Raw genomic sequence first — 72089 nt, 5'->3', positions numbered from 1 at the left:
TGCGGTTAATACAGAAAATCAAAGAAATAACAACCTTTTACCACTTCAACAAATAATAATACTGAAATAACAGAATAATAGGCCAACACAAATAAAAGCGAAAAGCTCCATTGCTTGCTTGAGTAACATGCTGGCAGTACCAACCATGAGATTTGGAAAACGGACTGCTTACTCATCCATCATCAGCAATTTATTTTCAAGGCTAAGCAGCAGTCTAGGAGGTAACCGCTTCAGGTCTTCCAAACCCATTATAATTTTTTGAATGAAATTAAATGTGTAGGACAATTGCTTTGGATAATCGAGATGAAGTGCATAAATTAAGCCAAATAGCAAAATTAACGTCTCTGTCAACTCTGCTATATCACACACAACAATATCTCCGTCAAGAACTATAGAATGGATAGCAGGACCAAACTTCACAAGCAGAGTATTTGCATTTTTGCATTTTTCAAGTGCAAATTTAAGACTCTTAAGACCTTTTCAAGACATCTAAATGGAAAAAATAAGACTATACCACGCCAAAAAAGATAAACATGACAACACTGTTTTATGCAATGTTTTTTTACTAACTTTAACACCCATCCCATTTTGGATGTCTACAGAAGTTACCAAATATAGATTTTTGGGGAAAGAAAATTAATTGTGTGTGAATCACCTTCACAGCTATAAATGGCCAATTGTAGGGTCTGGACTCGTTGCTTTTGAAGCTGGCTGTACATATCTGGTTGTGCTACTGGCTGAGGCTGACTGTTCCTCACCTGTGTCTGTAGTAGCCTAGGCCAGTGGTTTTCAAAGTGGGGGCCGCGAGGGGATGCCAGGGGGGCCTCAGCAAGTTGGAAGGAAAAATAAAAGCAACAAATAAATACAATTGAAAAATGTAAAATATACCTATTACTATGAGGGTTGTTATACAATGCCATTATAATAATTTGTCGCATATCTGAACATTATATTTTCCATGATAATGACTGGGAATAATAGTAGAATGATAGATCTCATATAGCAGAAAGTCCCAAATGCAATTTTTACACACTGTATGCTCCATCGCAAAGTGCTTGCGGCTAAAATAATTATTATGACCGCCGCGCAGCGAAGCGGCGGTCATATAGGTTTAGTCAGATTTTTTTTTTTTTTTTTTTTTTTTTTTTTTTCTTTTTCGCATGTCCAAATTTCCGTCAATGAGTCCCGGGACACTGAAAGACCGGGGTAGACGAAACTTGGTGGGCATGTAACCCCATATGGATAGCATGGAACCATCGTTTTTCGTTTTGATCTGTAGCCCCCCCGCTGGACTGCACCCCCCGAAAGGAGGGTAGGGCAGACACAGTTTTCTGTGAATATCTCGAGAACCGTAAGGTTTAGGAGGACCATTTTTTTTTTGTATGTTGATCTCAAGGGGCCATGTCAACCCATTCCATAACCACTCATTTCATGTATAGCGCCACCTAGTTAAACACAAAAAAGTAAAAATGAGGTGTTGTAATCGCAGGTATCTGTGACCTAACATAGTCAAAACTGCACGAAATTGGAAGTGTATGATCATTATGACACCCTCTGAATGCACGCCAAGTTTCGTGGAATTCCGTTCATGGGGGGCCACACAATAAATTCATTTATGTTACTATACACCAACTGGCCTGTAGGTGGCCGGAGACAGTTTTCTGTGAATATCTCGAGAACCGTAGGGCCTAGGAGGTCCACCTTTTTTTTGTATGTTGATCTCAAGGGGCCATGTCAACCCATCCCATTACCACTTATTTCATGTATAGCGCCACCTAGTTAAAAATTAAAAAGCAAAAATGTAGGTGTTTTCATCACAATATCTCTGGCTGACATGGTCAAAACTGCACGAAATTGAAAGTGTAGGATCATTATGACACCCCTCCGAATGCATGCCAAGTTTTGTGTACTTTCGTTCATGGGGGGCCTTACCATAAAATAATTTATGTGTACATTTAGTGACGTACACCAACAAGGATTCCCGGGACACTGAAAGACCGGGGTACACAAAACTTGGTGGGCATGTACCCCCACATGGATAGCATGGAACCGTCATTTTTCGTTTTGATCTGTAGCCCCCCCGCTGGACTGGACCCCCCGAAAGGAGGGTAGGCCAGACACAGTTCTCTGTGAATATCTTGAGAACTGTAGGGCCTAGGATGACCATTTTTTTTCCGTATATTTGCCTCCAGGGGTCATGTTAACCCATTTCATGTGCACACATGTGCACAAACAGATACACACGCACACACACACATTCACAGTAATCATACGTATGACATATACTCACACAGTAGACATATGTACGCTTCCATGCACAGGCACATACGCAGGCACACACACAAGCACGCACACACACACACACACACACTCACACACACACACACCCACACACATAACATAAACATAACACAAACAATCAAGAATTTCTCAGAATTATGAACAGGCAAGATGGAGGTGGGGTTGTATAAAATGAATTTTACATGTGAAATCTATGAACTAATCATGTTTTGGGACTTGTTGTGTAGCAGATACCAGTGAGAATTGAGTGTGGATAATGCAATTTAGTGAGACAGTTAGAATCATATAGGCCTTTCTTTTTGTGGAAAAAATGTGCTGGACTGGGCGGCGGTCATATTTTGTACCGCTCTGCGGTACATCTAGTTAGGATTAGCTTAATGTATTTTTACATTTGCTGTAGTATTGTCGATGGGTTTAATAACACATCACGGGGGTCCTTGGCCAGAACCTAGTGGTATTTGGGGGGCCTTGTCGTGGAAAAGTTTGGGAACCCCTGGCCTAGGCTACTTGCCAAAGATCTAAACCAACCAAAGTTTGACTGAAACATTTTAAATCCATTGACTTGTTTTAAAAAAATGTATGGGAAAAGTGAAATCCCCTATTAATTAAGAGACAGGTCCTCCTCGCATATTATTTTTATTAGAATATTATTTCTGCTGAAAAAACTGCTATGCGGTTTGCAAAGTACTGGGAAAGGCTGACAAGCAAGCCTATTCACTTCCCTGTTGGGTAGGCTAGGCCAGCAACACACGCTGGAGAGATGTAAACAGATGAACTTTACGTGTATTTCCTCCTGATTGTGAAAACGTTCTTTTTCTGTCAGTCCGTGGTTCCTTCATAAATTGCGCAGCAGATTATCAGACAAGTGAAAGAAGCACCGGGCATAATTTAACCAGCAGTCTCCACTTCCATGGTTTATGAAACGCTATGCTGCTAAGGGATTGACATCATTTTCATTAAAGCAGTTATTTTAGAGTGCATTACGCCGGCCGGCAAGCTTGGGCTTGAGGATGCTTTGGTGTTGAAGATGCTTTGGTGTTGAAGATGTTGACTGGAAGTTGTTTCGTGGGGAAAAAAACAATTGGCTAATTGGTTGATATGGGTGTGTGTGATTGTGACGATAATAAGCAGAGAATGACATTGACCATTTTCTCTATCTCCTGTTGCTATGTCACTTTTCAAGTCCAGAGGGGTATTTCACAAAACCTAGATAAGGGATTAAGCTGGGATTTTTAGGTTTTCCTGGATGAATTTAGCCTTGACTTGGTTTCACAAAAGAGATGGCACATAAGTTACCATGGGGATTTATTCTCTGCACCTAGCCAGTGGGGTGTACTACGAATCTTGATTAGTGGGTTAGCGAGGTATGTTGCGCTCAAAGCCAGGCTATGCTGTGACACGAAAGTGGATCTGTTTTAGTGTCGCTATATCACCATGGTATCTTATGCTGTCAACCAAACCTGGTCGGGAGGAGGTTATGTGCTAAGTTATAGCTCAAATCGTGTAATCTACCACACACTGACCAATCAATTGTCTTAAAAACGAAGTTCTCTCACGTGTAGGATTCTGTCATATATCTTACAGGTGGAGCTCCGCCTCTACTAACATTTTGGATCTCGAATGTGCTTTAATAGTGCTGTGCGTGCAAATATCCCACTATGGACGTGCATACCATACAACAACTGATGACAATTGATTTATTTGATGTTATAGGTTAGACACAAAAAAATACCGCAGTGTAGATTAAGCTATCGCTCATGAATGCGAAAGTAATTGTTTTTAAATAGAGGCGGTCTTGTGCGTCTCCACGTTTCACGATTGGCCAACGTTATCCCAACACCGAGAACGCGCACAGATCTGAGCTGAAAGCCTAGTTTGACAAATAAATCACATAACTGCAATCGTACTATCACTTAACGTATACCCCTGAGTCAAGGCTTTGTCAAGCCTCGATATGTCTACATAGCCTAGATATGTCTAACGTGCTTCGTAGTATACCCCACTGGTCCCGACCAGGCTAACAGCCAAGCTAAGTTAATTCTAATGGTAATTATGTTGTCTTATTGGTTCAGCTAGCTGTCATTCACATCAGACCTCCGTGCTAATTTTTAAGGAGCTTTATTCCATTTATAAACTATTTGCTAAATGTATTTGCTCGCAAAACAAAACAGATTGTCTGCCTACTAACATATGGTTATTATTTTAATTGTGATAGCCTTATAATTATTAACATAGGCCTAGGTACTCATTGTTGTAGAAGATCGGCCTACTGCGGATCTACTGAGATGTTAGGCCCCGGAATGACCTGGTTGACGCGTGGAGTTTTGTTACCGTTTAAGAAGAGCCCAAGCGTTGTCCTTGCTTGAAAGAGTATCCATTTATTCCACAACGTACTGTAGGCTAAAAACAGCATGGCAAACGCACCTTCATGGTAGAACGGTCAAAAACCTTTTGCCCTTCCGGGGTTAACACCTAACCACAACAGTAGGCTTCCTACCTATATACCTGATGCACCCCCACAGATACACGGCGACCCCCTGTGCAATAAAGGGACATGACACCTCAACCATAGTAACATATTTGGCTGCTACATACCGGCCCCTATTTGTTAATGGCAGACAGACATAACAATTCAAATAAAATACAACAAAGCACCAAAATGTTGCAATAAACCCAATAATGATCCAAGTTTCATAAAGTCAAGTTAAACCTCATGCACCAAACACAGCTTTGTTACAGGCCTTTCAATTATACTGGACTTGGTCTGTAACCTCACAGAACATACATGACCTTGTTTGTCTGGAAAGACCTCAAGAACCTTGCCCAGGGGCCAAGAACCCTGTGGGGCTGACGAATCCATGATTACAACAATATCTCCTGTGCTCAAACTTTTTTTCTTCTGATTCCACTTTTGTCGCTCTTGGAGTAAGGGCAAATATTCTCGTACCCATCTTTTCCAGAAAAGGTCCGAGACATACTGAACTTGTCTCCATCGTCTTTTCACATACTGATCATGAGGCCCGAACACTCCAGGTGGCAAAGCCGGTTTACCCTTCAGAAGCAGAAGATGATTAGGAGTGAGTGGCTCCAAATCATTTGGATTATCTGAGAGCTGGGTGATTGGACGATCATTCAAAATGGCTTCCACTTCGCAGAGCACTGTATGCAATCCATCATCATCCAACATCTGCTGGCGTAGCACAGAGCTGAGAACTCTTCTCACCAGGCGGATCATTCGCTCCCACACACCTCCATGGTGTGAACCTGCTGGTGGATTAAAGTTCCAGCGAATTCCAACCTGAGAAAGGGTTCCTTGAATTTGGACATGGTTCAAAGCAGCAACCGCCTCCCTCAGTTCTCTTTCTGCTCCAATGAAGTTGGTGCCGTTATCAGACCTTAGCTGTGACACCTGCCCTCTTCTGCTGATAAAACGTCGCAAAGCATTGATGCAAGCGTCTGTTTCCAATGACCCTGCTACCTCCAAATGGAAAGCCCTGCTTGCCATACAGCTAAATATAGCTCCATATCGCTTGCAGGTCGATCTTCCCTTCTTGACTTCGATCGGGCCAAAGTAATCCACTCCCGTGTTGGTGAATGGTGGTAAATCAGGGAGGACTCTGACCTTTGGAAGATCTGCCATTTTTTGTTCTATTGCTCTACCATTATAGCGCTTACAAAAGCTGCATTCAGAGATTACCTTACATACAGCAGAATTGGCATTAGTAATCCAGAACCTCTTCCTCACTGCAGACAATGTGTGAGCGCGTCCACTATGGCCCAGATTCTGGTGCACATGCTTGAGAATGAGCGTAGAGACGTGCTGATCCTTTGAGAGGATGAGTGGATGTTTGGCCTCTTCAGGCATTGCCCCTTTACTCAATCTACCTCCAACTCTCAAGAGTCCATCATCCAGAATTGGATCCAACCTGTATATGGAACTCTGACGCCTTATGGTCGCCTGAGATGATAGAGCAGCAATCTCTTGACTGAATCGTTGCCTCTGGCAATAGCGAATGATGACCACTTCTGCTCCCAACCGCTCGTCCAGTGTTAAGATGCCATGCCGGGATGTTGTCTTGCCTTGCCTGTTTGTTTTCAGATTGCCAGCCACGGAAGTCTCCAGGCGCTTTCTCCAGCGACTCTGTTCCAGCAACGTAGACTTTATTCTGAGGAGCCAGGCAACTGCGGTCTTAAGCCGCCTCCAGTCAGAAAAATAGACCATGAGGTGATCGATAGGATTAAACACATCACACACATTAATAGCATTTACAATCCCCTCCCTTTAAACCTCTACGTCATTGGAGTCCACGGAAATGTCCAATACATCTTTAGGCCAGTACTCCTCATTCCTCCAGAGAAATGCAGGCCCTTCAAGCCACCTGTCATTCTTCAGTAAGTCTACCACCTTAAGTCCCCTCGATGCATCATCTGCTGGATTGTCTTGGGTACGGACATGTCGCCACTGTGATGGCTCAGATGCATCTCTGATAGCTGAGATTCTATTTGCCACAGATGTATGAAAACGCCTATCCTCATTGTTAATATACTTCAACACTGAAGTGCTATCAGTCCAGAAGACAGAGTGACTCAGTTTAAGCTTCAGCTCCGCTCTTAACGTCGAATCTACTCTGACAGCAAGTACAGCTGCTGTCAACTCCAGCCGGGGAATAGTCACGGCCTTCAGTGGAGTCACTCAAGGTGCCCAGGAGAAAGGAAACCTGAATGTCGCCTGACTGATTTAACATGCGAATATATGTTGCAGTTCCGTAACCACCTGCGCTTGCATCTGCAAAATGATGTAATTGGGCATACACGATCATTCCGAAATTCCCCGGCTCACATTAAATGTTGCCAGCAAATCCAGATCCTTCAACCATCCTTTCCACTGATGCAAGATGTCAGGTGGCAAATCATCATCCCATCCACATCTCCTCCTACAGAGTTCTTGCTGCAACATTTTTGCAAGTAAAGTAACTGGTGCCAGGAAGCCTATAGGATCATACACTGAGCTGGTGATTGACAGCATACCACGTCTAGTGAGAGGCTGCCCTTTCATCTCCCATCTTAAATTTGAAGGTGTCGGTCTCCACACACCACTGTAGGCCTAAAGCTCTTTCCACTGGAAGCTTGTCTCGATCAAGGTCCAACTCCTTTAGGTCTTGAGCCCTTTGATCCTCAGCGATGGCTTGTAAAACAACACGACTGTTGCTAATCCACTTTTCCAAGAGGAAACCCCCCTTTGAGCATAAAGCAGTGAGGTCTTTAATTGTCTGGATAGCTTCCTGTGCCATGGCAGAGCTCTTCAAACAATCATCCACGTAGAAATTTTGTTTAATAGATCGGAGTACTTCCACTGAACACTTGGACTGATTATCATCGGCAGTTTTTCTCAGTGCAAAGGCAGCGCAACTGGGAGAGGAGACTGCGCCGAACAGATGTACAGTCATCCTATATTCCACTAGGTCTTTAGTGATATCTCCATTTGGCCACCAGAGAAATCGAAGAAAATCTCGGTCTTCCTCAGCGACCTTTACCTGGTGGAACATGGCTTGAATGTCACCCATGAATGCCACAGTTTCTTCCCTAAAGCGGATAAGGACTCCAAGCAATGAGCTAGTGAGGTTGGGACCCTGTAGCAGTTTGTTGTTTAGACATGCTCCTTGGAAGGTGGCCCCACAGTCAAACACCACCCGAAGTGAGCCCTTTCTTGGATGGTGAACCCCATGATGGGGAATGTACCACACCTTCCCACTTTCCCCAGGTAGCTGTTGCTGCGGTACTCGTTCTGCATAGGTCTTACTGATGAGCTTGTTCATGTACCCTGCATACTCCTGATGCAAGTCATTGTTGTTCAGAAACCTTCGTTTTAAACCCTGTATCCTTTGCTTGGCCACTGCAGAGTTGTTTGGCAGAAAGACTTCTTTCCTTTTGAAAGGGAGTTTCAGACAATATCTCCCGTTCTGAAGAATAGCTGAATGCTCCACTATTTCCAGAAATTTGTGGTCTTCTCTTGACATTTCCTTCTCCTCGCTGGTTTTTTCACTAAAATCATGATTATACTGAGCAGTCAGCATGTTTTCCAGCTTACACAGAGAGACCCTGTTCACTGTAGCAGAAGGGAGCTGCCTCTCTGAGGTCCCATCATTTTCAGTCAGCGGCCCGTTAATGACCCATCCCAGCTTTGTCCTAATGGCATATGGACCTTGCCCATGGCTGTTGATAACCTCCCAAGGTTCCAATATCTCCGGTGCATTGGTTCCAATTAACAGCTCCACATTTGCATTTATACTTGGGATGTGCACCTTTGACAGGTATGGCCATTTAATTAGATCTGCAGATGTTACCATGTCATTAATAGTGATAGGCATTTCTTTCTGTGTTAAAACCTCTGGAAGGATGTAAAATTCATTACTGTCCAGATCAGATATTTCTAGACCAGTCAAGGAGTGAGCTGGAACAATCTTTTCTTGCCCCATAGTCCTCAACAAGAAGTTGGTTCTCCTGCCTGTAATATTCAGCTTTTGCATTAGATGTTCTGAACAAAATGTAGCTGAGCTACCAGCATCTAGGAAGGCATATGTTTTTATAATGCGGTTCCCCTTTGTGGATTTCACCTTAACGGGTAAAATGGACAGAGCACATCGATCTTCTCCGGCCCCTGTACGGCCACAAGTTTTGAATAGTCGACTGACTATTAGAAGATTCCTCTACTTGCTCTGGAGTTGCAGCCTGACCTTTAATATGAAGCACAGTAGGGTGGGTTCGACCACAAACTTTACATGTCAAGCGCTGCTCACAATCTCGGCTTATATGACCAGAACATAAACATGCAAAGCAAATTCCCTTTTCCCTCAAATAGCTAATCTTTTCTTTGTGCTTCTTTCTCTGGAACTGCTTGCATTCCTCCAAGGTGTGACTTCGAGTACGACAGCAAAGGCACTCTGCTTTCTCAGAGGTCTCTGAGTCTGAAATTGGTTCAGACACTCCTTCAGTCAAATCCATTGATGTTACTGTAGTGGCGACAACATTTCCCTTTATTCTATCCCTGGGCTGGGATTTAAAACTAGAGAGACCCTTTACCCCTGTGGCACCAGATGATGGATCCTGTATGTCACCAAACAGAGGATCGGAGAGAATTTTGACATGGCGTTCAATGAACGTGATCAAATCATTGAAATGAGCTCGTGACTAATTGTTTCCATGATGTCATGTGCTTTAGTCCTCCACTGCTCCCTCATCTTGAAGGGTAACTTTGAAATGATGGTTCTCATGTTCACTGGCATGTCTAATTCCTGTACATATGGAAGCTCCTCCATTACATTACAGCAACCACGCAAAAATAAAGAGTATGCTTGGAGTGATTTGACATCCTCAGATTTTATGGTTTCCCATGCCAGAGCCCTTTCCATATAAGCAGTCGCGATTTTATAAGGATTTCCAAAGTGTTCCTGTAGAAGATCCTTTGCCACTGTATAGCAACGACCTGGTGCCATGTGCTGGCAACTACGCACCAATTCTTGTGGCCGTCCTCTTGTAAACTGCTCCAAATAGTATAAGCAGTCTGCCTTTCCTGCCTTGTCCTCTACTCCTTGCTCAAAGGCCTTAATGAATGCTCTGTACTGGAGTGGATCCCCTTCAAAGGTTGGAATTTCTCGAGGTGGCAGTGACGATGATTGCTGCTGTCGCACCAGCGCAGCGGTTATATCATTTTGTCTGTGCATGATGGTGAGAAGATCTCCAGATGGATCTTGACCAACTTGATGGTATAATAATTGCCTTTGCCCATCCTCCAATGGAGCCAATATTGACTGGTGATGAAAATGCTGTGATGTTCTCATCATATTGGTTTCTTGCTGTAGTTCTTTGCGGTTGTACCACAGCCTTGACGCGGCTTCACACCACCGCTCGGTTTCCTTTCTCCGCACCTCTAGTGGTAATGGGTCAATAGATGGTAGCAATCCCTTTGACAATTCAATATTTTGCGTTGGTTTCCGGGATCCAGGTTTGTATTCCTTTGCTGTATGGTTCAATATATTGGCAGATGGTTGTTTCCGTTTTTCCTTTTCCAAGTAAGAGTTCATGCCATCGGAGGGTGTTTGAAAGGAGCCTTTCAGGTCTGAGGCTTGTAATACAGCCAGCTTAGCAGCAGATGCAGCCAATTCAATTTCTAAGTCCAGCTTCTCCCTTCTCCTAAGCTGTTGTTCCTGTTCCTCCAGAGCATGTCTCTCCTTTAACCCTTAGAACCCGATTGACGCAAAGTGCGTCAAAAAACACACCTTTTCTTCTCTGTTACATTGCTCCGGAACGGTTCATCGCAGCGAGATGAAACCTTTATTGCACGACAGAGCAGAAGTGGGGCTTTCCAACGAGACTACACACTTGTCTGTACGATCAAGTATGAAAATTAAAAAAAATCATGAAATTAAATCAAATTGCATCATATTTACAGTCTATACTTCTCTGCATTCACCTGCACACACATTACTCTAGTTTGAATTACTCGCGAACCCGTGATCGCATCGATATGGCAAGCAGACGAAGTGACAGCAAAATAATAACTTCATATAGCTGGACTTACCCCACGTTTTTGTCTGTTCTTGTGGCAAAGCATGTTTATAATCCAATGCTATCATGTGTTTCTCTATGGCAAAGCATGTTCATATTCCGGTTTTGAGATCCTAGTAAATTCCTGCATGGCATCCAATTCAAGGCTCACATTGCATCCCAATTTGTTCAACAAATAAACACCTTTTTTGCCTTTACTTTGTTCATGGCAATGCAGTAAAGAGTTGAGAATTATTATGACTGCATACACACAGGCACGCAGGCTAACACGCAACCTCGGGTCAAGTCAGGTCAGATCAGTTCGTGTCACAGATATGGAGCGCAGAAATGTCATTTTTCATCACTAAATAAAAAATGCCATTTATTTCCGTAAATCACACAGCAAATATTTCTGTAAATTGCTCAGCCCCAGAGTATCCCTCCAACATGGCAATTATATTGCCCGATTCAGGACAGTCTGCCCTACACACACATGAAATGCATGTAGAGCTGTGAGCTTGCTGTGGTGAGATACATGTCGAAATATAAGAATTTTTATAATACACTTTTTATATTTTAAAAATAAAAATAAAATCAATGCTAGTATTAATACATGAAATGATGGCAGATCTGAATAGCCTAAACTCTCCTGAAAAAAACAATATATAATATATGTGTGTGGCACTTACAATGACCAGAATAAATCCTTATGAATAAAGGTAGTGAAAATGCCCTAAAAACAGCTTAGGGTTCTAAGGGTTAAAGCTCCCGCACGCGCTATTAGTGCAGCTCTTTCTGCCTCAGCCTTTACCCTTGCTGAAGATGTGGTACTTACTCTGCTCATACCACTCCTTTGACTTGAGCATTTACTACCAATGCCAACATTGGAAATACTATCATTTGGATTGACATCATCCTCATCACTTTGATGTAAAATTATTGAAGTATTATTTTGAAAAGTTCTTCTCACAGCAGTAGGCCTAGTGCTTTGAAGAACACCAGGCCTGCTGGAGACATTATCAGTTGGATCAACATCATCCTTATTGCTTTGATGTGTAATGACTGAAACATTATTTTGCACAGTTGCCTTTGTAACAGTATCACATTGATTTACATTAGGTCTAGCAACATTCTGAGTTGGATGAACATCCCCACCATCCCCATCATAACAAGAAACCCACAACTTTGCATCAGCAATACACTCATCATTAAACATCATTTTTGCTTTAAACCATGTTACATGTTTGTCCATTTCATCAACTGGCAACAGTTCCAACAGAGATTCATGTATACATTGTATTTCCTTACACAACTCAATCAGTTCGTTAAGAGCTTTCTCCACCTATGTTTTATAATTTTTTACCATTAAACCTTGCATTGATTTTCTTATGAGGCTTGCTTTATTTAACTTGGCTTTTCTATCAGTTTGCAACTCATCCAATTTCACAGCAAGAGCCTTTGCATTGAGCTTAATTTCACGTTTTGGAGTCTGTGTTTCAACATCGTCAGTCACGTCAGGTTTACTAGCAATTTGTACATTATTCTCCGCAACTTTAGTTACGTCAGTTTCTGTGTCGCGCGTATCCATGATAATCAGTCAAACGGCGATAGTCCACCGCAACAATTCCCGAACGCAACGATCGGTCTAAATGCCCGGCTACCAAAGCATTGGATTTACCCTTTATGTGTGCACACAAAGTTAATGGCCATTAAACAGTGTAGCGCTACGTTACCTCTGCTCGTTGGACGCCGTGTAGTCTAGATGCATAGAACACTTCCTCAGGTGTAGGCCTATTACCGTGGATCCAGTTTAATTAGGTTTTATTATCCAAGCGATTCCCGGCAGCACTCGTAATTCCAAACGTGCAGACAGTCCAAAGACCCGTAATTCCAAACATGCAAAGATAATCCAAAAACGAAGTTTCCAGACGCAGTCCCAAATGATGGCAGGTTTTTGACTAATGTTGTAGAAGATCGGCCTACTGCGGATCTACTGAGATGTTAGGCCCCGGAATGACCTGGTTGACGCGTGGAGTTTTGTTACCGTTTAAGAAGAGCCCAAGCGTTGTCCTTGCTTGAAAGAGTATCCATTTATTCCACAACGTACTGTAGGCTAAAAACAGCATGGCAAACACACCTTCATGGTAAAACGGTCAAAAACCTTTTGCCCTTCCGGGGTTAACGCCTAACCACAACAGTAGGCTTCCTACCTATATGTAGCGCCCCTACAGGGCAAGCTGACTACGCCACCCCTTGAGAGGTATAGTTTATCTGAGCAAGGGGAACTCTAATAATGTTGTCGTCACAGTTGGTGAAAGTATAAAAATATAATCTTTATTTTAGAAATAGGCTCACAAGGCAGTTGGTTAGTCACCAGATAAACAAAAAAGAAATGAAAGAAGAGAGAACCACATGGACAAGGGTAGGGACTGGGGAACCTCAGCATGGGCCAATAGGAAGACTAAGATTAGGCCAGGTCTTTCTAACCCACGTGGTCTGGCGCACACTGAACAACACACGTTTAGGTGCTGGGAAAATACACTCAGGTGATACGTGGAAAGGGAATTAAGAGTTCATCCTAGACACACACACACAAATGTGACAGCAATTAAGAGTTCATCCTACACACACTGCCGTTGCTATTGGGCTACTGGAGTGGGAACACTAGAGACCGACTACCCCAAAGCTAAGTCGCTAATGGGCCTGCTAAACACTGAGGCTTTTAACTAGGATGAGTGAGGGGAGACACTGGACAAAGAGAGAGAAAAAAACACAAATAATAATAATAATAAAAAAAAGAACAAAATAAATCCACTCTAGCTTACGGCTCACCCTTTTTACACAAACACTACGGCCGGTAGGCCAGAGGAAGATAGACAACCCAAACAAACAAATAAACTATGGACGGCACCAAACATATAAGTAAAAAGAGAACAGCAACTAGCAACGTTGTATAGTTGCAGGGATCTTTGACACTGGAAGCATAAAAACAAACACGGTAAGAATGGTTGCACTGTCGAGCAAAAGTAGCAATTACAGACAGCCAACATGAAAAAGGCAATAGAGCATCAACAATTGAATACATGGTAAAATATTAGCCAGTCAGCATTGCAGTGTTCTACATTATTAGAACCAACATGAATGGCCGCTATGGCCTGACAATATGCAAAGCAATGTACAGATCAGGTTTAGTACATACCTGTCCAAGGAGGCTATGGCTTCTGGAGAACCAGTCACCCACCGCTACAGTAACCGTGCTGCCGGACACTGGTGAAATAGTACATAAAATGCTACATTGAGTCCAGTATCATACTACAGACAGAAGAAGGCAAACACACAGCTCAGTTCTATAACATACCTTCTAGCTGACGTTACTAAAAACACGGCCGCATTCGCACACATGCACACACAAGCCTGCCACGGTCTTGCCCGCGTCTGCTCTCCTATACAACAGTTAAACAAATGCCCACTTAGCAAACTAGTTATCGTGACAACAGAACGTGAAAGAAACTCCGACATACCTGTGGACTCGCGGTGCGGTAACACCAACCCGGAACCAGCTGTGTTTACTACGAGCTACCGGCTTAAGGACCCTAGGTGCCTATAAATAAGCCTGTCGGTAATGCGGCAGGTAGCTTAATCAATCACCCCATTCCCACTTAATGACGTAGAGCATATGTTGAGAGAGAGAGAAAGAGAGAGAGAGAGAATCATGAGACTAGCTGTGCAGAACGGGAGAGATAGGGAAAACAGCAAACTATTACTGGCCCAGGCTACAATTCACCCCCTCCAAATGAATCGGCGCCCCGGCGATGGTGGCTGGGAGCTGGCCGCCTTGCCCTCACATCTCTGCCAGAGTCGCTTCGTCATTCCGTATGGACAGTGACCTCGGGAGTCGGTGTGGGTTGGCATGCTGCCCTGCTGTCACTCGGTCCGAGCGGCGTGGGGGTGGAGGCATTTCCTCTGGGGGGTCTTCTTCCTGGGAAAGGGACCTGGGTGACATGTGGGCCTCCTGATAGTCGTCAGGAAAAGCCATGGCTACAGTTTCATCCTCCTGCATTTCAGCGGATGCCGAGGGGGCGGACTCAGCTCTGCTCATGGCAGAAGCGACGGACTCGGGTCTGCCAGTGGAGGGGGTGGGGAACTCTGGTCTGCTCGTGGAGGGAGTGGCTGTCTCTATTGTAGTGCTTCAGGGACTGCCCTTAGTTCAGCCCGGTGTACCTGCCGTGACGGTCCATCCCCGTCAATAGGGGCCACGGTGTACACTGCCCCAGTTCCCGAAGGCCTCTGTTGGACTTGGAAGACAGCCGGGTTCCAATGGTCCTGGATCTTATTCCTACCTGGTGGGTGGTTCCGCAGGTATACCAGCTGCCCTTCATCGAGTCCCGAATCATTCACCCCATCATTGTGGCCTTGGTTCCGACGCTGTGCCAGCTTCCCCGCCCTCTGCCGGACATGTTCCTGGGTTATCCGTAGGCTCTGCTGATGTTCATGAACCCAGTCGTCCAGCGTACTCTCTCCCTGCATTGGTTCCCCGGTCCCCAAAAGGAAGTCTACAGGTAGTCTGGGATGGTGTCCGAACATGAGGTAGTAGGGGGTATGCCCTGTTGTCTGATGAGGTGTTGAATTGTAGGCAAAGGTCAACTGGGTGAGGTGGTGAGGCCAGCGGCGTTTTTCAGCTGGGGGCAAGGTGCGCAACAGGTCGTGCAGGGTGCGATTAAACCTTTCGCATTGCCCATTTCCTTGGGGGTGGTAAGGGGTGGTCCTGGTCTTCTGGATTCCATACAACTGGCACAACTGTTGGATCAACAGACTCTCAAAGTTCCTCCCTTGGTCCGAATGTAAACGTCCTGGAGGGCCGAAACGGTGGAACCACTGCTGGACCAACAGTTGGGCCACCGTAGAAGCCCTCTGGTCCTTGGTTGGGATTGCTTGGGAATACTTAGTGAATACATCAGTCAAAACGAGGACATTTTCCCTGCCATCACTCGCTGGCTCTAATGTGGTGAAGTCCATGGCCAGGATTTCATTCGGCTGGGTAGCCTGGAGTGTTCCCCAGTAGGTGCGAACCTTTGGCTGGACGGCCTTTCCCAGCACGCACCTCTGACACTGTTGCCACCAGCTTTCAACATCCTGTGCCATATTTGGCCAGAAACAGCGGGCCCTCAGTAGTTGGAGGGTTCTTTCGGTACCCTGGTGTCCCTGCTGGTCATGGACACTTCGAAGTACATCCTCCTTTAGGCACTGAGGAGTCAGCAACTGGTGTATTTCTGGGCCTCCCCCCTGACCGTGGATGAGGCGGTAGAGTACCCCTTCCTCCTCGACCAGGCGGTCCCATTGGCGCAGTAGGATCTTGCTGGAAGCGGACAAGGCCGCTCGCTCCTCCCTCCTTGGCCTGCTCCCTTGTCGACGGTACCTGTACACTGGCCCAATCACAGGATCTGCCTCTTGTAGCAGCCGCAGGTCTTGGGGCGTGTGGCCTGGCAGTGCCACCACTTCTTGGCACTGGCACCTTGTGTTAGCTCGCTGGACGATGCCTGACAATGCTCCCAGCAATGGGACTTCTGTGCCAATGGCAAAGCGCTCCAAGTATTGCCGGGACAAGGCGTCGGCATTCTGGTTGTTTCTTCCTGGCCTGTACTTGATCGTAAAGTTAAACGATGCCAACTCAGAGGCCCTCCGCTGTTCGGTAGCTCCTAACTTAGCAGTCTGGAGATGACTTAAAGGGTTGTTATCAGTCAAGATGGTAAAATGGTTGCCAAGTAAGTACTCTCTGAATTTTTCTGTAACAGCCCACTTCAACGCGAGGAGCTCCAACTTCATCGAGCTGTAGTTTTCCATCTTCCTCTCGGTTGGCTTCAACCCCCTGCTGGCGAATGCGATCGGGCGCAACTTTCCATCACATTCTTGGGAGAGGACAGCCCCGAGGCCGCCATGGCTGGCATCAATCTCAAGGGTAAAGGGCTTCTGGAAATCTGCATAGGCTAAGACAGGGGCGGTGGTCAGCTTCTTCTTTAACGACTGAAACGCACTTTCACACGCCTCGTCCCATGATGTGGCCAGTGGGACGGGAGGGGTCTTGCCTTTACGTCTTGGCCCGCTCAACTTCCCCACTAGATGGTGTAAAGGGGCGGCGAGCTTAGAGAAACCCTCCACGAACCGGCGGTAATAGCTGGCAAACCCGAGGAACGACCGTAGTTCAGCTAGGTGCCCTGGACGTCTCCACTCCTTCACCACTTCAATCTTGGCAGGGTCCGTGGCCACCCCCTCCGCCGACACTACATGCCCCAAGTAGCTCACCTGGGGTTGGAAAAAATGGCACTTGGACAGCTTGACTTTCAGGCCCTGCTGTTGTAGCCTCGCAAAAACTTCTCCCAAACGCTCAAGATGCTGCTGTACAGTAGATGAAAAGATGATGACATCGTCTAGGTAAAGGAGGACAGTCTGGTAGCGCCGATCGCCAAACATCCTTTCCATGAAGCGTTGGAAGGTGCCTGGGGCATTGCAGAGTCCAAATGGCATTCTATTAAATTCAAACAGCCCAAATGGAGTACAAAAGGCAGTTTTCGCCCTGTCCTTCTCAGCAACGGGAACCTGATTGTAACCACTTGCGAGGTCAATGGTGGAGAACCACTTTGCTCCTGAGAGAGCATCCAGGGACTCGTCTATCCTCGGGAGAGGGTAGGCATCACGGCGGGTTTTGGAATTCAACTGCCTATAGTCGACACATAGGCGCAAACTCCCATCTTTCTTGGTTACCAAGACAATGGGGGACGAATAAGGGCTGCTGCTTTCTCGTATGATTTTACTATCAAGAAGCTGCTGGATATGCGCCCTTACAGTCTCGTACTGAGAGGGTGGTAGACGGCGGTAAGGCTGTCGGACAGGGGCGTCATCAATCAGGGGAATCTCGTGAACCATCAAGGAAGTACAGCCCAAATCCCCATCCCCTTTGGAGAAGATGTCCTTGTACTGTGCAAAGAGGGCTTTAGCCTGGGAAACTTGGGCTGGATCCAGCCCCTCCAGGTCAGAGAGGACCTGGTCAGAGGTTTCAGCGCATGGGGCTACATTCTGGGCAGAGACATACACACAGCACTCCTCCCATGAGGGCTCAAACTTAATACCTTCAGCACCCACCGAAGAGGCCATCACGGTCTGTACAGTGCCAATGGCCTGTCGTGGGGGTAGCCACACCTCAGTGCTCCCGACATTGACAACTGGGGCATATAAAAGGCCATTTTTGGCCGAGACAAGAGTGGGGGACATCAGAAGGCCTTCGGGCAACTGCCCATCTTCAAAATCCAACGGCTCAAGCAGAAAATAAGTGAAATCTACCTGGGGACATGTAACAGGCACCATGGTGAGAGCGCCAGCTCCAATGCGAATGGGTAACTTCCCCTGGGTCTTAACTTTAAAGGGCTGGGAGGCATTGAAGATGGCCTTGATCTTCTCGAAATGTCTCAGGGCACGCAAGGTTGCAGGGGCCGCCGACTTAACTGGAAGGGAGTGAAAGAGCTGTGGGCCGTGCTGCTCAAAAAGGACCTGGTAGCAATCGCCAAGCACATTCATCCCTAGTATACCTGGGGTGGCCGCCTTACGGTTCTGAAAAGTTGTGTCTGTAGGGTCCCTGACAATCAAAACCCCCCTCCCTGGGGTACACTGTCCCAATACCATCACATCCAACTCAATGTAGCCTGTGTAAGGTATGTCTAAACCGTTTGCTGCTTTAAGGCCCAGCCATTTGCAATCCTTCCGTTGCAAATGAGACATTTTTTTACTGAAAAAGCTCTCGGTTACAGTTGTAACCATAGATCCCGTGTCAATTAAACATGGCACCAATACCCCCCCCATAACTACATCTAGAACTGGGCAATTCCCCACTAATTGGTCAAGAGAAGTAGAGCAAACAGAGCCAGGTACCTCCCCTCCCAGTGTGTGGCTCTGTACACTGGGGGTTGCTAGTTTCCCGCCTGGCTACTGGAATTACTGGCATGGGGCACTGATGGACTGGTGGAATTATCAGGTGGCCTACGAGGGGCCCATCTAGTACTATTAGAAGGGGGAGCAGACGAACAATACCGGGCAATATGTCCAGGCTGGTCACACCGGATGCAGATAGGCTGCCCATCTGGAGTACGCTTATACCGCCCTCCCCCAGAGGCCTGGGAGGCATAAGACCTGTTGGTGGGTTAGCTTAGATGTTTGACTAATGTGTCTAGTTGGGCTTGCTGTCTTAAGACAAGATCCTTGAGCTCAGCCATCTCAGATGACTTTGCAAAATTATTCTGGGGAGCTTCAGCAAAAGTAGACTCACACTGACTTGTATAAGCAGTTTCGTTGCCCCGCCCCGAAGGACGAAGACCCCGCTCCCGACCCGTCTGACCCTCCTCCACCCACCTAGTTGCCTCCTGACGTACATCCAGCAATGTTAACCTCCCATTAGCCCGCACTGCCCGCTTGAGTTCCCTTCTTAACATGTGATCACGCACATTCTCGCAAAACTGGTCTCTAAGCACTATGTCCGGATTAGTGATGGCCTCGCTGTTGGACTGTTTGACCTTCTCCATAAGGTCCAGCAGTGCATGCGAGTACTTAAATAAAGATTCGTTGTCTCTCTGTTTTCGGTCAAAAAAACGTTGTTGCCAGTATACATATGACTTACTGCACCCATATACCTCTTTTAGAATTGTAATAATTTCAACAGGATTTTCACGGATAGCTATGGGACGATACTTGATTTCGTTTCTGGCTTCACCTTCGAGATGGTCATATAAAAACATGGCTTTTTCAACAACAGACATGTACCTTGACCTTATACAGCTTTCGGCCTCCTCGACCCACTCTTCCACAGATAACGACCCTGCTACCGCAAAACCAGAAAACTTAGGGCATCGTCTTTCACAGGGCAGGTAGAATGCCTGCTCTCTTCGTGTGGGTGGTACACCAGCTCCATCACCTGGTGCACTAGTCAGCCTCTCATTTTCAGCTTGAAGCTGAGCAATATGTTCCCGCAGCTGCTGTAGCTCCGCCGCTGCAGTGGGTCCGTTGTTTTCAGGGTCCGACATGTTGCCAGTTGCTGTTCTCTATACACACATATAAATACAAAGTGCCGCAAAAAAACTGGGACCAACCAACCACACGTTCAGAATAAAAGGTCATCCTGCCGACTACGCCAAATTGTAGCGCCCCTACAGGGCAAGCTGACTACGCCACCCCTTGAGAGGTATAGTTTATCTGAGCAAGGGGAACTCTAATAATGTTGTCGTCACAGTTGGTGAAAGTATAAAAATATAATCTTTATTTTAGAAATAGGCTCACAAGGCAGTTGGTTAGTCACCAGATAAACAAAAAAGAAATGAAAGAAGAGAGAACCACATGGACAAGGGTAGGGACTGGGGAACCTCAGCATGGGCCAATAGGAAGACTAAGATTAGGCCAGGTCTTTCTAACACACGTGGTCTGGCACACACTGAACAACACACGTTTAGGTGCTGGGAAAATACACTCAGGTGATACGTGGAAAGGGAATCAAAGCGATGGTTCGGAGTAATTTCACCCTAGGGTCCTTTGCACCATGACCCCGAGCCAAACACCCTCCCAGAACCTTTTTTCCCTTGGTCGAACCCTGGTCGAGTAGCGCTATCAAAAACAAATGACGTTCTGCAGTCGTGATGGAACCAACTTTTATCTCGTAAATTACCCCACTAATAATGCCCTGAATGGTACAAAACTTCTGCAGTAGTACAACTACAACCTTTAGTCCAATAACGAGGCATTAGAAAGTTTGTAAGTGCACCAGGAGTTTATTTAAATAAGACTTGCCTGATTATCTGCTACTATACCGCTGCATCGACGTTTCTTCCGTGATTTGGGAAAAGCCTGTAAAAGTCCTGGCAGTCCACCAAAAGTGTGCTTTTGGTTATAGCCTGCATGCAGTAGTCCATTTCTGTAAAACAAAGTAATTTATTTGCGAAACGTTATGCAGTAGAACTACACGCAGGCATGCAGGACATAATGTTTGCGCAGGAGAGAGAATGAGTATAAGAGCGCAAGCACGCACGCAACCACCAAGGATTAGAACACTATGATAAGATTTGGCCATGGACATACTTCTTTCGAAAATAGAAATGGGGAGGCAAGGTATAGGCAAGAGAGATACATTGCTGGTCAAAACATTAGCGTAAGAACTGGTTTAAAATGCTGAATGAAGCACAAAGCTTTACTAAAGCACATCCACTGTTTAAAGTCACAAACACAACGAACTAAGGTTTTTTATGCATGCGCGAACCTATACATACCGGTAGATATGACTGTGTAGTCTGTGCCATAAGATTTATTCCTGCAGGCTGCCCGTTTCGGCTGTCATACTTTTAAATGGCTTCGCAAGATGTAGGCCTACATAGACCATAACTTGTACTACTGTCATCTTCTTTAAGAACTTTTCCCAATATTTCCCATATTTCGCTTTTCCTGAAGGGGTAGGCTATTTTAACTCGCGTCTTCAGCTTCTTTACTGTTGACTTACTGTATTGATGCTTTACTGTATTGATGCTAGCCTTGTCGTGATATTTTAAGTAGGCCTATTTGTAGAAAATATATATTTAATTAATTTTAACTGACCCGCCCGCAAATGACCCGAATATCATTAAAATATTTGGTTTATGACCCATAACCGCAGGTGACCTGCAAGCTTACAAGGGGAGTTGTGGGAGATTCAGGTAGTTGCGACTTTTTGGACTCGCCCACTCTGTCAAAGAGACGTGAATCATGTTTTGGACTACAAACCTTTTATAATATCGAAAACGGATCATTGATCAGGGGAAAAAAATATCATGGATCAGGAAAAAATAATTTTCCTCGGCCCTCCCCCCAGGCCAAAAAAATTCTCCTGGGCCTTCCCCTAAGGCTTAAAAAATTCTCTTAGGCCCTCCCCCCCCGGTAAATATCGTACAGTCCCTAAAGGGACATGACACCTCAACCATAGTAACATATTTGGCTGCTACACTCATTGTTTGCTTATTTTAGTGATAGACGTTTAATGAATAGCCTACTGTAGTTGATTGGAAGTGTGTGTGTGTGTGGGGGGGGGCAAGTTTTTGAAGGTATTTTCAACTATAATATTAAGTATATCATACTATGTCCATCTTTGCAGTGGCAAGCGCTTTCTTAATGATGTTGCGTGCCGAGACAAGGAAGCACTCACACGTGGGTGCATACGTAAATTTGCATTCAGTTGGTCTACCACGCCTACTCCCGCTGTTTTACAGAAATAGCCATGATTCCCCATTCCAAAAAGGACAACTTTACTTCATTGTTAGTCTATATCAAAAGCGGTTGTTCACTTTGATTGAATGACGCTATTTTCCGCGTCTTTTTTATTCCAACCGTGGGCATTTTGGAGCAGAAACGAGAACGCGCACACATCCTGAATTACTTACACCTGGCTTGACATAGTTGCTCCTACTCATCTTGGATTGGCGTTAGTGAAACGAGTTTAGCTAGGATGACCAGACAACGCTATGTCAAACCTCGCTTTATCACTTATCTTGGATGTCTTAATTCTGCCTTTGTGAAATACCCCTCAGGCCTGTCTGGAGAAATGATATTTCGCCCGCTCAATTAGAGGCACTCAGCGGCAGCTCAACCTAAACAGGGGGTGTAGTGGTAAAATAAGAGGTGGGTACACTATCAGTTCTGTGATCACGGTAAGGTGGACTGCGCCATGCAGTAGTGGGTTTTTAAAAAATGCATTCAGAACATGTTTGATGAAGGTGAAGGGCAGACGCACAATATTGTCCAGGTGCATTGTAGGCTATAAATGCCCCCCGCTGGCTGCAGATAATTGCAGATTAACAATAAACAGTAATGTTAATCTGAGGTACCTGTGTAGTTTTATTCCATACATATATTGTTTTTATAGACGTTATTGGAATAATGTACGCTTGTGGCTGTTGACAATCAAACATGTTCTGAATGCCTTTTTAAAAAACCCACTACCTGTGATCAGGTCAGGATCACGACTAATTGCAATCACCTGAGTGTGCGGGCTGGGGGTCACGGGTACGTGACTTCCTTCCCGACAAACACAAAAGAAGCTCTCCCAAATTGTTTGGTACGCAAGTTGCTCGTCGCTGGTCGGTACAAACCGTGCACTTCATGCTGTTGCATGTTGCGAACAACTCCCTCGCTGTGGTCTGGGTAGGTGGAATGTTTCATGTACTCCTTACACTTTTAATGTGGGTTGTTGCCACTACCGTAGACCACGGAAGTTTGTCTGACATGTAGGTAATAGCATAAAGTGAGAGTTTGTGTTTAGCCACGTAGTTTGAACACGGGGCAGGTGGTTGTAGTGTCGTAACGTTTGGCTCATCTTGCTATAGACTGTCGCCTCCTTCCTCCTCATCCTGTTTTCCCTGTGACTACCAATGTGAACACTGAACGTTGAGGTTGGCCTCTTACAATAGCAATATGGCAATAGCATGGTCAAACACTCAGCTAATGTGAGCCGACTAAGTTAGCTATATGGGCCAAACAACAGCATGCAGCGTCTGTAATTTTTTCTCCCTTGTTTTTTATAGCTGACACGCTTCCCTCCTCTGCTCCTGTTCCCCTGGGCTAGCTCATATTGTGGAAAAGGCTGAGGTAGGCATTGGTTATTATTTAAACAGTGTAACGGTCCTATTTTAAATATGTCTCTGGTGCAATGTTTTATTTTTACATGTCTCTTTACTTATGAACAATTAAACTTCATAAAAACTGTTATGTATTGTTATGAAATATGAAATGCGACATAAAGATGGATCAGGGTGTTAACCGTTTCTCTCTGTTGTAGATCACAGCTGGCTGTCTATCACAGTTTGACCACTGTTTTCCCCCATTTGGTGTTAGTCAGTGTTAGACTAGCAGCACTTCAAGATCAAAGTTTGATGTACGGTATGCTTGTTTGTGTTGGTTTATTTTCTTTGTTTTGTATGCTTGTCTGAGTGTGATAAACTGGTGCCTTTACATTGTTTGCCAGGGTCTGTTACTCGACAAGGTGTAGTGCTGTTGCCATCCCTGAGCTCATAATAGCAGTCAGTTAGCGATTTCATACGGTAGACTGTTACTCCGAGGCTATTGAGACTTATCCCTCCCCCCGGCAGTATTAGTCCTTAATGGGTTCTTGTAACCCCTGACTTAGATTATCCACACGGGAGACTGTTACTAAGCATGCCTAAGACCAATCGCTCCATTGTCTTCATCACATGTGATGTAAGAGCGACAGGTCTGTAGTCATTAAGCTCACTAGGGTGTGGCTTCTTAGGGACAGGGGTAAGACATGATGTCTTCCACAGTGTTGGAACTTGTCCAAGGTGTAGGCTCAAATTGAAGATGTGCTTCAGTGGCTCCCCCAGTTCAGCAGCACAGGCCTTGAGTAGCCTTGGACACAGTCTGTCAGGCCCCGCTGCTTTATTGCTGCACAATTTCTTAAGTTGGACTGTCACATGATCTGTTGTAATGGTGAGGGGTGTAAGGGGAGGGGAGGGGGAGGGGTGCATCTGGGATCTGTGTGTCTGATGGCTGTTGACTGAGGTCGTTGTCACCTCATTGTTCGTGATCGCCATGTGGGGGAGGGGTGCAAAATCCAGTGATGGTGGGGGTACGATAGCCTGTGATGATGGAGGTGAGTGTTGCGCTGGTATTGAGGGGGTGTGAGGGTGGGGGATGGTGGACAGACCACGGCCATTGGAGCTGGAGCAGGGCAGTCAAACCTGTTGTAGAAGTGGTTCAACTGGTTCGCCCTGTCCAGGTCCCCCTCCACAGAGCTGCTGTTCTTCTTCAGGCCAGTGATAACCTTCATGCAGTCCCATGTCTCCTTCAAGTTGTTTTCCTGCAGCTTCTGTTCCACCTTCTTTCTGTAATCCTCCTTAGCTTCCTTCAGCTTGAATTTGAGTTCCCCATGCACGCGCCTCAGCTCTGCCATGTCCCCAGCAGACGGAGCCAGCCTGCAGCGTGACCGTGATGAAGAGACCCGCCCCCGGCCACAGGAGGAAACGAACCGGGCTGATGGCAGCATCCCGCCACTTGAACCCGCTCCCCACGGGAGCGATGGAAACCGGCCGGTCCTCGGTGCGACGGCGGCGGTAGAAGGGCGCCCCAGCGCAAAGTTGCCCCACTACAATGGCGAAAGGCCGCTGGCGACATACCTGGTACAGGTCCGGCTGGCAGCCGAGCTGAATGGCTGGTCGGCGGAGAGAACGGGCGTACAGGTGGCGTTGGCCCTGGAGGGGGAAGCGCTACAAGTATTAGAAGATCTGCCACCGGCGGAGCAAGTAAGCTGGACCGCAATCGAAGCAGCTCTGCAACGACGATTCGGCCAGAGAATCTTCATCAGCGATGCCAGAGAACAACTCGCTTCCAGACGGCGACACAAGGACGAGAGACTGGGCAAGGAGGCGTATGCAGTGCCAGATCAGAGCGCCCACACGACAGCGGACAGACTGGTCACTGAGATGTTCTGCCGGTTCGGGGCACCGGAGGAGCTCCACAGCGACCAAGGGCGGAATTTCGAGGCAGAGGTGTTTGCTGAGGTTTGCCAGCGCATGGGCATCCGGAAAACGAGAACGACACCTCTGCATCCACAAAGCGACGGGCTGGTCGAACGGTTTAACCGGACGCTAGCAGTGCAGCTGGCCATATTGGCCGACCGCCGACAAAAGGACTGGGACTTACACTTGCCCCTGGTGCTATGGGCATATCGCACAGCGGTGCAAGAGTCAACGAAATGCACACCGGCAGCTCTGATGTTCGGGCGAGAGCTACGCACGCCGGTGGACTTGGTGTTCGGTTCGCCTCCGGAGGCGGAGATTGGAGGTAAGCCAGGGCTGGAATACTACAAGCAGCTACGCGAGAGACTCAAAGGAGTACATGAGTTGGCCCGGCAGGCTATGAGTGAAGCTGGAATGCGTCAAAAGCGAGCTTACGATACGCGCTGTCGCGGCCAGGAGTTCCAGACCGGCGATAAAGTGTGGGTGTACTGCCCGGAGAGAAAGAAAGGCATTTCCCCGAAACTCACTAGCCAGTGGGTCGGGCCGTGCGATGTCTTAGAGAAGCTGTCTGATGTGGTCTATCGTGTGAGACTGATTAAGCGTCGGAGAGTTGTGGCTCTCCACCGTGATCGACTGGCCCCGTTTCGACCCCTGGCCTCAGCTGAGGGTCGTGGAGACTTTGACACTGACTCTGTGGAACGTGGTGACAATGGAGCTGTGGCTCTAACACCGATCACCGTGCAGCCTTCACCGGAAGTCACCGCCGCGACAGCGGGGCGCCCACAACGCCAGCGTCGCGTCCCAGCCAGGCTCATGGACTGACGTAGGGTAAGACTTGAGTCAAGGGGACATGGACTAAGTCTCGGGGGGCTGTGTAATGATCTGAGCCTAGCTGTATGACTGTACTCCCATAATGCTGTGCGTTTGTGTGTGTATAATGTTGATGTTGGTTGTAGTATGAGTAGTGGCGTTTGCCTTGTTGTGTATGTGTTAGCTGGTATGGTCTTTCTTTGTGTTGTACCTCATGTGTTTACCCCGTGTATTGTATGTGACTACCCTGTTTGTGTATCGTGCTTGTTTAATTGACCTCCCTTGTGTTGCCTGTTTTATGTCGTTCGTGTGTTTTGGTGCATAACCAATAAAACCTTTCTAAGACAACTTCGCAGTTTGTTACAATACTTATTGTGCAATATTCAAAGGGTTTTTGTAATGTACTTTTTAAAAGTGTACTTTGTTGTTAGTGCATTTTAAATGGTAAAGAAGTTTATTTAGTTTAAGTGTATTAAATTGCTAATACTTAGAGTTGTAATATAGTGTACTTATGGAAAGTATATTTTTTGGTAGGCCTAATACATTGTTTGTATAGTTTCATAGTCATCTCACCTTTAATAAAATACTAATGTGTGTAGCTTTTAGGCCTGATATGTCAGCCGCATGGATGGCAATGTGCAATAACCTAGCCTAGACACACTCATCTATCAGTTTTGGTCATCAAATAATATTTTTTCTTTTGTTGATGTTTGTGTCTTAGCAAGGTAGTAGCCTATACTACTAACCTTGTGATGTAGTAGAGGTTGTGAGAGGATGAATGTGGCATTTTGTTAAATTTATAGGCAACACAGTTAAATGTATAGGCAGTCCAGTTGACCAATAACATGGTTATTTGAATTTGAAATGGAATGGGCGGATCTGTGCAGCTTTCGAGCAAAACGTGGTGTGAGCAAACATTAACGTTATTTTATACAGTCTATGCTTGTAACTTTATTTGCAAGACAGATGGACTGTAGAGACCAGAAAATGCATACGTTTACAGTCCGTATAAGGTTACAGGTTTGTCCAAATTAAAGATACCATAAATTCTAGTCATGCCAGAGACGTTGGTCCTACAGAGCCAGAAGGACTCGTCATATGAGATAACAAGGGCTGAAGCCAGTTGGATCTAAAGTGCCAAGTTATTCGTTATCAGGTGAGTCCCAAAGCATATTGTTAAATGATTCTGATGTAGCTTACTCTTTATGACCTTCGGTAGTCTTTGGAGAAGTTAAATTGATGGCTTAGCAATCTTTCAAGAGTTTGTTTTTATCCTTGCTAGTACAAGCTAGCAATGCCAGATCACGTTAGCTAATTTAGCTAACGTTAACGTCATAAACGTCGACCAGATCCCTATCAAGAAGAAAACTAATGTTACATTAACGTTAGCCTGCTTTGTGTTTGTGGGATTATGGACAAGCGTTGGCTAGCACTAACGTTAGACAAACTATGATGGAAAAAAGTGTGTTTTTTATTAAGCAACGTTTGCCTAAAGTTCACCAATGTTCTTTAATATTATAGTGTAGGCTCACAGTTATAAGTTAACTCACAGAAAGGAGGATGGTGCTAGGCTAGTCACACGTCACATTCATTAGGCATGCTTGTATCGTGGAGACATCTTTTAAAATGAGTCTACAGGACAAATTACATGCATTTTATGAAGTAGAACGTTTTTTTCCACCATTGATATTAGAGGGGGAATTAAACCTGGTGTTCTACTAAGTTAGTGCTATGAAGCTTAGGCTACATGATTGATATTATGCCTTGGTTTATGCGATAGATTTAGATTTTTTTTTATTATTTGTGTTTGACAGAGCATTCAAGTTCATTTTATGGAAGTGTTTGTAATTTACCTAGTTTTAATCTGTAGCCTAACTATGTTTTTACAGGTGTTCCTGGACAGTTTTGAAACCGAGATGTCTGAACGCCTCAAATAATCAGCAGTAAAGGTAAATATTCTTCATCCAGGACCTTGCCCCATTACTCTTAAAGCATAACTCAAGCCAAAATGCAACCTAGGGTCTTTTTGTGAATGTAGCAGCTACCTGAGTCAAACTTTAGTTTGAAAGCATAATTAAGTCAGAAGTGCCACCATTAAGCTTGACTGTATTGTCGTTTCTGGGTCAAATGCCATTTTGAATGGGAGTCGTAGGGGCAAAACTATTTTGATACATGATGATTTTGATTCATGCATCAAAATAATAGGCTAATGCCCCTACGACTCCCATTTAAAATGCCATTTGACCTGAAAACGATAATACGGTTGTATTGGAAACAAAGGAATCTAAGGTAATCAAATGCAGAAAACAGGGTGGTTGCACTCATATCGGTGCCAAGGTGCACAACGCTTTAAGGAAAGACTACCTGGCCAGGTCTACCCATACCAGGATGGCAAACAGATGGTGTCAATACCAATTTGACCCATAAAAAGTAAATGGCAAATAGGTACAGATAATCTGTATTAATCTCATCATTGCCAATGGATTTCTGTGTAAAATATTGTTTATCTTGTAAAATGTTGTCCATCTTTCTGTTCACAGACAACAGAGACAAATTCTCTAATACCAAGGTCAATGCATTTGACTGCTGTCCAGCCCCGGGTTGCCACCGAAAACTTTATGCATCTTGGACTGGAAGATGGTGTGCTAGTAAGGAAGCTAGCTACCACAGCTTTTGCCACCACATCTCAGTATTGGGAGGGAAGTTCACTCACAGCACAACTCTACCAGCTGTACCTTTCCTCCTCAGCCATGATCCGTAACCACCATGGTTTTCTTTCTGGGCCAGAAGACTTTGCAAACAAATAAGCAATAAATGATCATGTATTACAAATTTAGCCATGTTAGACTGTTAAGTTGTTGGCTTGTAGGCTGGGTGTCCGGTAAACAATTTCAAGCTTAGAGGGCAAATTCTCTCACCTAGGAGGGTAAACAACTTTTGTTTTTCATGAAATCTGCATTTTGAATTGATGGTCTACCAATGAGGCTGTAGAGTATCGCGACACAATAGTGGCAAAAAGCACTTGCGCGATGAAACATGCATTTGGGTGTATTATATTATATATTATTTTACACACGTAGATATTAAATGTGTGCGCACAAATTCTCTCTGCGCGTACACACTCAGAGGAAACTGCTCCCCAAGCATGGAAGAAAATACTTCGAGCGAGGAGGAATCTGACCAGCGCTCCAAACAGCCACTCGAAAAATCTATGCATGTGAAATAATATAATACGCCCAAATGCATGTTTTATCGCGTTACCACATCCAACTTGAAAAGATATGCTCAAGAGATCCATAACTTTCAGAAAAATGTTTTACTTTTGTTATGGATGAATATTATGTTTTGTATTCATTCATGTCAATAAAATGTTTTTCTCATAATCAAAGTGTAATTTGTCATGTAACAGAATAGGTAGGAGAGTACTAATAGTACAATTTTAAATCACACTAATATTATACTTAAATTGTATGCCTTTATAATGCTTAAAGTATCTTAAGACTATACTTTTATTAACATAACTGCAAACTTTCAAGGCACTTATTGTAGTCAGAAAGTACATTTGAAGTTAATTTAAAATATTACAGAAGCATGCCAAATGAATAGAAATGAGGATGATAAGAGTGTATTCAAAATACACTACCACACTATTATTAGTTATACTGTAATGCCTTTTAAGTACATTTCCAATACACTTGGGATGTTACAAAATTGTACTGCGGCTGTGTTTCCAATGCTCATAAAATCTGTTGTTCCATTTTAGCACACTAATTACACTCAAAGTATAGTCAAGTTGGTATTAAGTTGACCTTAGTACATAATTCAATACACTTAATTACACTTGGATTTGACGAAAAAAGTACAAACGGTACTTAGTACACTTTCAAAAAGTATACTTTTAATAGTTTTTTTTTTTACCTGGGTTCCTCCGACTGAAAACGCATTTCTCTTCCACCTTAAACAGGCAGCTCTGGCAATCATCATTGACAAGAATGCGCACATTGCCAAGCCAGAAATTCCCTCTTTCAGAAATTTTGGATGGTCTCTGGATGAGGGCCAAGAAGTTGCAGTTCCAATTCCATCTACACAGCCTGCCTGGCCTGTGTCAATGGCCATGGCAATATTATGTGGTTGTGTTAAAGGTTGTCAGAAGAACTGCTCCTGTGCAAAGAGGGCAATTCCATGCTACATAGGATGCCGTTGCCAGGGGTTGGCAAGCAAATGCTGTAGGATACAACATGCTGAAACACTAGAGAGCAGCGACATCAGCAGTGACTCCGAAAACAGCTAAACAAATTGTATAAACATTATTACAGAAATTAGTGATCACCCTGAATTGTAACCTGTTTGTCTGTTTCATTATTTATTTTATTTTTTTACAAATTGCTGCTTAATGTAACCATTTTAATCAGTAAATACTTTTAAAACTACTCCACACATGACTCCTGTGTGTTTTAGTCTTTCAACATTTAGTTGTCTCTCACACTCCAAACACCTGAATTGAACTCCAGAGTAACCCGCCTAACCCCAAATCCTGAAATCCTTTTTTTAATTTCGATAGAATAAATAAAGCTATCCCACTTGTGAAAGAATATTAGAAATACTAGACATTGCAATACAAATAACAGATCTTGCATAAATATGCAAACTATGTAGGCCTACTGTACATATAGAAACAGAGCAGTACTACAATTAACATCAGTTAACAGATTAACAGTAAACCTTTCTTGGATCTTGGAACAACAAAGGGAAAAGAATGCTACCGAATACAATGGAATGTTCTTTAATATATATATATATATATATATATATATATATATATATTTGCATACCTATGAATTAAGAGGCATTGTTAATTCTTACATTCTAATTATATGTACAATCACTTCCACTCTTTTGAAAGGTGTGCTCAGTTTGTTTCTAGCATAAAGTATCAGGGAGATATGGCCCAGGATTCATGGATATAATTAAACCTTTTTAGCATGATTGGGTGATTCCGGGGAGTTAAAGCAGAATTTGAGGTAGCACTGTTTTGACCCTAGTCAGACCAGTCATTCATCACCTTTCAAAGACAACCTTCAATGTGTAATGTCAGTGATGTTTAGTTCAACATTTTGATATTAGTTTGATTTTAGGCACAAGTGTTTTTAATTAACGACCCATTGTAACCCATCCCACAAACTCTGAAAATTCAAGCCACAGCAACAGTCTTGCAAAACCACCCTGAAATGCAGCGCTCTTGTTGCCATGCCGAGAGGCACCATATAAGGGCTAAGACAAAACGAGTGAAATCGAATGCCGTCTCTTCACTTGCCTGGAACCTGTACGGTCGCAAAGTTCAACCTTTTTCCCACATCCAAATGCCAAACACAACTTCAATTCTCAGAGGAGTTTTGAGAGAGCTCTACACAGCAGCAGAATACAGATGCCAGCAGCTCCAGCCCACAGCTCCAGGGCTGGGCTATTGTATTGTAAACAGATGCTGAGTGGCGGCCAGAACAACTGCATCTCATCATCAGTATCAAGTGGACCAAGCACCGAGAGATTTAGTACATGGATTGTGATAGCATTTTTTGTCAGATATTTTGCCAGATATTTGTCCATTTGTGGCAAGAAGCCTGTTTGTAATAATGTGAAACACAGATTCTGTGAGCATTTCCAAGGCCGTGATGTGAATGAGCAAACTCCAATTAAAGAGGAGCGGGGTGTTTCCAGAAGAGAACAGAAAGCAGGCTCATGTTCAGGCAAAAACGATGAAGTGCAATTCTGTGCTGGCAGGGGCTCAGGAAACAATTTAGAGACTGGCAAAATCTGTTCAGAGACAAACAGAGGTACGCTCCCCTTGCCCTGGGTATGCCCTTACATCTTAAATAAAATACAAAACTGTGTGTGAATGAAACATGATACATGCACAACTCTGACTGATTTATTCACCAGGCATGCTTCACATACAGTATGTATCATGTCTTTGTTCATTTATTCATGAGGGTATTTACATGTATGAAAATGCTTGTGCGTGTGTGACCTTGTGGAACGTGCATCTGGGAGAGAGTGCCCTCACTTCCAGTTTTAACTAGATGTACTGCACATTTTTTCCACAAAAATAAGTCACGCTTGTCAAATTGTGTTCATTTCCTACTTTGTTCCTTTTTTGTGTGTTTGTAATTGAGTGTGTGCAGAGTGTGTGGATGTTTTTGTGTATATGTGTTTTGTGTGTTTTTTTTTTGTGTGTTTGTGTGTGTGTGTGTGTGTGTGTATGTACTGTAGGTGTGTATGTGTGTGAGGGTGTGTGTGTGTATGTGTGTTTATGTGTTTGTGTGCGTGTTTGTGCGTGTCGTGTGTGTGCATGTATGTGTGTTTATGTGTTTGTGTGCGTGTTTGTGCGTGTCGTGTGTGTGCATGTATGTGTGTGTGCATGTGTAGTGTGTGTGTGTTTATGTGTCTTTGTGTGTGTGTTTTTATGTGTGTGTGTGTGTGTGTGTGTGTGTCTTTATGTATGTGTACATAAATAAAGCAAATCAGGGAACCACCTACTCTTTGCGATAAGTGCCATGGGATCTTTAACAACCATGGTGAGTCAGGACCTCAATTTAACATTCATGCAAAGGAAAACATATCCTGCAGTACAGTGTCCCTGTCACTGCAATAGGACATTGGGATTGATATTTGTTTGGTGGCTTTTGGCCACAGGGAAGAGTGCCACCTACTGGCCAGCCACCAACACCACTTCCAGCAGGAACCTACTCTTCCAAGGAGGTTTCTTATCCAAGTACTAACTAAGCCAGCTTCAGTAATTCAGCAAATACAGGGTATCTGCTGGTCTGGCTGCTGGCTAAAAACAAAAGGTGAAAGGCATATATGATTATAACTGTCTCACTGAATTGCATTATGCACACTTAATTCTCACTGGTATTTGGTAGACAACAAGTACCAAAACATGATTAGTTAATTGATTTCACATGTAAAATACATTTTATACAACCCCAGCCCCATCTTCCCTGTTCATAATTCTGAGAAATTCTTGAATTGTGTGCGTGTACATGTTTATGTTTGTGTTCATGTTTGTGTGTGTGTGTGTGCTTGTGGGTGTGCCTGTGTGTGTGCATGCGTATGTCTACGGTGTGTGTTTGTCATACGTATGATTACTGTGAATGTATGTGTGTGTGAATATCTGTTTATGCACATGTGTGCATATGGAATGGGTTAACATGACCCCTGGAGGCAAACATACGCAAAACATTGGTCATCCTAGGCCCTGCTGTTCTCAAGATATTCACAGAAAACTTTGTTGGTGTACGGTCACTAAATGTACACATAAATTAATTTATTCTATGGCCCCCTATGAACGAAAGTCCACGAAACTTGGCGTGCATTCAGAGGGTGTCATAATGATCCTACATTCCAATTTCGTGCAGTTTTGACCATGTCAGCCAGAGATATTGTGATTACAACACCTAATTTTTTTAACTAGATGGCGCTATACATGAAATGAGTGGTTATGGAATGGGTTGACATGGATCCTTAAGATCAACATACAAAAAAAAGGTGGTCCTACTAAACCCTACGGTTCTCGAGATATTCACAGAAAACTGTGTCCGCCCTACCCTCCTTTCGGGGGGTCCAGTCCAGTTCCATGCTATCCTCGTGGGGTTACATGCCCACCAAGTTTTGTGCACCCCGGTCTTTCAGTGTCCCGGTAATCCTTGACGGAAAATTGGCCATGCGAAAAAGAAAACTGCGCTGCAGTCATAATAATAACTAACCACCACCTCACTAAAAGCATCAGAGAAACCGGACATGATTAAATGCTCATTTCCTCCGACCTAACCACCACCACACTAAAAGCATCAGAGAAACCGGACATGATTACATGGTCATTTCCTCCGACCTAACCACCACCACACTAAAAGCATCAGAGAAACCGGACATGATTACATGCTCATTTCCTCCGACCTAACCACCACCACACTAAAAGCATCAGAGAAACCGGACATGATTACATGCTCATTTCCTCCGACCTAACCACCACCACACTAAAAGCATCAGAGAAACCGGACATGATTACATGCTCATTTCCTCCGACCTAACCACCACCACACTAAAAGCATCAGAGAAACCGGATATGATTACATGCTCATTTCCTCCGACCTAACCACCACCACACTAAAAGCATCAGAGAAACCGGACATGATTACGTGCTCATTTCCTCCGACCTAACGTGTGAAACATTTGACTACCACCACACTAAAAGCATCAGAGAAACCGGACACGATTACATGCTCATTTCCTCTGACCTAACGTGTGAATCATTTGACTGGTTGTCAAATATTATCCGGTTAAATTGTGAGAGGAGGGCCGATTTGGTATGGTGCAATGCAGACACAACACAGCTAACAACAGAGCAATTACAGTGACGGACAGAACTGCAGGTTTGTGTTGAATTAGGTCATAGGAGGTGGTCAGTGTGTTCCCGCACATGTATACAGCAGCTTGCATTCGGACAAGCTCTTGCTTTTAGGCAAACACAAGCACTATGGGTGTTTGTGGGCGTTACAAATGATGCAGAAGCGATTCTTTTTACATAACCCTATGATGTGGAAATATTTCCCTGAGGTTGATATATGCAGGCAGTGTAAAGTACTTTTTGATACAAATGTGAAAATCCTCCTCTTGATCCAGGCAGTCTCTCCCAGAGTGCTGAGAGTCGTCAGTGCAGCTGGACAGCCCGAGTACAGAGATGGGGGGAGAATGTTGCTAGGAGACCTGACATCACTTCTTCATTCTGCATTCGTCCTGAAGGCCACGTGTGTGCTGGCGCACTATAAAACCAATCAGACCTCAGCTCTTGATGCATTCAGCATGAAGGGCTCCTTTTTCAAAGAGAGTGGAAGGAACACCGGTGGAATCTGACAGGCAAGCTCACTCAAAGTGTCTCCCAGCCACAGACCATATGCTCTGATTTAGTCTGGTTGAAAAAGCACTGTGTGCGTAATTCTCACCACTCTTTGCCATACTCTCGTCAGAAAGGACCCTGAATACATATATATATATATTTAGATAAATTCCCGCTAATATCTGCTACAGCGCTAGAACAATCCCAATGGACCTGTGGAACTCGACAGAGGTTGTGTTCAACGAGTCTGTGAGGAACAGCTCCCAGGGGTACGTGGAGGGAGAAGAGCATCCCTTCCTCACCGATGCCTGGCTTGTGCCTCTCTTCTTCTCCCTCATCATGCTGGTGGGGCTCATTGGCAACTCACTGGTCATCTACGTGATCTCCAAACACCGTCAGATGAGGACAGCCACCAACTTCTACATAGGTGAGTACACAATGTTAATTCCAGTAGAAGATCTGGTATCTGGTATGAGTTACATTATCTTCCACCTGCTTACCACAAGCAGTGCCTAGCATTTGCTATAGGCTGCAGGGGTTACAATAGTTATAAACATGTTCTTTAAAGATTATACATTGGTGTTTCAATATGCAAGCTCAGTTCTAAGCCATAGCTGAGTCCATGGTGCCTTTCAAAGCTCTGTTTACAAAGTGTTTATTGTCCCGCAGCTAACCTGGCTGCCACAGACATCATCTTCCTAGTGTGCTGTGTGCCGTTCACAGCTACACTCTACCCTCTACCTGGTTGGATATTTGGGGACTTCATGTGTAAATGTGTCGCTTTCCTTCAGCAGGTAATTTAATATCAGCAAATGGTATTCAAAATCTATGTAAGCACAATCCAAAATATGAGACTTGTGAGTCTTGGCCATTGTAAGCTCATGAAATGAGCATTCAGAAATCTTGCATATTTACGGTACCTGTCTCATAACAGATTGTGATTTCTGGTTAAATATCTTTAATCTTGCATATCATTACAGGAAATATCACATTAATTTGCATTTTTGTAATTAATCATTACAATGCAGATGCACAAAACCTAATTATCTAAGGACATGAGTACAAAAGAACATTACATTCAATTTTATTTGTAGGATAGTCATTATGTACAGAATTTAACTGGCCACTTGAAAACGAATCATGTTGGAAGTGTTAGATAATAAAGGCATGAAGGCATTTATTCCCTGGTTATTTTTTAAATACTTTTGCCCTTATGTATGTCTTTGGTACAGTCAGAACCAACAAAGAGCATGGTGACACTATTGCTAATACAAATTAGTAATAATAACGATCTCAATAAAGCTTTCTGACTTTCATATAGCAATTTTGTCCATACAGTGAAATACTATCAAAGATTAAAGTGAAATGATAACCGCATCTACAATATGACTCAAGATATGACCACAGAAAGAAAACAAAAATACAAAATGAGCATATCAGTCATTTTAAGCTGACTATGCTGGCCCTAGATGAGCTCATGCAGGTGCCTGAGAGAGAGATGTTTCTAAGACAAATGTATAAGACAACATTTCTAAAATTGTCTTATACATTTTTGATTATCCAATGTTGTTATGCTTTTAACATCACAACCTCAGAATAAAGCCTCACAGACCCCTGTGATTTTTGATGCTTCGCTGAGTGGGGCTGAACCCCAGGTGGGGAACAACATGCTACATGGTCCAATCTAGATTCCAGTTAATTTTCAGTACCTTTCGTGATATTGAAATCACAAACTACTGAAATAGCAACAAATCTAAATATTGCACCATATGTGTGTAGCCACCAGGGGGTGTCAGTGAGCTTTAGTATACATATTGTACATCTATTTGCAGAACAAAATTAATATATGAATTTAAAGATAAACAAACCCCTCGCTGAACCTCACTACCTTCTATATGGTAGGAAATATGCATGGAAAGCATTTTCTAGAGGTTACTGCAAGGGATATAATGCTTTTCCAAGACTGAAGACAAATAGCATTAACCACCACACCAGCAAATTAAAATGTCACAAATGCAATTTTTTTTTCTTTGTGGGAACGAATATATTAATTATAAATTGATGGATTTAATTTGAATTCATGCTAGCACAGTTTGCTCTTTTTAGCTGACAAAGATTAGTCACACATACTGTACAATGCTGCAGCTGTCTTACTCTGTAAAGTGTTATTTTCAGAACATCTCCACAGTTTTGTGCATTAGCATTAGATCAAGGCATAGGTCGCCATTGTTAATCCTCCACGTAAATAAAGACAAGAAGTGACAATAGTGGCAGTATTTTTTGTTAAGAAAGACCTCTCTTTTTATAACACCAATGAACCCTGCCCTGCAATGGCATATCTATTCAAACTGACTAATTCAGGACACGTTCGGTTGAGAGCACCATTTTCCCTTCACATGTTATGAATGTTTCACATTCATAATGATATTTAGACTGCTAATTGACTGTTTATTCACTTTTGTAGGTTACAGTCCAGGCTACTTGCATCACTCTGACAGCAATGAGTGGGGACCGTTGCTACGTAACAGTTTATCCACTGAAATCTCTGAGCCATCGCACTCCTCGTATTGCCATGATAGTCAGCATCTGCATCTGGATCGGTATGAAAATTGATACCTAGATGAAAATCCCATAGATGTCCATTGAGGTTCATTACATCTCAATCTGCATTTTATATCACTTTCAGGATAAATACATATAACCTAGCATCCTCAAAAATTACACTCTTAAAACAAATGTGTTGTTGGACACAGAGATGTGATAATAAAACAACGCAAGTTGTGTTATTTTCAACACATATTGCGTAACAAATAAAAAAAGGAAACAACACAAACTGTGTCCCTATCTGGACACAGAGATGTGTTAAAAACAACGCAAGTTGTGTTGTTTTCAACACATTTGTTTTCAGAGTGTATGAAGAGAATAAATACATAATAATATAAATGATGGAGAGAATTATGTCTAGTGTTGGCTCCTCAATAACTTCATTTTCTTCTTTGTTCAGGTTCTTTCATCCTATCCACACCAATATTTATGTATCAGATGATCGAGGAGGGCTACTGGTATGGACCCCAGCAATACTGCAGGGAGAGGTTTCCATCTAAGGCACACGAGAGGGCTTTCATCTTGTACCAGTTTATAGCAGTCTATCTCCTTCCTGTCCTCACCATCTCCTTCTGCTACTCCTTCATGCTCAAGAGGGTCGGCCAGCCTGTGGTGGAGCCTGTGGATAACAACCATCAGGTAGGAAGACCGAGCAGCCCGGCACAGCCCAGCTCATATGGCAACAATCCTTTATTTAGCTGCAGAAAATTGAGGCTTTGGCACTTCACAAATGCATACTATCAGTAGATGGTTTAGATTGGATTGGGTGACATTTCATCTCTACGAGGTGAGAAAGACAGAGCCCATAAGGCTTACCCCTTGAGAGCCTCTCAATGGCAGCATTGTGAGTGTGTTAATGATGTGATTTAGGCACATGGTATGTTAATAGAATATTGATGTCCGAGGCCAACAACAGCAAAAGAAAGCAGACTGCTCATTTATTTTCCCCAGGTCCACTTGCTGTCAGAGAGAACCATTACCATCAGGAGCAAGATCTCTAAAATGGTGGTGGTCATCGTCCTGCTCTTCACCATCTGCTGGGGGCCCATCCAGATCTTTGTCCTCTTCCAGTCATTCTACCCAAACTTCAAGGTCACGTACGCCACCTACAAGATTAAGACCTGGGCCAACTGCATGTCTTACGCCAACTCCTCAATCAATCCGTTTGTATATGGGTTCATGGGGGCAAGTTTCCGCAAGTCCTTCAAGAAAACATTCCCATTCCTGTTCAAGCACAAGGTCCGGGACAGCAGTGTGAACTCACGCACAGCCAACGCCGAGATCAAGTTTGTTGCCACAGAGGAAAGCAACAACGAAAGGAAATGAGCAAGCTATGCAGCGATGGCCCCTCTGTACTTCCTGGGAACTGGTCACGTGTTGCAGTTTGAACACTGGGTGGCGTCCACCAGCATCTGTTTCCAAATCGGAATTGAAACTGACAAAGTGCCAAATGTGATGTAAAATTATTTTATGAAGACATTTTATATCTGTAACAGAGATGCTTGGCCAGTAGCTACTGTATGGTCATAGTTTTAGATACAAAACAAACATACCTGTTTCTAATATTTATGGTATACATTCACAAAGATCATTATAAATTAAGTTCTTTTTAGAGTTACAGTAAATGTGAGGTGAAATTGAAACGTGACTAAGCATGAAATAATTCACAATTCATCAAACAGCCATCAAAAACAAAGACAAACACCTCAAGAGGGACACGAGTTCCTTCCGCAGGGGAAACATATTACAAGAGAAACTCTTGCTGGTGCAGTGAAACAAACAGGAAAGTGGAATTCCAGGGAGATTGGATAAATGGCCTGCCAGGGGTGATGTGCACAAGCTTGCCGAGGAGAAGGGTGTTGGCTAAATTAACCGTGTCAACTGTTGACTGAGTCGCCGTGTCCGGATACACTCCAACACCTCTCTCTAAAGGCAGCTCCATTCAGTCTTGCGGTGGCCCAACCCTGGTGGCCGAGGTCAGGACCAGTGTCTCTCCGGGCCAGATTTACATTTTCTTCACCTTACTTGCCATGCTGTGGCAGTGGCAGAGTGACTCATGTTGGTTTTGTTTTTTATCATCTAGCGAGTAATGCAGAGAGGTGTATATGGGACCCGTTCTTTCATTGATCTGTAGTCACTGGAAAAATACTGGGGAGGATATACTGAAGGATGAATATTAGTAACAATGCAAGCTTTACACTTTGTTGACAGTTTTTGGCAGCAAAATAAAATGTTTCAACAGACCACTTGTATTTTAATAACTTGTAAAATATTATATCTGTTAGTATGAAGCTATGAAAATAGGAATTAGAAATAGCAATATATTATGTCTCCTGCATGAGAAGCCATCTCATCTAACTTTGTCATTCATATGTCTGTTCTTATGCATGGATGGACACGGATGGACAGGTTCTTATGCACGGATGGATGGGTATTTTAATTTAAGCTAAATGCAGTTGTAGACCTATACTGATTTTGACAGATTAGAACTCACTAACACATAGGATTTATTTTAATGGCTTTAATTGTTGGTTAATAATTTGTGTTCATCAAGAGCCAGTGAAAAGTATAGTGACAAGGCATGTGTGTTTTTGTGCAATGAGGAGAACTGCAAACATGGAATACATTTTTACTGTAAAATGCAGAAAGGCTTATTGGTGATTTAGTGACTGTCTATGTCTAGCACACATGATGCTCTATGTGTCTCTAGTATAATTTCAAGCAGTACATTGTTCAAATTAATTGTATTTATTTATGTGCCAAACAAGTTTAAATAAAAAAATCTCAAAGCATTGTGTTTTATGTGATGTTTTTACTGCTCTCTTGAATCTACATTCAGTTGTAGCAAAAGTGCAATTTCCTCATGAGTATGATGGTCATAGAGAGGCAAACCCTCAGTGAAGATTATAAAGATATCTCTGAGGAAGTTTTCATGCACATTTACTTCATAAGAGATCTTCATACCTTACCCCCTCACTCAGACATCATCACGTGTGAATTCAGCAGGTGACCCTGATTTGTAATCATTCTTCACTTACAGTACCATGCATCAACAGCCACTGCGGGCATGTCACTCTCTGGCCGACCTCTAAACACACTCACAGGGCACCGACCCAAAATTGCACCATGCACACACACAGGCGACTCCAGGGCCCATTCAACTTGCTGGAGCAAGCCTGGGGCATACTTTTGGAGTGACAAATTTGCACTTCACTCCCTGGTGTTTATCGCTCACATGTTAGTCTGAGCTACCTCAATATGACACACTCGAGGTCTGTCCTACAAACAGTCCTACAGAAAAAAAGTTATTTTTTGTCAGTACAGGGTGTGGATGGGAGTGAGGGGGAGTGGGATTAACCACGTAGAGCAGTAGATTAGCCTAAGGGAGTGCGCTGCTACTTGGCATCATATTCTGAAAGGAACACCCAAGCAAGACAAAGATATTTTATAGAAGGCTAGCAGTATTGGTAAGAAAGCCTCCCAACATCTCAACTCTTCAGTGCTGTTCATGCTTTTGATACACACAGCATGTTTGTTGGCCTGCTGGACCCACAACATTTTTAGGCTTTAGAACTATAGTACCATTACAGTTTATGTAAAACAATAAATAAATGTCAACGTTATCTCAAAACCATGCAATATTAGACAGCGGTAATACTTGTCATTTACCTTTTCTAAGTAACATCTACTAATCAGAGTACCAATCAGCTACCCTCCAGACATTGAGTAGCTTCAGTCAGTATGCTGGGAAAAAGAGGGAGAAGACTCATGTTTGAAATGTAGCCTTGTTCTAACTGCATCTGAGTGTTTGTGTTGTTTACATAGCACACTGTAGGGCATCTGTTTTTAATTTGATTCACCTTTTTGTCATAGACTATAGAGACGTACAGTATAACATATTTTGGGACAGTTGTGGCCTACTGGTTAGGGCTTCGGGCTTGTAACTGGAGGTTGCCGGTTCGATCCCCGACTAGTAGGAACGGCTGAAGTGCCCTTGAGCAAGGCACCTAACCACTGCTCCCCGAGTGCTGCTGTAGCAAGGCAGCTCACTGTTCCGGGTTAGTGTGTGCTTCACCTCACTGTGTGTTCACTGTGTGCTCTGTGTGTTAACTAATTCACGGATGTTATAAATGCAGAAACCAAATTCTTTGTACGCAAGTATACTTGGCCGAGAAACCTGATTTACATTTACATCTCAGGTAATAATAATAAAAATGTATGTATGTATATTAGAAACAGGTATCTCCGGTGGAAAAAATAGATCTTTTCCTCTCAACACTGAAAACGTGTTCCACAAACCCAAACCACAGGACAGTTAGCATTGATTTAAGCAAACATATAATAGCCGCAGTGTAATGTATTCAGGATTGTAGATTGTAAGGATAATGATTGCGATTCACAAAAGATTTCATCTGGGTTGCTAATACAATTATAACGCATAAGAATAGCTGCTGAATTGAATAGGTTCTAGGTGCATTTAGAGATGATTCACACAGTGAGGGACAGCAGTCCTCCGTTCCCCAGTCATGGGAGGAAAATTGTTGAGTAAATTACTCCCACAGAGGTAGAAGACTAGTGCACTATTGGTCCAATGTCCTCTCACATCTGAAGGCAGACTGCCTTGTGTGTGCATGTTAGTAGGCCTATGTAACAGATAAACACAGCTAATGCGGCATGGAGGGTGAAGATTATACGGTTTTAGTAATGACATCGTGAGTGAATTGAGTCTCAGTCATGACTATACTAGAGGGTTATTTCACAAAACCTATAAGGGATTAAGCTGGGATCTTTTGGTTATCCTGGTTCTTGGCTGAATTTAGCCTTGACTTGGTTTTACAAAAGAGATGGTACATAAGTCACCATGGGGATTTATTTTGTGTAGCTAGCCTGGTCCTGTCCAGACTAACAGCTAGGCTTAGTTAATGCTAATATTAATTATGTTGTCTTATTGGTTCAGCCTGCTGTTTTTTAAGAACTTTATTCCATGTATGTATATTGCAAAACACCACAGATAGTCTACATAATGGCATAAGGTTATCACTTTATTTGTGATAGCCCAGCTATTTTATAATTATGAACATTTGCTAATACTTCTGTTGATAAATGGATGGCAATTTTTCAGGGCATTTCAATGAATTTGGTTATAAAGACAATATTTAGTCATAGTCTGTGTTTCTTTACAGTGGTTTGCTCTATTCTTAATGATGTTCCGTGCCTAGATGAGGAAGCTCTCACACATGGGTGCATAGGCTATGTAGATGTGCATTCAGTTGGTCCACCACTCCTACTCTTGCTGTTTTACAGAAACAGCAGTGTTTCCTCACTCAAAAAATAAAAACTTTACTTCATTGTTAGTGTTATCAAAACCTGCTGTTCACTTTGTGTGGATGATGCTATTTTCTGCGTCTTTTTTATTCTGACCGTAAACGAAAACGAAAACCCGCACATATCACCTAGCTTGACCTGGTCAATCCTACTCATCCTGGATTGGCGTTGAATGAAACGTGTTGAGCTAGGATGACCAGACAACGATAGGTCAAGCCTTGCTCTTATGTTGGATTTATTAATTCTGCTTTTGTGAAATACCTCTCTGATCTTGCATGGCAAAACAACAAAAGGTACCATAGACATGCGTATAAATGTGAAAGCACCAAAAAAAAGCTGCTATAACTGAATTTATGATTTCGGAATCAAGGACCTGCACGTGAGCACAGTCTAGAACATGACATGCACATACTTCTCAGAATTCTACACCACCACATTGCATTTACTGTATAGTGCTTTATCAAGGCACTCAAAGCACTTTACAGTGAAGAGTATAAGTATAAGTATACTCTTTTGATCCCGTGAAGGAAAATTTGGTCTCTCCATTTATCCCAATTCGTGAATTAGTGAAACACACTCAGCACACAGGTGAACACACAGTGAGGTGAAGCACACACTAATCCCGGCGCAGTGAGCTGCCTGCAACAACAGCGGCGCTCGGGGAGCAGTGAGGGGTTAAGTGCCTTGCTCAAGGGCACTTTAGCCGTGCCTAATTGTCGGGGTTCAAACCCTCCGGTTACAAGTCCGAAGTGCTAACCAGTAGGCTACGGCTGCCCCAAGAGTGAACCTCTCTCACCACCACCATTGTGTAGCACTCACCTGGGTGATGCACAGCAGCTAAGAATGGCAGAACGCTCACCACACACCAACTTAAGGTGAAGTGAGAGAATGCATAAATGACCCCCCCCCCCCCATCTATGATTAGCACTTAGCTAAATATGTCTTACATTCAAGAGGCAATAGCCATAGTTGAAAAATGACTGTTACAGATAGTGTTAATTATTGGCTTTCCTTACATTGTCCCACCATAGGCTTTAGTACGGATAGTAGGTAGTCTGGTGTCTAAGCAGAAGATAATAAATAAAAACGTCTCTCTCAATTCCATATCCTGAGGGGGGAGGTAGAGAGCCAGACAGACTTTGGGTCAAGTTTAATCCTACTACCGTAAATATAACTAAAGACAAGATGTGTGGGGAAATCATCTGCTGAGTCTCTTTGTTCACCATATGGCTCTATTTTTGGCTAAATATAATCAGAGGGGAGAATATTTTGACTGGTAAGAAGCCTTTATGCGTGTTCTATTTTCTACCAGCTCACGTCAGCGGTAAGGTAGTCAGGGGGTTTGGGTTGGGGCACTCGACATGCTTTCAGGAGCAGCAGCCACTGGTAACAGCCCTGACCAAAGAACAACATTAGACAGCCACTGGGCTGCGTATCACTGAGCCATATGTGTGTCTATGCATGTGTGCGTGCGTGTAGTTGGGGGGGTGGGGGGGTTTGTCTGCCCGCTGTTATCATCAGAACGCCCTGAATCCTACCGTTTCTGCCAAGTGTAGTGTGGTAGAGGCCTCCAGGGAGGCGGCTGGCTCTTTTCCCTCCTGACCAGCTTTCCTGGAGCAGACAGCACGGAGCTGAGGGCAATCGAGTGGCGGGGCGGGTGGGGCGGGAGGAGCGCTGGCCGCCCGTCTGAGGAAGGGAAAAACATTGTCAGCATTGGAGAGAGACAAGGCACCAGAGCACAGCAGCAGCAACACAAAGAGCCCTTTCTGCAGTGTTGTTGGTGTGTGTGTGTGTGTGTGTGAGTGTGTCTGTGTGAGTGTGTGTGCGTGCACGCATGTGTGCCCTACCGCCCTGCGTCACAACGGGCAGGAAACCACTGTGCCTCTGGCGTTGCACAGGCCAAGAGGGAGGGGAGGAGGGAGTCTGGGCCCCTAACTGCAGACCAAATGAAACCTAATAGCACGGCCGTCTAAAAATAAACCCCAAACTCCAGTGCCCATATGGATGTAAACACAACAAAAGCAGACGTACTGGGGGTGAGAAATTTGTTTTCATTTTGCAAGCTTGTTTGAGCAAGAATTCACAAAGTGCTCCCCCCTTGACACAAACCCCTTCTCATCATTAAGATTTTTGGAGCTCAGCGTAGTGCGACTCATTAAAATGGTGGTAGTTGCTGTTTTAGTTTCAGTTTGATGGCTACGGCTAAGACTGTTATTATTAACGTTGGTGTACAGGGGCTTGACGCTCACAATCTGCCTAATTAACTTGCGTTAGGGGGAAGTGTGAATGCATTCAGTTGCAGGCAGTTCCTCACCCAAATTTCCTCCTCTCTGGCGGAGGCCTTAGGGGGGTGTGGGTGGTTTGGGTGAGGTGGGGTTGGTGGTGTGCGGCTTCACTGCGTGTGTTTGCAATGCCTGCAGTGGGTTGCCAAGCCACCTGGAGCAGGTATTATTTGTATGTGTGCCAGGAGACACTTAAAGTGCAGCCACTCAGTCTAGCAGAAACACGCCTGTCTGGGCGGACATCTGACAGGCGCGGCTGGGCTGAGAGCAGAGGATGAACAGGGAAGGTGAGCCGTGACGTTAAGACCGGCGCAGGCCGCTGAGTCCTTAATAATAAATCATTGCATGTGTGATGGGCACACCTGAAACATTCATGCCCTACGACAGCCATCACTCTCTGTTTGTGAGCACCACTGAAGAGCGTACTTCATCGAGGATATGGGGAGGATAATTGTTTTGTTCTCTTTGTAATGGCACTGCATTTGAAAGCCAACAAAAAGGCAAAAAAGACAAAAAGCCAAATATTGCATAATTGCTATGAATCATGGTAATCTACTATAAAAGGTCAAAATGAAGAAGGAACAATGGATGTGACTTTTTTATCATATACAAGCTGATTATTCACTTTGGATGGTACATATGGAGTTATTCAAAGCATGTTTTTCAGCTCATTCCATCAAAATAGCCAACGACACAGAACAGCTTCACACAAAAAGATGAACAAGCTAGATTGTTTTTGCAGGGTTCTGAACTTTTCTTTCACACTTTCCTGAACAAGAAAAAAAAAAGTTGTAGATATGAAAAAGAGTTGTGAAAATTCAGGTTCCAATAACATTCATTGTTGGCAAGGTCAACGGCCTATCATTTTAGATTCTAACCGCCATATCCATAGAGCAAAACAAATCCCACCGAAATCCGGGTAGCTAAGAGAAACAAACATGTCTGTCGGAGAGGACGGGCAGGGATCTGACAGAGATGGGCTTCCTCTGACTCACGCACAGGCTTTCTTCTTTAGGCCAAAGTCAATCCAGCTCGAGTTGCCCCGGTAACCGAGCGGCTCACAAACTCCAAACAATGGCCAGATGAGACCCTGAAAAAGTTTGCTACCCAGCGCTCCTCCATTTGTCTATTTACAGTGCAAGTTTTAAAAATCGCATTAGGAAATAGCCATTGGAATAAGGGGCTTTATACTTATAAGGCACATCTCTTGTGTTTATCAGAGCTAGTCACCTGGTGTTGAAGAAAGACGACTCCTCTTAAGACTGGAACTGATTTGCATCCTTGTATGAGACTCATGTTAAAAATAAAAACGTCTTTTGTTTTTTTGTATATCATTATTATGTATGTATTTTAATGGTTGGTGTTATAATATGTTTGTGTACTGTACACAATGGACAAAAAGATATACAAAGACATACAAAAAATAATGTATTTCCATTCTTATAGGTTTAGCCTTCTGGGCTAATGATGAATTTGCAAAATTTGAGCAAATAGTGGTGTTCAAGGTGTGGTTATAGCATACAGTTTGAGAAAGGATATTAGTCACCTTTGGTTGTGTTAGTTGACAGGAGGAAAAATCAGGTGCCAATCACGACACAATTAATCACACACACAATTTTCCAAATGTGCACTGTGACTGTAGAGGATTCTAAAATAGTAGCCCTTTTTTTCCGTTTTCACATATTCACATACTGTATGAAAATCAAGTCACATCAAGAAAACAAACTTACATAAAAATAATAAAGGAATACATAGATTTTTACATAGAGAGTCATAAAGTATGACATAAATATCACTATCAAGGTCATCAATTCATGGCAGAATATGATTAAGGAATTGCCAAACACAACTGTAAGTGTGGATGGCACAGTTCATTCTTAAATGACCTGTTACTTTACCTGTACATAATAGTACTACTTCTAGTAAGCTATTTGCCATTCATTAAATTAAACATACTGTCGATTGTAATTGTTGTACACTTTGTATTTCATGAATACTTTCGACATTTATTTCATGGACAATTACTAACCGACAGGCCTTAAAGGGAACAGAAATGACAACATAGTTTGAACAATGCGAGGGTAAATCACTGCAAATAAAGGTCAGTGAACTTGAGCCTTTTCTGAAAAGAAATGAGACGTCCGATTTGAAAAGCAGACTCAGTGTCTTCATATTTATGGCAAAAGTGCTCTGGAACAAAGTGTACCGAGTGCTGTAATATGTTATGGAATTATTTTTGCGCAAATGGTAATAAAGTGGCTGCCATAGTAACACTCCAGCCAATTTCAAGGAAATAAGAAATCCACTCAGCCTAAAATGACTGCAAGTATTTACAACTACACATTGAAAGATATGTCTGAGAAATACCACGGAGTGTGATTGAACAGACATAGTGCCTTAGAAATACAGATAGGGGTGGAAGGGGGAAAGGGGATGCTCACAGTGATAGAAGAGTATTTACAATTGGTTTTATCATAACATTTCAGGGGATTCAAACATGGAGGACACTGCACTGCGGAACACAACACACTATAGACACGCCTCATTCCAGAATGTTTCTGCAACAGCTCTTCAACACGATTCAAGGAAAATTACATCAAACTTCTTTTTGATGGGAGAAATTATGAATGGATTAATGAAAAAACAAAAAAACGTTTCCATTCTAAAGCTAGCGATTTGTAGTTTAAATACTGTCATCATTCCTCAATATGCTTCTGTTGAATAGAATAAAATAAGATTAGAACCTTATGCAGTATCTCTCTAACATGAAGTCATTCATTACCATCCTCCCAAACATGAATTACATGGTGAGCGGCCGGTGGCCACTGAGTGGGAGGAAGACGACTAAATTGCAGAACAGAGACAGACGCGCCACTTGAAGTGAATATAAAACCTGTTTATTCAGCCTTTGCACATTCTCATAATTATTCTTGAGGAATGAGACGGCTCCTGTGGAGGTGCCTGTGAGGCTGACATTTAAGCGCATGACAAAAGAGTTACTGTAACTGCTTGATAAATTATCATTGTCCGCCGCCACAAAAGAACATCAAGGTGGTGTGTGAGCAGCGTCGTAAAAAGTAATGCCCGTCTGCCTTTGTAGTCAGGAGTGGACTTTTTTTAGGTCATCTTCAATTGACTGCAGAACCATCTTTTGTCAAGATGGTTGCTGAAGGTCTGTCACGATTCTCACTGACTCAGTCACCACATTTACATAGACATTTTTTTTGTCATTCCGATTAAACTATTCTGAATTTTCTGATTGAAAATTTTGTGTCATCTGTATACATGGTGTACGTTCTATTCCGATCAGGTGCTCTCAAGCGCTTTAGAATCTTTGATTGGAATAGCCATTGTTGCCTACTTGAGAAAATACCACAGGCAATCCGATTGACCATATACATGACAATAGGAATGGACTACACCACCTCTTTCATTCCGATCAAAATTCTGATCGGATCAGGCATTTTTATTCCGATTGAGACGTTATTGTGTTTCATTTCAGATTAAAATTGTGCATGTTAACGTGACAAGTCTCCTCTCCCACGTTAAGACTATTGACTTTTGGGCAAGGAACGCCAGGCCTATTGCGTTTTATTTCGTCTCATTAGACTGGTTATTATTTGTTGGGCAGGGAACACAAGGGCTTAACTCCATTCCTCATTGTTTGTTCCTTCCTGTGTGAGTCACGGCACTGTGGCACTGTAGCACACCCTAGAGTCCTATTACAGGGCGCATGCTGAACAGTGCCTCTCTGGTTCAAATGAATCACTACTTTTTATTTCTATTAATATTTGCTCTTTTTTCCCTTTTTCTTATTCGTTGTAACCTCACTGAAATAACCCCTGAAGAGGAAATCACATTCTCATTGCGGAACGGCACAGTTTCCACTGCAAGTTCAAGCAGTCAATTTTACCTGCACAATGTTTTTTAGGACTATGAGCTGTTTGTTGGCAGTACATGCAATTTATTTGTCTGAGACGAGTAACTGCTGCTTTCTTTGACAGACATGCTGTACTTTGACGCTTGAAAACAAGCATTTTCTTCAATGGACAGAACAGTATTTTGCAACAATGGCGCAACAACAAAGTTAATGCATGTCTCAGGCTCGGATGAAGAACTGCAGTAGGTGACTGGTTGCAGCAAAACCAACATACACTGTGTGAGAAGTCGGTGCTTGCTAAGAGATAGATTTTCCATGGGTTGTCGAGTGGGTGTGGGAAGCTCACACACAGGAGGAGGAGTATTGTGACTCATTCACCTTGAACAGGAACATAATTCATGTCTGAGTCACCACGGTTACACCCTGCAGCAACAGCCACTCAACCAGTTATATTTTTTCTATAGGCATTCTCCAGATCATGGGTCCAAACTTTACTGGGAAGGGCACGTTTACAGAAGATTTGCGTATAGGCCTACTGAAAGACTATAGAATAGATTGCAGGAAGGAAAGATTGTAGAAAGATTGTAGAAAAATTGTACGAAAAGTTGTAAAAACTAAATATGTGTGCAAGGTGTGCCTTGGCAAAGAAAAATGGTGAAATGTGTATCTTGTACTAAATTAAAAAAACTAGACAAAAGACAATACACACATATATATTATTGAGTAGAATTAAGACATTCAGCATGTAATGAATCAATGACTCCAGAATCTTTGATGGTGTTCAAGCATGAGCCTTAAAGCTAAGCATTCAAAATGCATTTGCACACTATACAGAAGTTGCCTTCAAGCTTCTGCTTAATTCACACTAAATGGCCATTAATCTTCTCTCGAGTCAGACAGCAGAACTAATTTGGCATAATTGAAGCACACTACATGTGTTCACTACACTGTGTCTTCTTTATGCCTTGCACAACCAGCCTCCTGCATTCATTGTTGTTTCACAAGTGTTGTGGAATAATATTATCCTTCATGCTTTTCAATCAAATCCAGCATTTTAGAAGTAGTTGCAAAGACTTTGTTACCTGTGAACATGTAGTAGCTCAAATCCTTTCTGGCGTGGCGGTGTCCTATATGCAAAGAGTTACCTTAGTTCTACCTATTTGTCCTCAGAAGACCTACTTTCAGCATCAAGAACTCTTCAGCAATGGCCAGTGGGGGAGCTCTAAGTTGAGTTGAGAAACACAAGTGGACGTAAACTCTTATTTGGGACTGGACTTTCATATCAAATGGCATTGAAACAGCATTATGGTGTTTTAGCTCTAAAACCAACAACCTGAAAAGATTACCTCAAAAAGTGCCAAATTGTTGCATACTACTTTGCATTAGAGTGACAAGGACTGTGTGTCCTCTTTGGGATGGAAAAATTGCCTTTAGTAGTATAACTTGGGTGTGACTTTATTATGTGCCACTAGGATAGAAGGTGGCAAGCCTTTTTTTTTTAATATCGCAATGCTAGGCAATTGATGTGAATATGACAGATTTTGGAAAGATGCAAACCAGAAACCAGTGTCCAAAATGATGACTATTCCAGTAAGACATTGGCATGTATGACTCCTTTGCAAATGTCACAGGCTGTGGCATTAAAGAGGAAAATGGCAATGTAATTGGGGAGATTAGGGCGTGGACATAAAATGATAAATGGTTCTACTTCACAAGAGCTGGTAACACCAAGCATCTAATTTGCCTGTTTTCCTGGCGAAATGGATACAAATGCCATGGATACTGTACATATAGACTGTTCCAGAAATTACATGACATTTGTGGATATTTGTAAAGTTACTTTACAGATGCAATAAATCTCAACAGTACACTAAAATATTTTGATAGTTGACAAGTGATGTATGAAAAACTCTTACTTGTTGGCTTTGATACTCTGACTTGTAAAAAAGCTTGCTTAATGGAGAAAAAATGGTAAAGTAATCTGTGATCTGGACTTAGTAGCAGCAGATCCAAACAATGCGGCTCTTTGTGATATTTTTACATTTGGGATCACATGCAAGTGATTCATCGGCGCTGGGTAAACCACTCACTAAGGCTCAACATAATTTATTCCATTTATGAGAGAAAGAAAGAAAGAAAGAAAGAAAGAAAGAAAGAGAGAGAGAGAAATAAAGAAAGAAAGAAAGAGAGAGAAAGATCAAAACTGAGCTCTGACTCTGACTTTCCTCTCTTATAGTGTACACATGAAGTTGAGGAAAGCCCTAGACATTTCTGGGAATAATTCCTCATGCCTGGATAGGAAACAAATGTCTCTTCATGCGTCAGCAACACCTGTATAAGACTCCTACTGATGCACTTCAATGGTCTTGGACAGATACTAATAGCCATTACAGGCCATGCTCTTTGGGAAAAATAGTAATTTTTAAGATGCTATTTTTTCTCACAACATGCTCTCACATTGGAAAATACCAATCTGGCTTCAGGCAGGCACTCTTAGGTCACAGTTAACTACATCCTGATTCCACAGTCAGATTGTAAATTGTAGAAATGACTGAATTGAGTTTAGATTCTACAAATCTATTACAGACTGGACAGTGCAGTGCACACAGAATGCAATACCACACACAGCATGTGCAATAATACTTCTGATATCCTTGCTGATATGCACAGCAAGGTTTTGAGCATCAATGTCAACATCAAGGGGTGCACAGGGACTGGGGAATGTAATTTGGCTCGGAGTCTGGAGCTTCTCTGCTCGGGCGCCCACTAATACGAGTTGTCACAGAGAAGAGCAACAGACTCTGGCTTGTGTTACCCACGGAATAGGGCATGATGCCTCGTGATGAAGATGAAACCATTCACAGCACTGTTGTCCAGTCGGGCTCCAATTCGGAGGCTAAGTGACTGTTTCGATGGTTGTGAGAATATAAATCACGATGGTGATTTATCGCGGGCTCAACATGTTCCAGCACTGGGGCTAGCTGAGATGCTCGCCATCAGGTAATAAATCAGAATTGTAACTGGACAAAACAAACAAGATAAACAAACTTCTACTGACAAGAAGATGTAGAGTGTGATTATCGGCGGCCTGGTTGGTTGACCTGCAGGGCTGATGACCTTGTGAAGGAGTATTGCACATGGTAATGTCAGCAGGACAGTTATGTATTGGGTTTATTTTTTTTTTGGACAATTCTTCAGACATATCCCTATCACTCCACCATGCAGTCCAAGCCACCAATAATAAAAGAGATGACAGATATTGTAATTGCTATTTGGCTGCCAGAGCTTTCCTGTTTGTGTTCCGAAGGAATCACTCTGGGCATTGTTGTGCTTCCTGAGATCTAGGATAATGCAGACGAGGCGGAGAGCAACCACTCCTCACAAGGGTAAGACAGATGCCAACGTGGGGCAAGTGGGGCCTGTAGAGATGTACTAGCCCAGACTATTCACATGTTCCTCCCTCCGTATATTGAAATCTCCATCTTCACCACACCCTCCACATGACCCCTCCACCCAAACCCACCACCCTCTTGCCTGCTGTTGCTGCTGCTGCTGCTGGGGCAGGGTGAGGTTTACTGTGTGTGTACTGTATGCGCCACTGCTTATGCCCCACCTTCCCGTCCTAAACCCCAAGCCCGCCACGGCTCCCCCAGAGGCCCCAGTCGTTGCTTGATCCCCCATCCAAACCACAGGATGACTCATATGGAAATGAGTGGAGGACATAAACCCAAATTAAGTCAGGGGAACGGTTTCGGGGGCCGAGAATCAGAGGGAATTACATTAACCCAGTGCAGCGAGGTTCATCGCTGAGGCTGGAACAATAAACCAAGGGCTGTCAAATGAGCATGGTGGTCTGACTAAACCTGTCTTGCTGCGTCTCTATTCAATAGAGAGGTAATTTACTATGCCCCAGGTTTTAAGCAGGAATTCAGCGTCTTCTTTGGCAATCCTTGTTTGGATGATGAATGTAGGTTATTTTTATGAGTTGCTTTGTTTATTCATTTATTCTGCAACCTACTTATTGGTTTTGTACAGTGCGTTTTTTTCCCTTCCCATTTACCGGTACAGTATATACAAAGCAGTTTCTGAGTATGCACAGACCCCAACCCAAAATATTTAGTATTATACTAAATAACAAATTAACATTTGACAGGGGACTCTAGCTGCTGCTAATTAAACAAATTAATAATAGTAAACAATTTCAGTTGATATGATAATTAATGGGATACATTAAATGTATTTGACAATATATACTGTACAATAGCACTATGTCTAAATCTAAAATGCCATTGTTCACAGCAATATAAACTATGTAAATATTACCAATCTCCTTGTGAAAAGATAACTTGAATGCTTCATTGTCATCTCCATTCACTTGAGGGGTTTTTCCTTTTTCATCCAGAGTAGTGGGAAAACACATACCGTATCTCTCTATTCAGAAAAATGAATAGAAATCTATAATCCATAATGGCCACGTTTCTCCTCTGAGTTCTTACATCCAAAGGCTCACAATGTTTTCAAAATAGTTCAGAATGTCAGATTTTCAAATATGCTTTTCACTTGTTAAATCATGATCATTTAGACTGTGTCATGCTCTCTAACATTGCAATTTGGGAACTTGATTAGCATCATATGATTTATGAGGCTGTGGACCACTTTAGGATGACATCCTCCTCAAGTATTTTGTATTACATACAATCTAAATCAGTTACTGCAACTAAATCTCCATTTATCACAATAGATGGGAAGAGAAACATCATGTCAAACATGATTAAGTGAAACATAAAATTCTAGGGATATGCCATATCGAATCGCGTATCGAGATATCTTCCCCATTATATGAATTTCAGCTATATCGCTATATCGCTATATACTTATGTTGATTATATAGGTACTTAATGTTTTTGCACATGCACTGTGGCATTAAAAATCTACATTGCGTTAATAAAGTAAATGAGGTCAATTGCCATTGTCAGGTTGTACATTTACATCGCAATTTAGGCATTGTTTGTAAAGTGTATGCATTTCATGCAAATGTAGGAAGAAATAGACTTTTCTATGTGGTTAAGTCATGGAAAAAATTGACTCTTTGTCACATCCATAATGCCAGTGAAATGCCTTGGCATTTGTATGACGTGAATGATAACATTCATTTTTTGTGCATTTCTTTCATGTACATTCTTCAGCCAAAAATAGCAAATGCTCAAATTTCATGTAATCATTCACATCATACCATACCATCACATTTTATTGGCGTTATGGATGTTACAAAAAACGTAATTTTCCATGGAATTGCCCTATATTGGTATAATGATATGAGATGTGACAATACTGTGATATGAGATTTTGGTCATATTGCACAGCCCTAGTGAGTTCCAAAGCTGGAGATGCAGGCAGGGCACAAACACCCAGAGTGGCCCCTGTGGCCTGTGCTATGCACCAGATGTGTGCCGTTTCAACAGCGGGCTCAGTGCCAGTCATTCTGCCATTATGACTGGAGAAAGAAGGGGAAAGAGAACAACGTTTAACCAAGCTGTTTTTCAAAGTCATTGTTCTACTACGAGCTCCACCACTTTCTTTGGCTGGCACCATGACACCGTCTGAATGCACTGCTACTGAATCACTGTGTGAGGCGTCTGCTGTGGAAACACTATTCTCAAATTCACTGTTGGCCTACGCTTACCACAGACTAACATTTCTTTGCCCTGAATGAATAAAACCAGACAAAGGAACATTATACAACAAAAATGTGTACTTCATGGCACACAATATATGAGCAGAATTACTGTACATTTCTCATATTGCACACTGTTTTAAACCATATTGTTCATATAGTTTAACATAGTTTACCTGTACCTTACAGCCTTTTCATCACATGCAACACAGACTAATGCCTCAGGACTAAAGGAGTGAGTTGGAGGTGGGGCATTAGGTTATTTGTTATTCAGATCGGCTACTGGAAAAAGAGCCAGACACCTGTAATAACATGTGACTGAAGGGTTAATGATGGTAGCGCCACTATGACTAAATTTAGTTCGAGAGGAAATGTGCCCCATGTTTTTTAGTACTACTTTTTGAAGGCTATGTATGTTCTGAATCTGAACGCTCCGCTGTTCTGACTGTGAAAATGCCTCTGTTCCAACTAATTAGCCGCATAATTTTAGAGTGTGATCTCTTCAGTGTTCCTGAGGCTTATAGGAGAAGACAGCTAAATGAGCACAGCCCATAGCGCTAACCGAGGCAGGGACTGAGGGGTCATATGAGGTAGAGCCTGACAGAGGATGCTCCACTCACCACTCCCCATCTGGTCACTATCAGGAGGAGATGGAGAAAGAGTGAGTGAGTGAGAGAGAGAGAGAGAGAGAGAGGAGAGAAAAAGGAGGGAGAGAAACAGAAAGGGAGGGAGAGAGAGACAGAGAGAGAAAGATCTTTAAGTAAAGGAAGTAGGGGAGGGAGGGAGGGAGGATGGGCTTGAACTATGGTCTGCCGCTGACAAAAAGGCCCAGCTGGCTGCCTTACACAGACCAGACTGCAAAACTCTCACGATGAGGAAGAGTGGGAAAGAAACATGGTCACAACCTCAAGTCGGCACTCTGGTCTGGCATGGGGAGCAGTGGCCCCTCACAATGGTCCTCTTCACAATCGGCCCCTAAAGTACACAAGCAGCCACTGAAAGCAGTGGCCCGAGGACATGACTCATGGCTTAAGCCTCTGTTTTCTGTGACACTGCGAAAGGAAATCGGACCCAGATGCCGACAGAGATCCAGAAACACATGGCTGACGAGACACAACACACACCCTGCCTGCTCTTAGCTTGAAATCCGTCTTTAATAGGGCCACTTCTAAGGTTTACCAAACATGGCCATCAACACAGCTGGGAATAACTTCAAATTTTTGGGCAATAAGGCCCATAGACATTCTTGGAAATATGTGGAAAAACAAAAACAATTATGTCACTCCTGTGGTCTCAATGCAACTCTTCAATTCTGAAATAAAAGCATTTAAGTTTAAGTGGACACATCTTACACAAGCAGGTGTGTCAATGATATAGAATACCTACTGTTCTTGGAAGAGTACCTGGAAGAGTAGAGAGAAAGAGAAAAAAAGAAAGAAAGAAAGAAAGAAAGAAAGAAAGAAAGAAAGAAAGAAAGAAAGAGTGTACAATTTCATGGCAGACAGGAGTAGAGAAAGCTTCAGGCTCTCCAAGACTGGGCATGACCTGAAAGTTAAATTATTTTAAGAATATGAATGGAAAACCTAAAAGCAGGCATATGTATATGCCTACTCATAGCTGTAAATGTTTTTTGTCTCTTGACAAAACTTAAAATGAAATGGATTATACTTCAATAATGAATGAATAATATTTCTTACAGTAGCTATTTTATATTTTTCTGATACCATTCCTAAAAAAGAACATGGATGAGCAAATTCACTGGATTAAGAAAAGACATCATTTGTTGTGCTGAAGACTACATGTTAAGAGATAGCACTAACACATTGAAATTATGTCATCACAACATTGTTGTGTGGCAATAAAGTATATCTTTTCTTATCTAGAAGATAATAAACAAAATGCTTTTGAATTGGAAGCTTCCCTGAAATAAAATTCTCACAACAAGGTAAACAGCAACAGCAAAGAATAGAGGCACATATATTTATGCCAACAGAAATTCATCAGTATGGGACTAAGGTAGTCTATTGGTCTGAGGTAAATTTTGCACTTTTTGGCAAAAACAGAGGAAGAGAAAGGTGAGGAAAGTATCAAATTATTTTCTTTCACAGCTTCGTCCAAATATAATAGAGAACAAATAAAAAATAAATCAAGTATAAAATATAAATCATAATCGTTAATTATATCAACTAGTACATGCACAACATGTGACTGTAAATTGTTTTTAATAAGTAGAACTAACTGTATGCAAGCAAAATGTAACAAACAAATGTTTGACCTGTAGATGATTTCGGTAAGAAGAGAAATATACCATCAAACACAAAACAGGTGTTGAAAAGGTCACAGGCCCTATGGCAGTGGTCCCCAAACTTTTTCTTCCGAGGGCCAGCTTACTATGCCTGGCTGTAAGAGAGGGGTATATCAGTAACCATAAATAGCTTAGTGCTGTGAACAACAGCAGTCTACCTTAGTTGAATATTCCATTACATTTAATCTATAGGCTATTGCAATTTAATACCATTGTTAGCTGTGTTTATATTGCCATCATGCCATATCAGTGTAAAATGTAACTTAAATTAAATAATACTAATAAAAAGACTTTTGCATTCCTAAAAGTATTAGCAGGTAGTCCCAAAAGTATATTTAATTAAAAAATGTGTGAACTCTGAACTCTCTGAACTGAAAATGTAAAGTTCTCAAACTATGAGAATTTTATGAAGTGCTGAAGTGGTCTGAAATGACCACCATTCTAACTTTCACTCACCTGAACTTGTGAACATTGTATGAACATTTGAACAAATAAAAATAAATATCCCAGAAAGTCCCAGAAAATGACTTGAATATAAGTTAGTTAGTTATTAACAATTCATTGATAAACTTTTAGAATACTTTGAGCACTGATGCAGTCAGCATAGGCCTCTTACATTGTTTGCAGATAGGCCTACATTTCATTCCGTTTTTGATGGCAAATGCGAAACAGCGCCAAAACAACCACCAGTGGACAAAAAGAGTATTACATGTGTACTGTTAAGACTCGCCATAGAGAATAAATGGGGGAAATTGCGCAGGTTATAGTTTGACGATGTCGTACTCCCGTGCGGGCCGGTTGCTATATACCACAGACATGTTTTGGGGGGCCACCCAAAATGAGGTGGCGGGCCGTATCCGGCCCGCGGGCCGTAGTTTGGGGACCACTGCCATATATACTTTATATACTCTTTTGATCCCTTGAGGGAAATTTGGCCTCTGCATTTATCCCAATCCCTGAATTAGTAAAACACACACAGCACACAGTGTACACACAGTGAGGTGAAGCACACACTAATCCCGGCGCAGTGAGCTGCATGCATCAACAGCGGCGCTCGGGGAGCAGTGAGGGGTTAGGTGCCTTGCTCAAGGGCACTTCAGCCATGCCTACTGGTCGGGGTTCGAACCGGCAACCCTCCGGTTACAGGTCCGAAGTGCTAACCAGTAGGCCATGGCTGCCCCGAAATGCATATACTTATACTCATACAGTACGTACTGTATGTATTTGGACAGAATATGTATTCTGATGGGTTACTGTACAAAGTATAATCCTTTATAAACCACATCTGTAAAGTAAACATGCACACATCTTGTTGTACAGTATGTCTATATGGATAACTCTTGCTCTGTTTTCCCATACCAGTTTTCATGCACTATTGAGCTTTACATATTGAATTACAATGGCAGTGTGACTGTGAACATCTAGGTAAACACTACACGTTTGGTCTCAATGACCCATGGCAAAGTTAGTCAAACATGATGGTATTTTCAGTTTAACAAGTGTGATCATGTTTGAAATGTTCAACAACATTTTTCTTTAAGAAGCAAAACTATCCAGTGCCAAGCTGATAATTAAAAGTGGATCCTCTTGAAATGGGAGTGCTATTTGAGTCCTGCCTATCCAAGAGGATGGGTCTGATCTACAGACTGTATGCCCCAATTTTATATTATTTTGAACTTGGTTCCATGGACATTCTGCAAAAACAGGAATATCCAAATATCTCCTGGTCTAAGGTGTGAGCATTCACCATGGAATAGGCTAGGTTTTACCATGAAACAGGCATGAAGTAGCCTGGAAAATCCAGACCCTGATAATCTAGAAAGATTAAGGGTCTGGCAAAGAGCAATGTAATGGCCCAACTCGAGGGCCGGCAACAAGCATGCATTTAAAAATCTCACTGCACGCAATTGGATAACACTAGACCATGTTTACTCTGAATGATTTCGGACTTCGACGCAATCGGATAACACTACGACCAATGTGTACTGTCCTCCAACGTTGCAGCGATATCTTCATCAGTTTAGCTGGTTCCCCGGAATGTTGGGGAAAAAGTAACGTGCATCATTGCTCAATTCCATCAATTCCATTGTGCTCTCGCGAGAACTCTGGATTTCCAGGGTAGGTATGAAGAGCAAATACAGTGCAAAACCTGCAGAGCCCTGCCACTGTTACAAAAACGATCTAATGCCTGAACAATGTTTTGTTGTTTTCAATTATACTACATTAGTTGATTCCTTAACCAATATAAATTCCTTTCTCTAGCCAGCCAATCAGTGGCTGAAGCTGCAGTATAGTGTACAACAGCAGTGGAGCTCACTGGGGCCATAAGGAACCTCTGTTCAGACCTAATCTACATCGGCAGTCTGGGGCCTGGGTAAGTGCTTCCAGACAACTGTGCATAAAGAGGGCCACTGCACAAAAAACATTAAGAGCCACTGCACCCTGAAACTGTTGTGAATGTTGATGACCCCCCCCCCCCCCATAAATGAACGTAAATGGTCCTTGATTGGGAAAAAAATGCACAGGGATGCCGACACACAGCAGCTAGACAGAAAAGAGATGCTTTATTTGGACGGAGTAGCAAACAAGCTCAATATCTGATTTTGCCTGTCCTGCCAACTGGCATGATACTTCCAAGCAAACCTAATGTTCCCGATTACGCTGAAATTAGGAGGCACACGTGACCATGTGCTTGATTTCCATGCTGCTTCTCTGGTCTAAAGTTACCCACGTAGTTACTTTTTTTTTTTTAGTTCAAAGCAAATGTCAGAAAATTTTTAGCTCACATTATTTTTTAATTGGCAACAGGATCGATTGAACCAGGCAGTCCCCACATCGGCATGGTCTTTCAGAGCTGAGGGTACTTAGCTGATCAAGCTTTCATTTCACAACCAGCAGGACGCTAAATGACACATTGGAAATCTGGTTTTGGAAAATCCAGATGTCATACATGTATGTGTGTGTGTGTAGAAGTCAAACTGTTAGGTCATAGATACTGTAAAAGTAGCAATGGAACAAGACAGAATGCATGTAAAGGGGCAAACTCATTAGGTAATGTTCCTCAGTCTTGTAGGCTACATTGGAGAGGAACAGTAACACAGCATTTTACATGATGACAAGATGTGAAGATATAGGCAATATTAAGTCAATTAACATGGCAAAAACAAATACTTGAATTGTAGATGTAGTTGTGGTGGAAATGATCAAGCTAAACCTACATGTCCTATAGGCTGATATGGGTGACATTTTAACAAAGAAAACAGTTGCCTGAGCAGTTGTAACTCAGATCTGCAAAGTGACAGGCTCCAAAGTTCACTCCCACGCAGGGTGGGGTCTTCTATCCAGTGTGACTCATACACACACCGACTCTCCTAAAACACACTCACACACATGCCAGTGCACACATTCTCTCTCCCTCTTTCTCATTCTCCAGTACACACACACACACGATAAACTTCCACTGCACTGGAATTCCTTTTCAGGGGAGGTACAGGTGAAAGTGTTTTGTGTGGGTCTGACTGTCTGGCTGTCTGAAGTCACTGATAGGGAGTATAGGCAAACTTTGTTTTCACTCGCTGCCTGGGCAACCAGCCAGACTAAATAAGGCTTTTATAGTTAGTTTCTAGCTCCCTCCTTTGTCAAGTAACCTTCACGGGGCAGTTGAGGCTGGTCGTTAATTGTGTCATATCCTCTTTCAGAGTCAAACAACCTTAACTTGTCAATGCATTGAGGAATGAACCTGGAAACATTATATCAGGAAATGCTGGTGAATCTGGGTAGGTAGGTCTTAACATTGTGTCTCTCTTTGGCTATTTCATTACCCATACAGGAGCTGGGTATCTCAGAGTAAATACAGTATGTTCTAAATGCAAACATTAAGAGTTGAGCCATCAGTTAAATCAACATAAAACAAATTTGTTCTGAATATCCTGTATCAAATTTCTCTGCTAATGGACAATGATAGCCACTGATTGGATTAATTTGATAATCTAGCACACAGTTGCCTGGCAACAGAAAATGTTTTGCTGTAAACAGAAACTGGTAGACAAACATTTGCACGTCTGCCATGTATTCAAATTCTATCTTTGGTGTATGCGATAAGGGTTTGCAACAAATGATTTCACCATTTAATCATTCTAATCTTCACAAAATGTCATGTTGAAGACTGGAATGGTTTAACAATGGAAGCAGACTTGAAAATCATTAATGAAATTTTTCCTCCTGTCGTCAGTTACAACTTCTTTAACATTCATCAACTTGCATGAATAATACTGAATGATCCATCTGAAAATGAAACAGTAGGCCATACCTACAGTACAAAAAGAAAAACTGACATCAAGCTAGTTGGGGACATTCCACATCTTCAGAAACATTCAGTTTGTGGATAGCTAGAAGTGTACAGATAGACGCATTGGAAAGAGGAGCAGCTGGCTCTCATCAATGAATAAGACACGTGAAAATCTGAGACGTACGCCAGTTCAGCCCCAAGCTATTCAGCCACTGCACCTACACAAATAAATAGTAATCAATTATCACAACACGCGGTGGGCCCAACCATTTCCTCACCAGTTCAAACTTAAATCCTGAACATGGCATTCCACGGCAACAATCATTTAAAACAGCAACAGTTTCAAACTAAGCTTCAACTAGACATCCCCCAAAATGTCATGGCATTCTGAAAATATCCTTTCTCTTAGAAAGGAGGAGGGAAAATTAACAGAGCCTCCCGCTCAATTTTATTGAGGTTGGTGTGAGCAAAGAACACAAGTTTCCCAGCCCTTCAGCGCGCGCTCTCTCTCTCTCTGTTATTTAAGGAAAAGTTTCCCCTCCTCTCCTCTGGGCTGGGTGTGGTCTTACACACAAACTTCTGTGAATGTGTCCGCCTCCACCTCAGTCCCAAGCTTCGGGTGAAAGGAGGAGCATATTGGCACCGGTCTGCTCAGAGAGCGAGCACGCGCTCACTGGCTCTGGGCTTTTGCACAGGACACATGCCACATGTATACTTGGTCCCATTCTTTCCATGCGCCACCCTGGCAGGTCAGCCGTCGCTCTGGAGGATCCTCTCTTTCAGGGCTGAGCTTTGGGGTTTACAGGACTCTGGGTCTGGGTCGTGGTCCACCTCACTACTGCGTGAGTACATCAGCGTTTTTTTCCTCCCCCCCCCCCATCATGTCCACATGGGTGTGTGAAAGTTAGTAATGCTGGAACTTCGTCATGATTAAAGATAGGCCTGTAAATTTAATCTGATGCGTGGATGTCTTTACGGAGCCTCAAACAACAGAAGTTGCTTGTTGATAAGATAAACGGGGTTTTCCAACTCTATGCTGTCCGCATCTTTTACCTCTGGATGGAGTGGGTGTTCACCTGTGCATTGTGTCTGGGTGAGGTCATGATGACAAAACAGAAGAATGAATGAATGAAAAAGTGACTGTACTTGGGGAGAATGGAAAGTCTGCTTTTAGATTAATAATGGCCTGAATGGGAAAGCCCTTCAGTGTCTCATTTTGTTATATGTACTAAATTGAAGGCCTCTGAATCTAACACACACAAAACAATTCACTAATTGCTTGAAAAAACTATAACTCATAACGGCCTAAACGTTTTGGTTAAGAAATTCATCTTTCGGATGATGCAATCAATTATATTACACTTCTCTGTTTCTGATCATTCTGACTTTCACTTCCAAAGTATCACTTGGTTTATAGAAAAAGAGAACATATTTCTCAAAAAATAGAAAACTAAAATGTTCCACCTACACAAAGGAAATAATACACCCCTCAGGACACATCTCAGGTTGTGTGGAGGTACGTTTCAAGGAATATGGATTAGTGAAAAATATGTACAAAAATACAAATGTACAATATAGACAAATTTGATTCTGAATTTGAGCTACAGCCTATACACTTTCTGACAGACTTCATCATGAAATTATTGAACCAACTTCAACTGCAAATTAAGTGTATATCAGTTAAAAGTCCTACTCACTTCCCTTGTTCGCAATTCTAAATGCGAACAATTTGTAAGTTCATTAAAGCCATCTTCAAAGCATTTTTAAACTTTCAGGTACTAAGGAATTTTGGAATGTCCAAGGCCTAAATAGAGAAACCGCATCTTAGAATTCTTTTCGTTCACTGTGCTCAGTCTGTCACATGTGTTTACGCTCATGCAAATTACCTTAAATGAATGAGTCATTTTCTTCCCAGTACACACACAAATAGGGGGGGGGGGGGGGGGCACAAACCAGCATAATTTGATTAAGAAATCTCTGTTTTATGAATAAGAAACTCAGACCATGTGCCTGTGGCCTTCCTGCTGTCTCTCTCTCCCACTTCAGTGAGCAGTGAGGGCTGGCAGAGGGAGAGGAAGTAAGCCATCTTTTCCACCTGACATCATTGACATGATTAGAACAACACTGTGCTTCCCTGTGAGGGAAAGGGGCTGGTCTGCCTGGCCTCAGAGTCTTCGCTATGGTATAGCCTCTCCTCGCTCTACAACTCTAAACGTGTTAGACATTCGCACAGCGAAAGGTAATCTGAAGCAAAACAGAAGGACATCACTTTTTTGTTGAGTGATTAGACTGGATGTATACATTTAGAGTCTTTAGGAGCTTTTGTTCTTTGCACGCAAGTCATTGTTGGCTTAAATATAAAATATTATGATAACTAAATAAAATATTTTGCAGGCCTTTAAAACAGTCTCACCATCTGTATTACAGTGGTACGATAATTTATTGAGAGAGCTAATAACTAATGACATTTCAATGGCCATATGTGATTTTACAAATGCTCTCCACAAATCTTTATACAATAAATATTTCTGTTCACACACCAATGATTGTAATGACATTAATTAGTCAAAATATTATAAATTAAAAAAAAGGATAATATTTATTTCCATGATGATACCGTGTCATAATTTATATCGTAAATCTGTTATTATATGATCTATAAAGAATGCAATCATATAAACTAGACACATCTAAGTATGAATATCTTATTTAAAAAAAAAATCTAAATATTTAAGTTAAGTGAATTTATTTAAAAAAATTCTATGTAGAGAAGGCTAAATTGACGATTAAAAAATAATTGCGCTCAAGAAATGTGTAATGTATACTTCTAAATGAATCTCTAATTTTTGCATTTACATCTTCTAACGCCTGCTGATAGATAACAGGCTATCTGCTAATTTAATTGTTACCATAGTTTATTAACTTAATTTTTCTTTCTTCCTTCCATTTATTTCTATGAATAATATGCAGTATTTGAACAGCATCAATACCGTTTTACTTACAAGTTTTCAGTGCTGTAGTGCCTTACTGACACCAATACAACAATGCCAGGCCAATCAAAATATACTGAAATACAGCAGAAGTTGCACAAAAACAAAGGTAACTCCACTGAACCTTATCCCATCATACATAGACCCACACACAGGCAGTAAGACTGGTACGGGCTTTACTACCTTAAGCAGGGAGTTGGTCAAACAAAGAGCAGTGAGGAGTACCCTAATGGTGAGGCAAATGAAAGAGAAATGAAGATGAAAGGCCAGCTACAGATGAGGACCTGGTGTGAGAGGTTTTGTTCTTCAAGGCTTGTTTACAGGAAGTCTTCTACAGTCCAACAGATGGGTGGGTGCATTCACAGAGAGGGATTTTATTGCATTTTTCCAGGCCCTATAAAGTCCCCAAATTCTCCCTACCTTCATTTATGTGTGGGAAAGCAGTGCTGCAGCTACTTGTCTGAGTGCGGCTAATCGGCACAGAACTGCGGGTGTGCACGTTAGGTTAATTGGCCAAAATTGTTGTCATTTTAATAACGAGAAGTCTTTAGGTTGTTTAGTGCTGCTCTGTAACGCAACCGGGTGTGTTTTATATGAGGTCTCATTTTAGAACATTCTACTCAATTCGGAAGAACTCTCACGTCATGGAACACACACACTGAAGTGAAAAAACAGAAAGATTCTGCTGTAACTTTCTTTTTTTGACTACACAGGAAAAAAGCTGTTGCTTGGGTTTGGGTTCATGTTAAATATTCTTAAGAACCTGTGTGATCTTCAGCAACCAAACCATTAATGTGGTTCAAATCTGGTTTCATTCACACTTGTGTCCTCGTGGTACGCTGTCAAAGAATCCTGTAGGGTCACTGGTCTCTTGTGCAGTAAATCAATTTAGGAGTGTGTTTACTTCCTGCTTGAGCTCCTCAGGCTAAAGACCTGGAAGATGTTTAGTTACTGTAGAGTTTCTTTGGTAGTCATTTAACAAATGCCCCCACCTCTCAGTGTAATTACTTTTTTCATGTGATCCCTCCCCAGGCACATGAATGAGGGTACCTGTGGACATTTTTAATATGACTTTGATAACGAAATGCATCAAAGCAACAAAACAAATGCAACTAATTTACTGATAAGGTTGCGATATCTGTGGTTTGAGCCTTTGAATACAAAAAATATCCTTTAGATTATTTTTCACTAGAAAACTTCATATTAAAACTACACATTACATTGCTGCACATAAAGGGTGAGCTACAGTATTTTGATTCTGACCAGGACCAATTTAAAATTGGATGAGGCACATACTTGTGATTAAGAGGTGATATGATGTGCTATTATTGTATGGTCATACATTTTTGGACAGGAATTAGCATTTAAAGTGCACATAATCTTATTTAAAAATGTATAATTGCGGACATCTTATTTCCAGTGAATAACAGTAATTTGATTTGCGAACACATGACAAAGAGAAAACAACAAATGAAATGTAATGTTTCTGCCGCTGCAGACCTCAGACAAGTTGGTATCAAAGCCTTCAAGAAGCAGCTTGTTGTTTTGTGCTGGCTGTAAAATTGGTCAGCATGTGAGCGCTGTGAAGCTCTGAAGGCCCCCACATGCGGAGGCCTGTTATCTGAGCTGCTGTGTAGCGTGGCTGGATCATGCCGCTGCCTGCCTCAGAGGACGCTGTCGTTCCAGACGCGGTGCGCTTCCCTCCGTGGCGCGCGGGCCAAGATAATCTGCACGTCTGGCGTGCGTCACGGCTCCTCTGAGCAAAGGCCCCTCCCAGGCAGCCACAAGGCGTCCTGGGCGCACAGTCAACTTTATCGGCTGCCATCGGCCAGGGAAGCCCACCCACTCGCTTCCCAACATGCAATGCCTCCCTTTGTCCACTCAAGTGTTTCCTCTCGGACGGGATGTGGGGGGAATGGCGTCAGGGAAGCCAGACCAATCATGAGTGTCCTGGCCTGCCCTCGGGGTTGTCTAGCCATAACAGCTGAGATTGTGAAACCCATGTGCAATCATGGAGAGAGAGAGAGAGCGGGGAGAGTATAAGGGCTTAGCACCACTTGAGACTTATTAGAAGTCCTGTGATTGTCTGGCTCTGTTGCGTTGGGGCACTGAACTGAACTGTTCAGGGCAGAAGAGTATGGGTTGCCAACCATGGTGTCAGTTACTTGTAATTTTTGAGCATGCCACTGCAGATCAAGACATTTGGAGACGGCAATTTTGAGTTGGAAAAGTACTATGAGGGAAGAAGAGACATCTCAGGGCTATGCTTATCCATGCCCACGGAGACCTTAACGCTATCTGAGACCGTCATTCCTGTTTTAAAATTATACCTGACAAGAAAAACATGTCTAGACTTTACACATACAACATTTACCACAACATTAAAATATTTAACAGCAGCACTCACCATTGGATGTTTTTCCCTGACAGTGCTGTTTTTGATTTTTAAAAATGTTGCTGTTCACAAATTCTTGACCAAAAAAATCCATCTTTGTACTTTTTACTGTATTTCTACTTTTACTATCCAATCATATGACTGAAGCCTAAAATCATTTCATTATCATTTATTGGATATTACAGGCCCTAGGACTAAAAGTAGGTAGAAAGACAGAGAGAGAGAGAGAGAGAGAGAGAGAGAGAGAGAGAGAGAGAGAGCTTTAGGTGAGATAATGTGACAATTGGGTGACCATGTTATGCACTCTCCCTAGAGGCACAATCAGATTAAACAAGATGGGTCACAGTGCGCTGTCAGATCACTACTGTGACCTTTTAACATGATTTAGTAGTACTTGCATGCAGAAACGGAGTTTGCACTGAGGAACCAGGATAGCGGATTTTAGGGAAGCTTAAAATGACTATAAGAAAATCAATACAGTATTTTCATAGTATCTACATTGAAAATGCAGAGGTGTTTAAAATGAAACAAAGTGGACCCATACCAGGTTATAAACCATAGAAAAAAAAGGAAACTCACTTTCCTATGTCCTGAGTCTAAGCAAAAATATCTCTTATATCTCTATTGCACAGTTCAACATTATTAAATGTTCTGTGGTTAGCGCTTAACTTTAATCCAAACCAGTCCCCTCCACTTTTCTATGTCCTATGTACCTTCAAACATGTTCTAATTCATGAATACAATAAACAATATTTTTTGTTGATGTTGCTGCTGATAAAATCCACTTTAGGCATCAATTTAAGTGAGAGCTATGACGATGTTCATGTAGATGTTTGTGAGGATGTTTATCTATTCCACGAACAGCATCTTGATATGACACGGCCTCTGCCATTTATCCTGGAACGGCCTCTCACTATATCAATTCACTGTCGGGGAAATATCTTAATGGCCATGCTTACCATGGTCTCCCTGAGAGGGATTTCACTACTACAAGCAACATAAAAAGCACTAGAACACTTCTACTTATGTATGCGAGATTTGTTTGTAAACACTATATATATATGTCCCCTCATGAATCTTTATTTAACTTTAATTAAATATGTTTCTTTTTTTATTCTTTATTTTCCCTATTCTTTATTTTTGATTCTGTAATGTTGCAGTCATATTAATTATCTAGACGATCAATGCTACCACACTAAAAAACAAAACAAAAAAATGACCCAAACACAAAAAACAGACCAATAATATGGAGACACAGCAGGTCACAGCATGTGCTCTTTGAGAAGTTACTGACTGTTTCAGTCATAGCAGGCATGGCAGAGATATATACTGTACTGCATGGGCCAACGGTTTTAGTTTCAATAGATTGGGTGTGCACATAGAATCCAATTCCACATTTTGAACTACTTAAAATCTAATCAAACCAAACCCTCTTGTCTATCTTTCAGGTCCCTCTGGTGATTCATGACACTTCTGCAAAACAGCTCAAACGTACCCCCGCCTGTGAGGGACTGAGTGAGTGAGTGAGTAAGTGAGCAAACTCGAGTGAGTGAGCACGGTATGCCTGTGCCTTCATAAACGACATGTACATTCAACCGCCACATAACATTACCTTGTGCCCCCCGAACGCTACCCTGGCGCGGCATCACAGGGTCTTTCCACAGAGGTTTACAGGTCTGGGGGAACACATGCCCTCTTATTAAATCCACCCATTTGCATTCGGGGCAGACTGGAGCCCCCCGTCTGGGCAGTTTTTATTGAAGCTCACAATACAATTACCCTTGACTTTAATATGCAGCACATAGGAGACATCTCCGAAGACACCACTAGGGTTACCATGCTAACTGTAAGTCTGCTGAGGGAGTTTGATCTCATTTAAGACGTGACCTGCGTTCTTCTTCCTGCATTGTCCCTCTACAGTGTCTATTGAGCCGTTACTGTGCTTTTCCACTGCTTTGGCACTGACTCAGGATTGGGTTACCAGGTGACTGCATTAAGCTTGTCAACAAACATTATGCTAAAACCTCAAGGCCTGGCATACTGTATGTGGATAGGTAAACACACACACACACGTTTGCACATTCGTAGCACATTCAGGCAGGCACACACACACACACACGCACACACACACGTATGGTTCATTCACTGTCTCTTGTGAGGGTCATTCAAACAGAAGTGTCAGAGGCTCCATTGACGGTGTGTTTTCTCAGGTGCATGCACTTGTGTGTGTGTGTGTGTGTGTGTGTGTGTGTGTGTGTGTGTGTGTGTGTGTGTGTGTGTGTGTGTGTGTGTGCATGCGTGTGTGTGCACATGGTGCAGCATCCCTGCTAACGAGCTGCGGTGAGAGGGGAGGAGGTGAGGGAGCTGGGAGGATGATTAGAGGGCGATGATGACCGCCTGAGGTCTGCCACGCTGCCGTGGACACTGGCGCTCCCGCTCCCTCTCTCCTTTTCTCTCTCCCTCTCTCCTTTTCTCTCTCTCTCTCTCTCTCCTTCTCTATCCATCTATCTCCATCTCTTGTTCACATGCTCACTGGCTCTCGTATTGTTTTTCTCCCCACTTTTACACTTATCAGATTACCTCATCTCTTTGCTCACACTTAGTCACTTTCTCTCTCTCTCTCTCTCTCTCTCTTTCTCTATATGTGTATGTTCCTCCTCTCTTTGGGGCAGCTGGAGGGATTCCTGGCAGAGTGATTTGGGATTATATCATAAAATCACATTGCCAGGGATTTCCAACCAGCTGCAAGCCATTCCCTTCAGCAAACAAAGGGCCCCCGTCACCTCTCACCCCGACACCCACTTCCGCTGCCTGCCCGGCAGCAGTTGTTACTGATTGATGCTCATTCTGAACACCAACTTTTGGACAAGGGGAGTTTTTTTCATTTTTTTTTTTACACCAGCACCTTCACTTGCCACGTTAGGAGCAGAGCGAGTCCACTGACAGACTTGTAACAGTGTGAGTCATAAAATCTCAAATAAACAGGGCACATTTATAAGTCTCTCATCATCGCGATCGTGAGCCCAGAGCTCTGCTGTATCCATTTAGAGCCCAACCACACTCATATTCATACACTTTCTGATCTGTGTGGTTTGGAAATGGCAATGAGAGGCATCATACCATAACAACATATATGAGCCAACGTTTTTTTTTTTTTTTTAAAGAAAGAAAGAAAGAGAGAGAAAAAAGGGGCTCCTGTGCTTCAAGCTTTGAACGCTACATATGGAATGCATTGAAATTAGGACTATGTTCGTTCAATGCATAATTTTTTGTGGAGCACAGTGTGTTAATGGGTTCGTTAAAAATGTGGATACGGTAATGATTCTTTTTAGAACGTTTAATGACCTGATCAATCAGTGGAGGAGAGAGTGGAGGAAAGAAACACAGAATTCTGAAACAACTGCACACAGGGCACTTTACGAGTCTAATAAAAATATTATAGCTAGACGCTAAAACTCGTTTTGAACATCTGACATCTGACTGATTGGCTGATTTTTCGCTCCTCTGTTGTGAGCCTCAGTCTCACTGGGGTATGGCTCTGAGCCGTGGCAAGTCCCATAACCTCCCTGTCGTCTCTAAGCAGTTGTGATGTGCAAGGAGTGAAAACAGCCCATTATGTCACAAATCCCCCTTCTCTAATGGTGTTTGCAGGGAATGTAACTTTATACTGATCCATATCTGTGGTCGGGGAAAAGGAAATTAAACAAAAAGAGGTCTGGGGCTTTCAAGAGCAAAACAAGGAGGTGGTCAGCAAGGAAATCTGGATCTGATAGAGTAGGGGAGAGCTTGGTGGCACTTGATAATGTTCCGTGAGGTGCAGGACTTGGCTCGCTTAGTGAACAGATCTTGGAAAACCTGTGTTCACAGTGGCTAAGTTCCGCTCCTCTGAAACACCGCTGCCATCGGTGCGGGAGTGCCAAGTAAACGTGACTGTACAAAAGCAAACCAGAGGAAGCGCTGGACTGCGGGGCACTACAGGAAACGACCCACTGGGAAAAGTAGTCACAATGTAATTGTGAACTACGTGCACCGTTTCAGACAGGGTGGTCTAGACGTTTAGAGCTTTTCCACTCACACAGCATGAGAGTTTTTCCTACAGCACATGGATGCATGCAGATCCTCTCAGACATCCTTTAAAGTCACTTTTCATAACAAGAGAAGGGCATAAAATGTAAATGTTTTCACATGTGGTGTTCTTTTCATGTTTCCCCTTGCACATGTCAGGAAAGATAATGGCATTTTTCTTCATGATTATCTCAATAGTCTATCGTGAGGACAGTGAGTAATCTCCTCTCAAGTCTATTTTCCACTGGAGAACGGAAATGGCTATCCAGGTAATCCAAACAAACGTAACGTGTGCACCTCCAAAAACAGGTGCTAGATAAAAAAGTAATGCCGTAAAAAATCTCAAGGAATATCCGCACATTAGCTCCCGTTTTTTACTTGTTTATTAGAATATTAGAATAATAAACAAGTAAAAAAGGGGAGCTACAGTAGTGTGCAGATATTCCTTGAGATGTTTTGTCCAGCCAGGTAACACATGCTTATAAAACATTATATTCAGTGATATGGTTAGAATGTTTACATTTTCTCCACAGTGACAGTGTAACACTGTCAATGGGAACTTGTCTAAAGGTGAAAAAAATCATGGACGGTAGTCTACTGACGTCACTACAAAAAGCTGAATTAAATTCTGAAATACAATGTTGCTACACCAAACCAACAGTAAGGACAATGCGTTTCTTGAGGTTACTGTCTGGAATAATATAACAACGACACTGACTCGAACAAAGGCAGAATGTGCAACATATGCTGGCTGAGGACTATGCCGACAGCTCTCTAGACTGAGATGCCCCCTTGTGGCTGGAGAAGTCCCTTGCCAGGGTTCCAGGACTGGGTTCAACCTCCTGTGCCTACTGAGCTGATAACAGTTGATTTAAGGCGCACTGGCTCAGTTCAGCAGGAACCGGAGTTATGCCCCACAGAGACACTGCCGAAGGGGGCGCCAAGGCGGCAGGTCCTCAGTCAGCAGCCTCCAACCGCCAACCATGGAGGAAGGCTGCTCCTACCATCTGACTCTCTCTCCCCGATTACAGGAGCAGAGTTTTTTTCCGGACGTGTTCACCCAATGAGAGGCTTATAGGATGTTTGTGAGAGCTAACTGTGATGTAGGCAATTTAAATAGAATACTGCATTTGCTGCATCTACTTGTTTGTCTTTTTGTTTTACCTCTATAAGTATATTTTTTTCATATTGGGGTGAGGGGGTGA

At 42.8% G+C, this 72089-nt stretch overlaps 1 protein-coding gene and 1 long non-coding RNA gene across 2 annotated transcripts; both read left to right on the top strand.

The window, feature by feature from the left end:
* Window positions 1–35283: 35283 nt before the first annotated feature.
* kiss1ra (KISS1 receptor a) lies at window positions 35284–39054 on the top strand. The gene is made up of 5 exons (XM_076293305.1): window positions 35284–35503; window positions 35746–35870; window positions 37541–37676; window positions 38081–38319; window positions 38632–39054. The coding sequence occupies exons 1-5, from the start codon at window positions 35284–35286 to the stop codon at window positions 39004–39006; spliced, it is 1095 nt and encodes a 364-aa protein (XP_076149420.1). The 3' UTR covers window positions 39007–39054.
* A 23007-nt stretch (window positions 39055–62061) lies between these two features.
* On the top strand, window positions 62062–69974 carry LOC143134671 (uncharacterized). The gene is made up of 2 exons (XR_012988707.1): window positions 62062–62276; window positions 68268–69974. It is a non-coding gene; the product is annotated as an uncharacterized LOC143134671 (long non-coding RNA).
* The last annotated feature ends 2115 nt before the right edge of the window (window positions 69975–72089 follow it).

The sequence above is a fragment of the Alosa pseudoharengus genome, unplaced genomic scaffold (genome assembly GCF_046254945.1).
Source record: "Alosa pseudoharengus isolate Yale_2024_CS ecotype anadromous, Long Island Sound unplaced genomic scaffold, YU_APseudo_1.1 YU_APseudo_1.1_scf_2, whole genome shotgun sequence".
NCBI lineage: Eukaryota > Metazoa > Chordata > Actinopteri > Clupeiformes > Clupeidae > Alosa > Alosa pseudoharengus.
The sequence above is the reverse complement of the archived record's forward strand: the minus strand, read 5'-3'. Positions and strand labels throughout refer to the sequence as shown.

What these genes read in the sequence shown, in the direction of transcription:
- kiss1ra (XM_076293305.1), top strand. Translation starts at nt 35,284, where the DNA reads ATGGACCTGTGGAACTCGACAGAGGTTGTGTTCAACGAGTCTGTGAGG. An exon ending in GTGTCGCTTTCCTTCAGCAG is followed by an intron (nt 35,871 to 37,540) that starts GTAATTTAATAT and finishes TCACTTTTGTAG; the next exon opens with GTTACAGTCCAGGCTACTTG. An exon ending in CAGCATCTGCATCTGGATCG is followed by an intron (nt 37,677 to 38,080) that starts GTATGAAAATTG and finishes TTCTTTGTTCAG; the next exon opens with GTTCTTTCATCCTATCCACA.